Source organism: Pezoporus occidentalis, unplaced genomic scaffold (genome assembly GCF_034315485.1).
Source record: "Pezoporus occidentalis ecotype Australia unplaced genomic scaffold, CSIRO_AGI_Poc_V1 ctg2, whole genome shotgun sequence".
NCBI classification, from domain to species: Eukaryota; Metazoa; Chordata; class Aves; order Psittaciformes; family Psittacidae; genus Pezoporus; species Pezoporus occidentalis.
The window spans coordinates 3,650,040-3,722,128 of NW_026913855.1; positions in this window are offsets into that span (position 1 = coordinate 3,650,040).

Sequence of the window (72,089 nt, forward strand, 5' to 3'; positions counted from 1 at the left end):
TTTTGTTCTGTGACAAAAATATGTGAGTACTTCTTTTTTAAAAAAAACATTTACACCGCTGTAACTTGGAAGATCTTTTTCCTCTCATTCTTTATCTCCTTTTGACCTGCATATGCCTTTCACTTAATGATTCACTAGATTCCTCTTATTTGAAGATTTAAAGTCCACTTTGTTTATAATTTTCCTTCATATGACATTTGCATGGTTTAGTATTTCACATTACACTGATTTTTAAAATTACAGTTCTGTAACCAAAATCTCACTATGGAAAGTGTAGTGAAAATAAACTGGCTATTTTTCATAACATTTCTACAAATCCCCCAAAGTCTTTGCTTATGTTTCAATTGCTTTCATTTAGTATTGTGATTTTAGAAATGTTCAGATACTATCAATAAAATAAAAGGCATTTGACATAAAAAAGACAAGTATTATACAATCATAGAATCACTGAATAATTTGGGTTGGAAAGGACCTTAAGATCATCTAGTTCCAACCCCCCTGCCATGGGCAGGGACACCTCACACTAAACCATGCCACCCAAGGCTCTGTCCAGCCTGGCCTTGAACACCGCCAGGGATGGAGCATTCACAACTTCCCTGGGCAACCCATTCCAGTGCCTCACCACCCTCACAGTAAAGAATTTATCCCTTATATCCAATCTAAACTTCCCCTGTTTAAGTTTTAACCCATTACCCCTTGTCACTACAGTCCCTAATGAATAGTCCATCCCCAGCATCCCTATAGCCCCCCTTCAGATACTGGAAGGCTGCTATGAGGTCTTGAAAACTGTTGGACCAGTCTGCCATTTTAATTTTGGATTTTAAAATTTATTATTACTGTATTATTATTATTAAGTTAGTATGCTGAGCAAGATTATTATGAAAAGATGAAAGCACAAAAAGTTTGAAATGAGTATTGCCTTGAAATAGAGCTGCATAATATATGAACATTAGAAAATATACACAAATCTGGGTGCATGGAAAAATCAGTATTCAAATGGATGGAATAACACTGTGCACACACTGTACATACAAATATATACTCTAGGAAAATATAAGACAGGGTTATACTGTATACATATAAATGGATATAATTAAAAGTTATCATATTAACAAAAGATATTATACTACTACAAAGTCAGATCATGGTTAAAGCATACTCCAAGTCTTTCCTAAAGGAGTAAAGTTTCTTATTATGTTTGAAATGGTAAAAATACTGTATGTATTGCATGTGTTGTATGCAAATGAACACCTAAGCACATTTTTAGAACGACAAAGCTCTCTAAGCACAAAAGAGTCTGCTGCAAAGATTCTACTGTGATCTTAGATATAAATAAATAAAATCTGTGACAGACACACAGTTAGTTAAATCTGCTTATCTGGGGTTTCCACAGGCATTTTGAAGCATCCAGAAGAGCAATGCTACAGGGATATGTCTTGCACCAAGTTAAACTGCAAAGTCCAGAATATCATAACATAAAGCAAAATAAAAAGTTCTTTATAAAAAATATATTGAGCTTTTCAGTATTAGGTAAAAAAAACCAAACCAACAAACAAAAACATACAAATAAAAAAAAAAAACCAAACAAAAAACAAACAACAACAAACCAACCACCCAAAAATCCCCCAAAATTCAAATTTTTTTCAGCAAAAAGCAGAGAACGAAAAAAATGCTAAAATTAAGGAACAGAAAAAGACTCCATTATAATGTTTTCTGATGTCAGCCTTTCATTCTAGTCCATATTTCTTTCCTCTGTAAAGTCCTTTCAGAGAAGCTTTTTAAACATTTGTTTTACCTTTTTTTAAAAAAAAAACAAACTTAACTGAATGTTGTTACAGCTCCCAAATGAGCTTTTATGTCAAAAACCCTTTAAACGCTAAAGATAGGTTAGAGTAAACATTGTTAAAACTCATAGCAAATTCACAGTTCAATTAGCCATTAGCATATAGAAATACAATTTTAATGTCAGCTGGCTATGGATTTAAAGGATTTTAACTTACATTATATACTCCTTAAAAACACAATGACAGCCAATTCCAGCAGAGAAGCATTTTAGATGCCTTTTGAAAGGCTATCTTATTTATCATCTTTGCTTTAAAACTGGCTATGGAAATTTATGGAATTTCTGCCTTTTTGATTACTTTGAGCAGTGGCAGCATATTCATCTGTTTGTTTCGGCATAACTCCAGAAATAAATCTCCTGTGTAAGGCTAAATCCTGATACTGTACTTGACTTAGGGGGGATGCAGAAAGCTTCATCCCTGTTTACTGATAGCTGAGGTTGACCAGAGTGGTATCCCTTGCCAGGAAACTGAGGAAAATCAACATTGCTAGACAAAACAAAATCATGGAGAAACAACAAAGAAAACATCCTGGAAGACTTGATTTAAATGAAGAACAGAGTAATTGGTTTGAACATAGTAGAGTCTATCAAATGTTTTTCTATAAAAGCATATGTTTAGAAGTCCTCATTGACCATTTAATAAAAGATGTAAGTCCTCATTGACCTTTTTATAAAAGATGTATTAGTCCAAAATGGAATTTAGAGAGAATTAGGGCACTATACTAAAAGTCCAGAAAGTATGTGACCACAGTTCAATACTCAGATAGTAACGATGTATATACAGCTAGTAACAATGGACTCTTGGTTCATCCATTTTTTAAGATGAGCTTTTTTTCAATTCTCAGTCTGTTGAGAAACAATACGAAGTGTATTATTTCAGCCAATACACACTACTAGGAATACTTGTCTGAACTTCACAACATTCAACAAAGACAAAACCAGGAAGCATTGCTACAAGGGCATGGGCTGGTGGAAGGGACCTGGAGGTCTTGGAAGACACCAGCTGAGCATGAGCCACCTGTGTGCTCTGTCTGGAGAGATGGCCAACAGCATGCTGAGAGGAATGGACAGGGGAATAGTCAGGACATGGAGGGGAGGAACTATGCCCCTCTGTTCAGCACTTATGAGATCCCATCTTGATACTTCTGTCTGAGTGTTAGGCTCCCCCCAGCACAAGGAGGAGGAAAGGCCTTCAAGTTGGCTAAGGTCTGGAGCACTTGCCCTGTTAGGATGAGAGCTTCTTGAGCCAAGAGGACAAATGGCCTTGGGGCGAGCAAAATGCAGAATGCTGGCACCTGTGAATAGTTTATTGACAAGATGGAGTCAGACACTTCACAGTGGTGGACAATGGGGAAATGAGAGACAGCAAGCATAAGGAAAAGCAAGTCTAGGATCTTTTTCACTCAAAGGACAGTCATGCAGTGGAAGAGCTAGCTCAGAGAGACCATGCAGTCTCCATCCTTGAAGATTTTCAGGACTCAACTGGATAAAGCCCTAAGCAACCTGATCTGAACAATTTTGCTATGATCACATATTGTCAAGAGTGAATTAAAACTAATGACATTTTTTCTACAGCTCTAAAATTGCCTGACAAACATCTAGATTTTCAAATTACAATACTGCAGAATCTGGATGACCTATTTATTTGAAACAAACTCAGTCCCTCTTCCTCGCTTTTGCTTTTCTAGTGAAGAGGTGCTAACCCTTAAGACAGCATAGCAATTAAATTGGAGGTGCTTAAGTTCTTCATTAGATCTAATCTTAGTCCTCATTGCACCTAGACTTTGTCATTTGCATAGAAGTTTTAACTAAGGGGAAAAAAAAAAAAATCTATTTTTGATGTCATTGGCAATTTAAAAAGCAGGCTTGCAGAGTAACTTGTGCATTAACGCCATGCCTTAGGGATATTTATACGAACCTTTTAAATTAAACCTTTCAAATTAACTTGCTAATCCTATAGAATTGACAACCATGCATTCAGCTAAGTTTATTATTCACATCATAATGATTTATGGTCATTTTAACAAGTTACAGCCCATGTGTTGTGTTGTCATGTCTTTCTGAAGATCAGTTATTTGGATTAGCTATGCAAGTGTATGAATATTTCTTATGTTTCATAAGAGACATCCTTTAAGTTAGGATTTCCTCCAAATGCTTGATCAAACCAAACTGCTTGTTTTTGTAGACAGCTGAGCTCTAAACTGCAGCTTTTTCTTCAAAGTGAAAGGACGTTCCTCACATAGCTTACTTTTACTTTTCTATTATTATTTTTATAAACCTGTAAAACAACATTAAAAATTCAAATGCAAGCTATGTCATTTTAAATGAGATTATCTCTAAGAAGATTTGCAGTAAGTAGCTTGTTAAACTGCCTGGTAAGTTTAACTGACAAAGTTAAGAGGTCTTGCTAGCAGTTAATTCTTTCAGAAGAAGTAAAATAAGGTATGGATTTCTGAGACAGACATACAGAGAAAGACAGACACAAAAGGAAAATGTTCAACAATGGTACATTAAGGAACCAATCTAACTTTAAACCTTACAAACTGCAACAATGAAATCTGTCTTACAGTTAACACTACATATGAATGCTTTATTTGTTATTAGAATATCTAGACAGATTAAAAGTTGCAAGATACCTATCTAATGCAGATCCAACAAAGAGGTTTATTACAATTATCATTTTAGTTTTCGCCTAGGTCTTCTGCCTTTTACTTTTAAATTTAAATTCAAAGCAGCCATTGTGCTAGAGTAAGTGTATTTAAAATTTCTGATATTTTATGTCATGCTTACCAGCTAATGGGCATGTGAACAAAGAACACCTTGCTGTGATAGGAGAATATCCCCTCTTACTCCTCTGGGGTCTAAGAATCTCCAGTCCAGCAACATCCCTTGCCTACTCCTGCCTCTGTAGAGCTGTAGCACTGGCTCTTTGCTGGGATGAGGGGTAAGTGCCAACTGTTCCTTAATGAATGTTCCTAGTTTGTATGTATATGTAATGATACACAGAGATCTGAAAATAAGAAAATACTGCTATTATTTATACAGTAGTTGCTTATGTTCAGTGACATACTACAGCAACTGTCCTTTCAAGCCAGTTCAGAGGGTACACATAACTTACTGAAGATGCCATCTTACAAACCTCTCCCTTGCCATTCACAATACTGCAGGCCAGTGGTGAAACAAAATTACTTTCCTAATAGCAGTCACTGAAATAGAAAACTCTTATGAAAATACTCTGCATGTCCCATCTGCCTTTTAATGCAACAAACTGAAAGTCATGCAGAAAGGCAAAGAAGCAGAGAGCCTTCTAGCCTTCTGCAGATCATCAACTGTACTGAGTTTGGCTGGGATGAAAGTAACTTTCTCCACAGCATCCAGTATGGTGCTGTGCTTTGGATCTGCAACTAAACCAGTGTTGATAACACACCAATGTTTTGGCTGTTGCTGTACAGTGCTTGCACAGAGTCCAGGATTTCTTTTTCTCTCACTCTGCTCATTCAGAAAGTAAGCTGAAGGGTGAGCCAGACCGGGAGGGACACAGCTGGAACAGCTGCCCCCAGCTGATCAAAGGGATATTCCAGATCATGCAGCGTATCCAGCAAGAAAAGCTCAAGGAAAGAAGACTGAAGCAGGGATGTTGATGGTTGCAGCATTTTTTTTTTTTTCCCAAGCAACTGTTATTCATGCTGAAGTGGTGCTTTCCAGGAAGTGGCTAAACATCTGCCTGCCAATGGGAAACAGTGAGTATTTCCTTCTTTGCTCTGCTTTCATGTACAGCTTTTGTTCCACCTGTTAAATGGTTTTTATTTCAATCCAGAATATTACTGCCTGCCTTACTTATTTTTCCTCCCCAACCCACAGAAGGGAGTGAACAAGTGGTTCTGTTAAGTGCGGGTCAACCCACCAAATGAAATGTCAAAAAGCCCACCATTTAATGAACTTTGTTACTGAGACACGGAGAGAAGTGGACTTACAGGAGAAATGTCATCCATATAGAAAACAGCCAGAACTGAAGATTAGAGGTTCAGAATGAGCAGGATTAAACATTTGGATGTCTTTTCCACAAGTAAAATCTAAGGTCTTTTCATACACTACAGTTGCTTTAGAATGACACAGGCTTGCAGACATCCCTTAGAGAATGATGGCTACTATACTAAATAGCGTATTTGCTAAGATCTTTGTTCCTTCATTGTGCACAGAAAAATAAAGTCAAATAATTTACATGATTAGTGATAATATAGTTACAACACAATTTAAATGCTATAAATTCTATATAATCAGCCAGCTGTAACTGAAGCCAAATAGAGCATCACAGAATTGCACTACACTCTTTGCACTAAAAAACAGAAGCTGTTACCAGACTACAGCCAGAGAATTCTGCACTTTTGGTTCAATATCAATTTATTAGTCCCAGAGGAAAGATGATTAATGGCCAGTCATACCCTGCAAAAAGAAACTGAAAGGTGTGAAAGTCAACTAGAACTGCACTAGCAATGAAATTGATTCCGTTTCCAGTTAGTACAAATTGCCTGTGTTGTTACAGGTAAGATGAGTTAATTTGTCCAAGGCTGTGAGACATGTCTACATACTGTTCAATAAAAAGGATGAAGGATACTCAAGAAAAAAGTGCAGGAAGCAAGGACCCTACTTTTGTGACTAGTACAGAATGTGAAGTGGCATTTGATGTAGAAAAGGTGAAGAAGGACATAAGCTTTCTGTGTGTGTCTGGTCCACATCTCTCACCCCCAGATTTACTAGTTTACTCCAGGACTAGGATATTTTGTTTAGGTATGCCCTATATATAACAAACATACCTTCTTTCTAAATCTACCTTGTTGCTATTCAGTGCCAGCATGCTATTTCGTTGCCTTTTCTTGGTGGGAAGGGAAACTTTACTCTTCTTCTAATTCTTTTACAATAATTGCCACTGAAGAAATAAATATGAAAAGGTGACATGAAAAGTGAAATCATTGGCAGGCTGTCTTACAAATAACATTATACATTTAACCTGGACAAGAAAACACGAGAATATTTTGATTTCATGCTGCACATAACATCTAATTAGAGAACATACCAGGTGTTAATCTCTTCATTTTCTGCCTTAAATGCAACACACGGAGACTAAAATGAGAAGTTAAAATTGATAATGTACACATTTATTTTATTAATGTGCATATAATAATTGAAATCCACAGCTACCAGTACTATTAAAGTTTTCTACACCTTCACGTAGATAAAAAGTTTGAAATGTTTTCTTGGTATAGTCATGAACACTTTAGAATCAGTTTTTAAACTTTGTATAACTACACTGTTCAAGAAGGAAAATACCAGTTATTTCACTGTTTAAAAGAATATAATTTTTAGTCCTTTTAAACAAAGGGAAGTGAAAAGACAAGTGACCATCATAGAAATTAATAATTAATCCAGTTTACTTTATAATTCAGCATTGTAGCTATGAGTATTCATCACAATAGTATCTGAGCATCTTAGCAATGGCAGTGAATTATGCCTCAGTGCACCAACTTGTAGGGAGTTTTTGTTATTCCTGTTTTACATTTCTGCAAGCCAATGCACGCAAAGATCAATAGACTGATGTTTCAGAGGCACTTAGCCTCTGACTAGCTATCTTACCTATTAATTTAATTTGGCATTGCAAACCACAGTTCATCTTTTTTTTCTCCTATAACTCAATGACTTTGAAAGTGCCATTTATAAGAAACTTTCTGACTGGAGATAAATCTCCATTTTGGAATCTAAGTTTGACTAGCTATGAGAATGGAAAACGTCATTGAAAGTACCAAAGAGTTTATCTATTGACTTCCAGCTGGTAGCTGTTGAAGCAGTGAGAAACAAGGAGTAAAAAATAAAAACATAATTAAGGCTTGGGATTGTTTGGGGGGAAGGGGGAGGGGGGGGGGTGGGGTGGGTTGGTTGTTTGACTGTTTTGTGTTTGTTTGGGGTTTTTGTTTGGATTTTTTAAGTGTGCACAAATAACTGCACATCACGTTGCGCACTGACTTTAGATTGTTTAAAAAAAGAAAATATGAAAAGATCAGAAAATAACCCAGAGCTCCTAAGTCTTCCAGAAAGCCTAACATCTTGTGATTTAAGATAGTTTATATATGGTTTTATCTCAAGGCCTTATTACTGAATTACATCTTACTCATAAGATATAGGCCTCTTATATTTTAAATATTGTATTTCCCCAAAGAAAACCCTCAAACATAAGTAATGCTTTGGTTCTAGTTACAGCAATGAAAACATCTAGGAGGTAGAAGTAATTTCTATTTACAGGCTTAACTGTACTCATTTGTCTTAACCACTAAAAGCTACAGAATCATAGAATAGTTAGGACTGGAAAGGAACTTAAGATCATCTAGTTCCAAACTCCTTGCCATGGGCAGGGACACCTCACACTAAACCATCTCACCCAAGGCTCTGTCCAACCTGGCCTTGAACACTGCCAGGGATGGAACATTCACAACCACTTTGGGCAACCCATTCCAGTGCCTCACCACCCTCACAGGAAAGAATTTCCTCCTTATATCCAATCTAAACTTCCCCTGTGTAAGTTTTAACTTGTTACCCCTTGTCCTATCACTACAGTCCCTAATGAACAGTCCCTCCCCAGCACCCTTATAGGCCCCCTTCAGATGCTGGAAGGCTGCTATGACGTCTCCACGCAGCCTCCTCTTCTCCAGGCTGAACAGCCCCAGCTTCCTCAGCCTGTCTTCATATGGGAGGTGCTCCAGTCCCCTGATCATCCCCGTGGCCCTTCTCTGGACTTGTTCCAACTGTTCCATGTCCTTTTTATGTTGAGGACACCAGAACTGCACACAATACTCCAAGTGAGGTCTCATGAGAGCAGAGCAGAGGGGCAGGATCACCTCCTTCAATCTGCTGGTCACACTCCTTTTGATGCAGCTTAGGATACGGTTGGCTTTTTGGGCTGCGAGCGCACACTGCTGGCTCATGTTCAGATTCTCATTGACCAACATCCCCAAGTCTTTCTACGTAGGGCTGCTCTGAATCTCTTCTTTGCCCAACCTGTAGCTGTGCCTGGGATTGCTCTGACCCATGTGTAGGACCTCGCACTTCACACAGTTAAACTTCATAAGGTTGGCATCAGGCCATGTTACAAGTGTGTCAAGTTCCCTCTGGATGGCATTCCTTCCCTCCAGCGTATCAACCGAACCACACAGCCTGGTGTCATCAGCAAACTTGCTGAGGGCGCACTCAATCCCACTGTCCATGTCACCGAGAAAGACGTTGAACAAGATCAGTCCCAACGCTGATGATCCCTGAGGGACACAACTTGTTACTCGTCTCCAGCTGGCCCTTGAGCTGTTGACCACAACTCTTTGCATGCGGCCATCCAGCCAGTTCTTTATCCACTGAGTGGTCCATTTATCAAATTGATGTCTCTCCAATTTAAAGACAAGGATGTTGTGCACAAGTCCAGGTAGAGGACATCAACTGCTCTACCCCTGTCCATTAGTTCCGTAGCCACATCACAGAAGGCTCACAGAAGTGAGAAACAATTTAGGAAATATAATGAAGATAAAATTAAACAATGTAACTAAGTATATGATGTTTTATTGTTTCTGCTTTTGCATATGGAAAGACTACAGCTAAAGGCAGAACTGAGAGAAACTGATCCTGCTTGCATAACTGAAAATTTTGCAGTAATGTTTTATGATAGTGGATTAAACACTTATTTAGCCTTAACGTACTTTTTTAACCTAACTTCAGAACAGCCTCTGAGTAGGGTAGTTGCACAAGGTGTAAGTTATTGCAAAACCTGATGTTACAACATTCAATTGTAACAGACAGGTAAGAGCCTCAGTCATCAAGTATTCAGCTGTTTTAAAAAATGCAATCTTCAATATGGCAAAGCCACAGATTCTGACTTGTAATTAGCAGTTTGAAGAGAATTGGTAAAATTTGACCAAAATAATCCATCCAAAATGAATATTAGCTTTGAAAACATATGGCATTTCTAATACATATATCTAGGATATATCAAAAATGTAAGCAATTTAATAGCAGACAGTAAAATGTTTAACATTTGTGCAAACATGAATGATAAGTAAGACTGCAGCGTACAGAGTATGACTCTCACACTGCACAGATCAAGGGAGTAACTCTTACCTACTCTCTCCACACCTCTCATGATGTTGCAAAGTGTGTATTAAAACCACAGTGCAGTATTCTGTTGTATACCTCCTATGAACTATTGAAGATATTTAAGAAAGAGCAGGTGGAGAACTGAGCTATCAAAAAATTATAAATCCAGTTTATCTGTATATTATTAAGCATTTCATAGAGTATTTCTGCATGGAAATGAAAAAAAAAAAGCACTACACAAATATTGCAAAATGTTTCCTATTCTCAAATATGTATTTCTCTTACATATGTGGTCTCATGCAATTCTATATTTGGACTTTGCACTAAAGGCATCCAGATGGTGTAGTAAGAGAGTGTTCCAAAAACTATAACTGGCATCTTTGCTGGCAGTGACAGCTTCCAGCTACTTAAAGCTGTTATTCTTCAACAAACAGCGAGAGTTTTGTGACAACACTGGAGAAAATGAGATCCTTTAAGAATTTATGACATGGTAATTTTCACCTTTTCCCATCCAGCTGAGAACATTCCCTTTGGAGTTACAGAGTAGTTCTTACTACACACTGCCTTTTTCTTTACCTTCCCCTTTCCTAAGAGCAGTTTCTAAACCTGACTGCTCACTAAGAGACATTCTTTCAGGCAGCATACAGAAAAAAATTGACATGATTACACTCTTGGACATATATCCTTCCTTTTAGTACAGTCCTTCATTTTAACTTCACTAGAATCATTATTGTTGCCTCATAAAACATGGCAATGGTACCATTATTGCTCCTACTCTACAAATGCTGTAGATGTTGATAACAGAGAATAATGAAGACACAGATTTCAACACACTAAAATAAATTGGAAATGCTCTCAGGTTAGCTGAGAAGCAAGCATGTAAATTATTATACCAGTTATGGAACAGTTTCAACTCTGTCTGCAAACACTAGAAGGTCATCCACCCGTATCACTGGGGTTTTTAACCAGGTCTCCACACAGCCTTCTCTTCTCCAGGCTGAACAGCCCCAGCTTCCTCAGCCTGTCTTCATACAGGAGGTACTCCAGTCCCCTGATCATCCTCGTGGCCCTTCTCTGGACTTGTTCCGACAATTCCATGTCCTTTTTATGCTGAGGACACCAGAACTGCACACAATACTCCAAGTGAGGTCTCACGAGAGCAGAGTAGAGGGGCAGGATCACCTCCTTTGACCTGCTTGTCAATCTCCTTTTGATGCAGCCCAGGATACGGTTGGCTTTCTGGGCTGCAAGCGCACACTGCTGGCTCATGTTCAGTTTCTCATCAACCAACACCCCCAAGTCCTTCTCCACAGGGCTGCTCTGAATCTCATCTTTGCCCAACCTGTAGCTGTGCCTGGCATTGCTCTGACCCAGGTGTAGGACCTTGCACTTGGCATGGTTAAACTTCATGAGGTTGGCATCAGCCCACCTCACAAGCGTGTCAAGTTCCCTCTGGATGGCATTCTTTCCAGCCAGCATATCAACCGAACCACACAGCTTGGTGTCATCGGCAAACGTGATGAGGGCGCACTCAATCCCACTGTCCATGTCAGCGATGAAGATGTTAAACAAGACTGGTCCCAACACCAATGCCTGAGGGATGCCACTCGTTACTGGTCTCCAGCCGGACATTGAGCCATTGACCACAACTCTTTGTGTGTGGCCATCCAGACAGTTCTTTATCCACCAAGTGGTCCATCCATCAAATTGATGTTGCTCCAGTTTAGAGACAAGGATGTCATGTGGGACAGTGTCGAACGCTTTTACACAAGTCCAGATAGGTGACATCAACTGCTCTATCCCTGTCCATCAGTTCTGCAGCCCCATCATAGAAGGCCACCAAATTGGTCAGGCAGGATTTCCCCTTAGTGAAGCCATGCTGGCTGTCACCAAGCACCTTGTTGATTTTCATGTGTCTTAGCATGCCTTCCAGGAGAATCTGCTCCAAGATTTTGGCAGGTACAGAGGTGAGACTGACTGGTCTGTAATTCCCTGGGTCATCCATTTTCCCTTTCTTGAAAATGGGGGTTATATTTCCCTTTTTCCAGTCATCGGGAACTTCACCTGACTGCCATGGTTTCTGAAATATGATGGCCAGCGGCTTCACAACTTCATTTGCCATCTCCTTCAGGACCTGCAGATGGATTTCATCAGGACCCACAGACTTGTGCACATATCCACGGACTTGTGCACATCACAGATCATGGTTGGCAAATCATAGATTTATTAAGGGATGTTCATATTCTTATTCAGATGACATTAGTTCTTTATTCAACAAATGATTCCACTGAAACTGATGAAACCGTACCTTGACTAAAGTGCTCCTGAGCCTAAGAATCTGGCACTAATTCTGTCCATCTGCTTTCAGCACTTCAGATTATGAAGTGTACATAAGAAAATTTAGAAAACTTAAACAAAAGCAAGAGCCAGAAGCAGTAATAGTCAAGGTATTTTGAAGAAGGTGACAGATTAATTATCCTCTGAAAGAGGTTAAAGTCACTGTTTGTCTGACCTCACCAAAATATTTTCTCTAATTAAATGTACCTGTTTTGTCTCTTATCAAATTCGTTTGTCAGATTCAATCCTTTGAGAAAGTTATATATTGGCATGGAAATAATGTTCTAATCACTTCATAAAGGTCAAGCCTTTTTATTTAACCAGTGCTATTGACCACATTCTGTAGACGTTCATCCGCATTCTAATGTGCACCTGAGTGACATACTTTTCATCTGACCTCACCTTATATAGCTATACAATAAATGTATTATACTCCTACAGATTCAGTGAATAAGTAAATTCAATCTTGACTATATGATCTATTCATCATTTCAGTCTGACTGAAGCAAACTGAATACAGATGTTTGAATGCACTAGTCTGATGTTTCAAAACAATTGTTTTTGCAAAGAAAACAGCAGTTACACTTTCACCTGAAAAAAAAAAACAACAAAACAAAAAAACATGTTTTCTTTTATTTAATCCATGCTTACAGACATGTATTCTTTTAAAATCAATATATTTGTATCCATTACAGGGTAAGATAATGATCTGGAATGAAGAACCTACCACTCAGTTATTTATCTACTGATTTACACTGACGTTTTTAAAAACCAGTAGTATGAGGATAAAAGCTTTATTATGTACATTTGCATTAAAAGGTATTTTTACTTCATGTAATGTTCATTGAACCTATTGACTACCAAGTCTCTCTGAAGTGGACCACTGACTCAACAGTGATGCTGAAGAAAGGGCAAAGAATTTTGCACATACAGGCAGCTTTTCTGAATGCTTTTAGGAACAACCTCATTCCCCTAGAAACAAACTAATGAACCCACCATTTTTTTCAGGATTTTTTTTCATTTGAGTAACAAATAACTGGTACTTCTGGAATGCTGATAGAGAGCAGACTTATGAAAAGGCAGAGGAATGATAGAGCAGTGTCCTGGGTTCAGCAGGAGCAGTCATTTTTTCTCCTTAGTAGCTGGTATAGTGCTGTGGTTTTGACTCTCAGTCTGAGGATAACACCAATGTTTTTATTTGCTGATCAGTAATGTTTACTCGGACCAAGGACTTTCTGAGTCTCATGCTCTGCCAGGGAGGAGGGGAAGCTGGGAGGAAGCAGAGACAGGACACCTGACCCAAACTAACTGAAGAGGTATTCCATACCACAGCATGTCATGCCCAGTATATAAACTGGAGGCAGTTACCCAGAAGGCCTAGATCACTGCTTGGGTCAGGCTGGGTATTGGTCAGTGGGTGGTGAGCAGTTGTATTCTCTTCCCTTATTATTTCCCTTATCATTATTATTATTGGTGGCAGCAGTAGTGGTTTGTGTTACACCTTAGTTACTGGACTGTTCTTATCTCAGCCTGTGAGAGTTACATTGTTTTAATTCTCCTCCCCAGCCCTCCAGGAACAGGGGGCGGAAGGGGTGTGCGGGGGAGTGAGCAAGCCGCTGCGTGACTGAGTTGCCAGCTGGGCTTAAACCACGACAAGCAGATATTAAGAATGGATCCATGTAATCTGTGGTTATTTGAGATGCAAATTTCTGGAACTTATGAAACTCTTACACTGTTTAAAGTGTATCTTTACAAGAGCTATCTATACACCATTAATTACTACGTAAGTCACCTGCAAATGACCAGAATAAATGAAATTATTTCCTAAACTGAATCAGCATTTAAAATGTCTGTGTCTAATTTTGTAGAAACCAGGCAGTTCAAGATGTATGTCTCCATATATTGTGTTTTCAGGTTTGATTTAGTGACCCTTTAATCAAGTAACATACTTTTATGTAGAAACTATCTCAAAGCCTGATTCACTCAGTTCCACTTGAAAACATTCTACCGTTCTTCATCACATTTTGCAGAGGCTGGCATGTGTCCCCTAATAAAGTCAATCCCAAGCAATCTGGAAGAACCTATTTTAACTAAGTCCTATACTGAAAAACAATCTAAAAACACTCCACTACCACCCTTACCAAGAGTGCCAGAACCTTAGCAAAAAGCTTCAGTAACTGTATTACAGGTATGTAGATAATTTGTTTCATAGATGCAAACTGTTCCCTGCATGTATTTCTAAGTTCTCTCCTGCTTACCCTTTTATTCCTACATCAAACCCAAATCTTATTTTTCTTCAGGGTCTAAATAACTTCCAAATCCTAACACTGGGACTTGCCTTTGACTTATTTTTTTATTGTTTTCTAGGTATCTGCTTCTTTCACAAACATCTCACTTCCCAAGTAGAACAGCTTCCTTGAATTTACAAGCTGCATGATCTCTCAGCCCTTGAATGTCTTTTAGAATCTCTTGTTTTTTACTTTGTTTCCAGTGCTGGCCTATCTCAAGTCAAATTCTTTAAAACAAGATCAAATCTAGCTACCAAATCAGGAAAAGCCAAAGATTTTTTGTTCAGTGTCATGTATCAATGTGCTTCCCACCCTTTCTCTGTTACTATTCTATATTGTCTGTTGACATTTCTTAGGTATCACATGTGCTCAGATTGCTTGGGAGAAATTATTAAATGTTTTACTTGGAGTGTAATGTATGTTATCACCTGACCTTTTTTATTACAAAAGAAAAAAAAAAAACAACAAAAAAACCCAACACCAACTACTAATGAAAATCATACAAATAAGCACTGAAAATTTGTATCAGATTTGAAGATGCAGAACATTTGCAGAGAATCTTTTAAGGGCAAGAGACAGGTTAAACACTTCTAGATCTGAATACAAATGAACTTCAGAGGGATTTGATACCCAAACCCATAAATGCATCAAAAGTTTCCAGGTATACAACTTCTATTAAGCCCCGCAAAATACTGTTTCTAGTTACAGTGTTTCTTTTTCAAAGAATCAAAATCCCTGTTTCTAGCCAAAGTTTTCAGATCAAAGCCCCAGTAGACTTTCCAGCCACACATACAGCCTAACCTTAGGCATACAGCATGTGTGACACTCATAAACCTGTATTCAAAGAGGTATAATGACGCTTCAAACACGTACACTAGAAGTCTTAAACTGGACAGTAAGAATTTCACTCATGCCAGCAATAGGACTTTTTTTTAATCAGATATTATGCAGAACAATGGCAGAATCTGACAACATACAGCAATTGTAGCAGGTCTACATTCTGTACTAAACCATAATACAGGCATATTATTTAGAAAGTAAAAAGATTCCTTAAACAGCATTAGCAATGGCAGGAAAAAAGTGTGTCAGGTTTAATGAATATTTTTTTCTTAGAATACTGTGAATGTTCTGAAAGTTACATTAAATATTGATTTGTTTCTGAGTATCAGCATTCAATCCTTCCATAAGGTTGCTTTTGTGCTTTCAAATGAAAAATTTACTTAACATGACAAAATAACCTTTGAACTATTACCATAGGAAGTTGGATTGCCTGCCAGTCCCCAAGCAGAGGGATATTTTGAAAAATTCTCTGCATACTCTAATTGCTCTGCAACAACAGATAGCCAAATAAACAAAGATGACTCACACACAGTTATTTACTAGCACTTCATTTTAGTCACAATTTTATTGATGGACTGTTGTTGATACATGCATTGAGAGAAGCTGGGTATATTAATACGTTTTTTTCTGTGAACATTTATGCAAACAAAATAATCAGGGTTCATATATGGCGAACAAAAGAATAATACACAAAGTAAACATGAATTTATTTCCAAGATAGTGGAGATTCAAGGTAGCGGAGGAGTCTCATAAGTTTTGCAATTGTTTCAGTCTGTCACTAAATTGCCTTACGTAGCAGCTGATTAGTGCTGCTTTACAGTGACTGGAATACCTTTAAATTAACAGAAGACCATCCAAAGTATAAATTTACACTTAATTTTGATATGAAATTTGTAGCTCTGCTCATGTCATCAGTTAAGTGCTACTCCCAGGCCTGCATATATGAGGAAAATCTATGTAAAGCTCAGACAATTCAATTTCATAGAATCACAGAATCATAGAATAGTTAGGTTTGGAAAGGACCTTAAGATCATCTAGTTCCAAACTCCCTGAAATGGGCAGGGACACCTCGCACTAAACCATCTCACCCAAGGTTCTGTCCAACCTGGCCGTGAACACTGCCAGGGATGGAGCATTCACAACTTCCTTGGACAACCCATTCCAGCGACTCACCACCCTCACAGGAAAGAACTTCCTTACATCTAACCTGAACTTTCCCTGTTTTAGTTTAAATCCATTACCCCTTGTCCTATCACTACAGTCTCTAATGAAGAGTCCCTCCCCAGCACCGTTATAGGCCCCCTTCAGATACTCGAAGGCTGCTATGAGGTCTCCATGCAGCCTCCTCTTCTCCAGGCTGAACAGCCCAACTTTCTCAGACTGTCTTCATACGGGAGGTGCTCCAGTCCCCTGATCGTCCTCATGTCGCTCCTCTGGACTTGTTCCAACAATTCCATGTCCTTTTTATGTTGAGGACACCAGAACTGCACACAGTACTCCAAGTGAGGTCTCACAAGAGCAGAGTAGAGGGGCAGGATCACCTCCTTCGACCTGCTGGTCATGCTCCTTTTGATGCAGCCCAGGATACAGTTGGCTTTCTGGGCTGCGAGCACACACTGCTCGCTCATGTTCAGTTTCTCATTGACCAACACCGCCAAGTCCTTCTCTGCAGGGCTGCTCTGAATCTCCTCTCTGCCCAACCTGCAGTGGTTCCTGGGATTGCTCCGTCCCAGGTGTAGGATCTTGCACTTGGCTTGGTTGAACCTCAAGAGGCTGGCATCAGCCCACCTCACAAGCGTGTCAAGGTCCCTCTGGATGGCATTCCTTCCCACCAATCGAATCACACAGCTTGGTGTCATCAGCAGATTTGCTGAGGGCGCACTCAATCCCACTGTCCAACACTCAATCCCACTGAGGGACACCACTTGTTACTGGTCTCTTATCAGGCATTGGGCCATTTGCAGGATTTGCATGATGCATTTAACATTGGAGGTTTTTTGGCAGAAATCTATATGCTGTACCTACTGATACCAACTTCCTTTAGTGGAATTCCACTTCAGTAATAGTCTAACTGCATTGTACACCTTTTCATTTACCTTTCAGGGTGAAATGGGTATTTTATTATCGGCGTAGGAAAGGAAGTCCTACCAACCATCTCAGGTATGGATAAGGTATACAGTGGGAGAAAATTATTTGGAGGACAGGGGAAGTGAATTACTTGGAGATCTGAGAGGGTGGTTAGAAATATTTATGGAAGAAGGGTTCTAAAATGCAAGTGAACAGGATTCATGAATATGGAATGACTGAGTAGATCTAACAGTTTTTTTCTTTCCAGGTGTCCACCTGTTCTTGCCAAACTTTATGTTTGTACTGTGACAATATGAGGTCAGACAAGCAATTCCAGGACACAGAGCCTAAAGATCTAGTAGGAACACTTTGCTGAAAATATACTGCTTAATTCTTCACAGCTTGCAGATGGGAAGATAAATAATATAATCCATGAACGTAAGTCTCTTTTGAGGAGCTGAAAAAAAAAAAAAAAGAAACAGTTTAAAAACTTAACTCATCTCTCATCTAGATTCTCTTTGGTGTAATATCATGGAAAGTACTGGGCAATTAGCTAATTACGGAGCGGTACTGCACAGACTGTGTCACGCTTGCCATTATGAGACACTTCCCAGAAATCCAGTTAACAGTGAAAAGTTTTCAGGCAGTAGTTTGCTATTTTATGCTTGGTACTATGTTTTGTGAATTTTATTGATGTTTATTTTCAGGTCCTTTTTAGACTGGCTAATAAAAACTTCTGTTAATAAAATTCTGTGGCTCTCTACAGAGTACTTTGCCTGTACTTGAATATTGCCTGCAAGTAAACTCTGTACTGCCAGAAAACCACATTCGAAATTAACAAGGCAAGAGATAAACTGATATCACTGTCCTCCAGCATAATGAATTCCTAAGAGCATTTTATCATGATTCTTTCTACATTCTGCTAAGAGTTTGCATATGCAGTCTAGAAAGTACACATTTATGATACACCAATTAATTATCATGGAGCAAATCTATGCCCACATTCACACTCTCTCTAAGAAATGCAGCTAATAACAGGGCTCGACTAAAGTTCAGTCTTTAGTAGCTCATAGTAGACATGGGAAGAAAGCACAAGGCAGTGGTCTAAACTTTGTTTCTAGTGTCACGAAGAACAATCTGTACATGAGGCAGCGGTTTTCAGTAAGACCCCTATGTGAGAAAGATTCTGGGGGTTTGTTCTGTGCTTATACAGGTTGATTAAAACTGTCATCAATCAGTAAAGCTCCCAACAGTACAGTAACGTTAAAAAAAATACAAAAAAACCTTTAATATAAGGCATTTTAATATTTTGCATTCCTCTTACTACAGACTTAAAATACACAACAAATAGCAGGTGTTTGCTTAATATGAAACAGCTGTACAAGGTACAATAACAGGTGACTTCATTTTTGCTCTCTGCATAAAAAATATTTCAGCACTGCTGTCATTCACAGAAGTATTAGACGAATCTAATTCTAATTAGGCATAGTAAGACTAAGTTCAGTTATAACTTCCAGCTGACTGGGCCCCAGCATGTACTGGTGCAGGGGGTTGCTCCTCCCCAGATGCAGGACTCCACACTTAACTTTATTCAACTCCCTTTGTTGAAGCTGTTGTCTGCCCATTTCTCCAGCCTGTTGAGGTCCCTCTGGATGGCAGCACAACTATCTGATGTATCAGCCACTCCCAATTTTGTATCATATGCAAACTTGCAGAGGGTGCACACAGTCCTATCATACAGTTCATTATAAAGAGGTTAAACAGTATGGGACCCAGTATTGACCCTTGGGGTATACTACTATGACTGGCCTCCAGATGCACTCTATGCCACTGATCACAGCCCTCTGAGCCTGGCAGTTCAGACAGATTAAAATTCATCTCCCTATTTGATCTGTATTTTATCAGCTTGTCTATGAAGATGTTATGAGAGACAGCACCAAAAGCGCAACAATCCAAAGTTAATAACATCTGCTGTTCTCCCCTAATCTGCCAAGCCAGTCATCTACTTTAGAAAGTTACTAGGTTGGTTAAGCACAGTCTTCCCTTTATAAATCCACGCTGAATACTGCCAATCACTTTTTAATCCTCCCTGTGTCTGGAAATGGCTTGCAGGATTATTTGCTCTATTACCTTCCAAGGAATTGACATGAGACTAACTGGCCTGTAGTTCTCTGTATCCTCCTCATTCCCCTTAAAGACAGGAGTGATACCTGCTTTTTTATTAGTCCTCAGGAACCTCCCCTAATGCCTATGACTTTTCAAAGATAACTGAATGGCAACACAGTGACATCAACCAGCTCCTCCAGCACTCATAAGTGAATCCCATACACCTCCATGACCTTGTGTGTCCATTTTGCTTAAATGTTCTCCTTCTGTGCCAAGGCTGTTTTCCTTGTTCCTGACTTTCTCTTGCATCCCTGGACCCAAGATTCCTGAAGGCGAGCCTTATCAGGAAAGGCCAAGGCAAAGAAGGCTATGAGTAGAAGGCAAAGAAGGGCTTTTCCATGTCCTTTGACATCAGTCCCCTGGCCCCCATTTTAGCAGTGAGCCTGCATTTTCCTAGTCTTCCTTTCGCTGCTTATGTCACAGAATCACAGAACTGTTAGGGCTGGAAGGAACCTCTGGATACCATCTAATTCAACACCCCTGCCAAGGCAGGGTAACCTACAGAAGGTTGAGGTCCTTGATGCTCATGCTCATGCTCCTCACCAGTTTTAAGTCCAGGTGAGCTTTGGCTTTCCTAAGGCCATCCTTACATGCTCAGGCATTGACACAGTATCACTCCTAAGCTGCTTTTTTTTCTCCTTGAGTACAGCCAGGAGATTCTTGTTCATCCATTCAGGCCTTTGCTTTATTTGCTGCTCATTGTGATGGACTTGGATTCCATTGTGATGGATTGTGATGGATTCCATTGTGATGGATTCTTGAGCTTGGAGTTGGAGGAGGCAATCCTTGAAACTTAACCAGCTCTCCTGGACCCCTTTTCTACCTCAGATTGCATCCAGGCAGATGACTGAAAAAGTCATGCTTTGTTAGAGTCCAGGGTTGTAATCCTGCTTTTTCACTATGCTTCTTACTTGTAGGATCCTGAACTCCACCATTTCCATTGTCACTGCAGCCAAGGCTGCCTCACAGTTTTCACATCTATAATCACAGATGTGAGATGATTCTAAAGCTTTTCACAGCTCAATAAAAGCTATACTCTCTTATTTCAAAATATTATTTACAAGTGGTAAAGGTATAAAGATTTTGCTGAAATGGTCTTAATGTTGGCAAATTGTTCATATATTTTACTCCCTACTTAATAGTCTTTGGGAACACTGGGTACAAGCTGGAACACAAGAGGTTCCACTTAAACTTGAGAAGAAACTTCTTCTCAGTGAGGGTGACAGAACACTGGAACAGGCTGCCCAGGGAGGTTGTGGAGTCTCCTTCCCTGGAGACATTCAAAACCCGCCTGGACACATTCCTGTGTAACATTATCTAGGTGTTCCTGCTCCGGCAGGGGGTTTGGACTAGATGATCTTTTGAGGTCCCTTCCAATCTCTAGCATACTGTGAACTGTGAACTATTTGAAATGGTATAGCTAAAATTTTGCAAAAGATCTGATGTCAAAGAATTTATAACGTGTAGAACAAAATGGAGAATGAAGGTATTAAGCTTTTGCATAGCATAGGTGGATTCACTTTGAATATGATGCAGTTAATTCATATCAATAGGTTGAACTTCAGTCAAATTGGGTGACAGAAAACATAAGAACATTTAAATGTCTAACATTCAGCATACTAAATGAAGCATAAAAAATTTATTAGATCACAAATTAAAGTGAAAACCAAAGTGAAGAGTTTAAAGACAGACAATATTTATACAAGGATACTTGCTAATTTCAACATTTCCTTTTTATTGCCTGCTTCCCCTATTTTAGTTAATATTATTATCATTTAAGTGAATAGAGACTTAATTTTTTTAGTGATCTGTAACTGAAAAACGCATTGCAGAATCGAGAGACCTAGATCCTGAAAGACCTGCAGAGCAGCAGTGAACCTCTTTGTATTCATCAAGCTACAGTAGGAAATGAAGAGTTAATTGATCATATATATTGCAGTATCTCATGCTCAAGTTAGATCACCATGAAATATTTGTTATTCATGCCAACAGCTCACATACGTAGCAAAATAAATTGGAACAGGTGTAATTTCACCTACTTACAAAAGACCCAGAAGAATCACCAAAACCACTCCAAATTAAATATTCAAAAAATGTGACTGAGCTCAGCTTTTTCTACATTTTGCTACTAATCTTGTAAAAAAACAAATGGCAGCTGTTATATTAATGAAGTGAGGGACATACATCTGAGAAAGCAAATTGTATATAATCACATATTCTGTTTGAAATATAGCTATGAATAAAATTCAGTCTTCTGTATACAAATAAATGTATTTTGTCACCAAGGCAGATAGGCATCTCTTCAAAATCCCAGTGGCTATATATATATATCTGCATTTCAAAATATACTTAGTTGATGTCTGCATGTCTGCCCCAAAGTAATTTGGTCTTTTTTTTTTTTTTTCCAGTACACAGGAATTTATTTTTTCATTTCTGTATGCCTCAAAAAACAAACAAACACACAAAAAAACAAAAAAGCAAAATCTGCAAAATCTTAATTAATTTTCTTTTCCTATGTTAAAGTATTTTACTTCCAACAGTACAGTGCTGTGTACATTTTAACCAGCTCCACCAATATTGTTCAGGGGATAAACTTAACAAGTCACCAAATCTGGGCAACACCGGAAGTCAACAGAAGTTACTATAGCATCCACATATGAAGCAGTAAAATATTCACAGTTGGATTAGGAAAATGAGTTCTTTTGCCTGTTTAGGACTATACCAGTAACTAAAGTACATATTGTGCTCGCATTTATATTCTTTCTTGTGGTATGCTAAAACTGTATTAACTGAGCAGTTCCTATTTAAAACCCCAGTCTGGTTGCAAAGAATCTGATCCTGGCTACAATATACTCCAGAAACTGCAATTTAACCTTGAAAGACTTCTGAACTCAAGAAGATAAGGAGAAGGACAAACGAAAATCATAAGAGGCAGAGTGAAAAATAATCACATAATGGGCAAGCAATTTTCATCATAATGAAAGACAAACTATGCTTTGAAGTGTGCTTTGATAAATGCTCCACCCCTGGCGGTGTTCAAGGCCAGGCTGGACAGAGCCTTGGGTGACATGGTTTAGTGTGAGGTGTCCCTGCCCATGGCAGGGGGGTTGGAACTAGATGATCTTAAGGTCCTTTCCAACCCTAACTATTCTATGATTCTATGAAGTCTGAAGTGTGAGGCTACTGAGAACTGTTCCCCATCTGGCACAGATGAAGTGTTTGTCCTCCATTCCACATTCATCTCCTAACTCATCCACTTAGAACTCTTGTTGTTAGACCTTAACTACACAAGAGTTTAACAACAGTTATTTGCAGTGAAGAGCTGACAAGGGTCTTGATGATATGAACTACAGCTGGTCATAGAGAGTTTCCCTGGACAAAAATTCGGTGTAGACACAGCTATCTATATGGATTTTTACTTTAAAGTTAGCACAGGTATCCCTATACTGCCCTACACAGCTTTAAACCTGGGGACAGTGACAGTCACAAGGTCCTCACATTGGAGATCATGCTTTTTGCTATGGGGTCATTCTCAAGAGAAGCTTAGAGCCAAACAAATTTTAAAGAACAAATATTCACTCTGCGCATTATATAGCTATTTATTTTTTGAAATTGTATGCAATTGTAGCATTCAGTCTCAACCACAATGTAAGGTCAATTTTTTTGTTTTAGTCTTAGTGTAATTTAAAATGTAGCAGATAAGACCAAAGAACTGATGCAGTAATAGACTACATAAGACATTTATGGTGGCTTCTAATTGAAAAAATGAGGCACTGATTATAATCAAAATCATACTGTCTTATCTTAATATCCAGCACCAATTTACTTATTAAAACTTCACTATTGTAATTGTTTCTATTAAAATGCAAACTATTTTTTTTTAATTTATTGAGTGTGGGCTTTCAGTTCGTTGTGCTACTTAAACTGTTGTGGTTTAAACCTAGTAGGTAACTCAGAACTAGGCAGCCACTCGCTCACACCCCCACTTCTTCTTCCCCCCACTTGCGGAGGGATGGGGAGGAGAATCGAAAGAATGTAACTCCCACGGGTTGAGATAAGAACAGTCCAGTAACTAAGGTATAACACAAACCATTGCTGCTGCTACCAATAATAATAATGATAAGGGAAATAACAACAGAAGAGAATACAACCGTTCACCACCTGCCAACCGATACCCAGACCTACCTGAGCAGTGATCTAGCCCTTCCGGGTAACTGCCCCCAGTTTATATACTGGGCATGACCTGCTCTGGTATGAAATACATCTTTGGTTAGTTTGGGTCAGGTGTCCTGTCTCTGCTTCCTCCCGGCTTCTCCTCCTCCCTGGCAAAGCATGAGACTCAGAAAGTCCTTGGTCAGAGTAGACATTATTTAGCAATAACTAAAAACATCAGTGTTATCGGCTCTGTTCCCAGACTAAAGTTGAAATCACAGCACTGCATCAGCTACTAAGAAGGAGAACAATGACTGCTACTGCTGAACCCAGGACACAAACATTTATTGAAAATGATATTTCTTCAACAAAGCCGATACATATATGCTATTCTGTACAGGATTTTATTATCTTTTTTTAAAACATTGAATTTGTCAATAATTCTGTTCAGTTTTCACCTCAATTTCTCTAAAAACAAAAGTGCAGTTTCAGAAGACTTGAAAATAAATAGCTTTTGGAAAACATTTATGCTTTATGAGTCATTATTTCAACTATCCCTATATGTTAATAACTATACCTAGCATTTAAATAAATACATCAAAATTCAGAATACATTTTGGGGTACTGTCCTAGGTTCAGCAGTAGCAGTCATTTTTATCCTTCTTGGTAGCTGGTGCAGTGCTGTGTTTTGAGTTTCGGTCTGGGAACAGAGCTGATAACAAGGATGTTTTGGTTTGGCCAAGGACTTTGTGAGCCTCATGCTCTGCCAGGGAGGAGGGGAAGCCAGGAGAAAGCAGACAGGACACCTGACCCAAACTGACCAAAGAGGTATTCCATACCACAGCACGTCATGCCCAGGAGATAACTGAGAGTTAGCCGGAAGGACATGGGGTCTTCTGGGTTGGACTCGTTTTTCGGTGGGTGGTATCATATTCTCTTCCCTTGTTATTTTCTCTTATCATTGTTGTCGTTGGTGGTAGTGGTGGTGATTTGTGTTGTACATTGATTGGTTGCTGGACTGTTCTTGTCTCAACCCGTGGGAGTTGCATTCTTTCGATTCTCCTCCCCATCCCTCTGAGAGCAGGGAAGGGAAGAGCCCCCCAGGGGGGGCACAGGCTTCGACTGCTTCCAGCCCAGCACCACTCACTGGAAGTGAGAGAGCGAGCTGTCTGGTTGGGTTTAAACCACTACAGGTACACAAATAGAAAACAATGGAAGCTCATGACTTGAAAACTTTCTGATAATTATTACCAAGAGACTACTTTTCCTCACAGCAGTTTTCCAGTGTTTTCTACAGCACTTTGTGTCACCCTTTGTACTCAACCTACAGGACTTGAGAATGAATTTGCCATAGGTGGAGGCCTGACAGAGTTCTTTTAATCTTCAGCATTTGTTTCATTCATACTGCATCACAGATAACGCAGAAAGAGGCTAGCTCTGTGCTTTTAGTTTTCTACGTGAAAAGTGTCAGTTTCTGTAACCCGGTGTGACCTGGTGGCACTGAGTACAGTTCTCCCCCAGAGATCTGTCATCTTTTACAATTTAGAAAAACATTCCACAGTGAAAGGTACCTACACTCAACATGACGAAGCAAAATTTTTACATACATTAAAATATAGTTTGGAAGAAATGAAAGGTAATTTGCTATATACCTACTGAACCGGGTGCAGGTTTTCCATGTGCTGTCAACACCAGCAGCAGTGTGGCGCTGCTCAGGCATCTTCTGTGCGGAGCAGTCGGTGCTGCCCGGTGCCAGACGCAGCCGGCCCCAGCCGGCTCCAACGGCCCCACAGCAGGGCAGAGCTGAGCCCTTCAGCCACCGGCGGGCGCCTCGGGGAAAGCCTGGGTAAGGAAGGGCAAACGGTGCCCGGCAGCCAGGGCTGAGGGGAACCGGGTGAGAAACAGCCCTGCGAGCCCCGAGGGCAGAGCGGGAGGAGGGCAGGAGGGGCTCCGGGAGCATAGCAGAGATGTCCCTGCGGCACCGGGAGGGACCCGGTGGGGCAGCGACGTGCCTTGAATGGAGCTGCAGTCCATGGAGAGCCCACGCTGGAGCAGGTTTATCCTGAAGGACTGCAGCACGTGGGAAGGCACCAGGCTGGAGCAGGGAAAGTGTGAGGAGGAAGGAGCAGCAGAGAAGAGCAGCTGCTGACTTGCAGCAGCCCTCAATGCCCCATCCCCCAGTGTCCCTCAAGAGATGGAAGCAGAGGAGCTGAGAATGATGGAACAAAGGGGAGCCTGGAAAGAAGGGGGAATGGAGGAAAGATGGTGGAGGATTTGACTTATTAATAGTTATTTTTTTCCCCTCACTTCTTTTCTGATATTTCAGGTAAGACAAGGTTCACGCTGTTTTCTTCAGAAATATCTTGAATATATCCAAAATGATTTGACACAGTTATGTGAAAATATGTGTTGTTCTGAATTATTCAAAAAAAATTTTTTTTTCTTTTTCTTCCTATGGTTAGTTGCTTTTGATCTTTAGGGGCCCTCGTTCTAATGCAAGGAAACCTTTTTCCAATAGGTCTGAAAGAAATAGAAATTTTCTGCTGTCATTTATGCACTTAGATGCTAGCTTAACCAAAAGATAACAGCCAGACTACTCACAGGAAAGCTTTCTCTGAAAAACTCATTAATGCTCAGCATCACCTTTTAGAATGATGCCGTTTAACCTTATTTTGACACTGAGCTGAGTGAAGAAAGTCAAGAGTCTCTTCCTTATAGTCTGTGAAGCAGTTAACACTCCTAGATTACCATAATGCTTCCATCAAGGAGAATAGGGGGATCAAATCTTTGTTGAAATCCATAGGAAGATGTTAGTGAAACTGCATTACATGAAAGTATCTGCGTCAACAAAAAAATAAATAAAATAATTGAAGTAAGTTTTATGAGTGTGTAGCAGTAGGTAATGTTCAAGAGATTTTTCTATGTATCAAAGGGAAGTTTTCAAAAGACCAGTGTACGACCCTTGAAATACTGATGTGGCAACTGTGTAAAAGAATGCCTATAAGTGTTTCATTGTTCTTTTAACTAGTTCCATGATTTTTTTTTAGGTATTTTCACTGAAATGTAATGTAAAAAGAGGGAGAATACAGTTGATTGTAAGGAACCAATGGCACAGAAGTTGCACAAATTTATACCATCCACAAAATGCAATTCTTGGCTCCAGTAAGATTTTTGCTCTTTGAGAAGGGCTTACTTCACCTTCTAACTACAAAAGTTTGATTAATATGAAGCTTTTAAAATTACCTTTCATAATGCTTTTGCGGCTTTATAGTCATAATGAGATGTAAAAGGAGTTGTATGTCAAAGCTTGACTCAGATTATAAATTATCTTTGATATCATAAAGAGAGACAGACCTGAAGAACCTACACAGAATAAAAATAAATTCATATACATATCAGAACCCTATGAAAAGAGAGTAAGCCAACATAAAAATTAGAGGTTTATATATATATTTTTGATGTACTCTTTAAAAGCCACTCTGAAGTTTCAAGAGGACCAAAAAAAAAAAAAAAATCGAACTAAGATTAGCAACTAAGTCTTTCATAGCATGAAATGGCAAAATATTGCTTGAAAAAATGAAATTAGTCGCCTCTCTGTAAGTCTTTTACGATGAAACAAACAAACTGAAGATGTTTTCTACTCTCAAGTCAGACCTTCTTATGTTTACTGCTTTTAAACTTTCTTTCACGAAATGTACAGCCCATGGAACAGCTTTGCTTTAATTGAGGCTAGGTTTCTTTAAGCATTTCATGCACATCAAGATTTTTAGGTTCTAATGTGCTGTTTCATATTGTTACTACTGTATGACCAACAGACTATTACAAGTGTTTCCAGGCAGGAAAGATATGTCTTCAATACAGCTAGCTTTGCTAAGCTACAAGACAAAAATAGGGTTTTAAAATTCTAGTCTGCATAATCATTTTCTTTATTCCATGGTTCATAAAACTTTTCCTTTTTTTGTGTGATATTTCAACAGTGCTTAATTTGGCTTTGCATTTTATATAGCATATAAACCAGTGGTGCATAACAAGATGAAAATAATGGGCCAATGTTCATGGCTGGCAAACAGTACCAATGGTTTGTGATAAAATAAACTTGAAAGAGTGGCTAAAAAGGAGGATTAATATTCTGTTTAATTTTTTATTACTGGACAATGTTTCAAGGAAAGATCTAACATTCAAATTCAGCCATGGATTTTAATTACTGTTATTCACTTATTGAACAGAATTTTAGTTCTGAGATGAGGAAGCAGCTAAAAATGTCCTTGTGAAATATTATTTTCAATGGAACATTTTATTGTCATCTTCCAAAAGAAACAACAGCTGATGTGATTTTGAAAGACTGATGAGATCTGCATCTTCTCAGCTGGTCTGAAGAACTGGGGCTCTCAATTCTAAATGATGTTCATGTCAAAGTTCAAATTTAAATCTAGTTTCAAACAGCATTTTGCATGACTGTTTCATAAGGTTTCACAAAAGAGTTAAAATAGGAAAACTAGAAGTTAGTACTCATACTTTGAAATTAAAGATGATTTAACAACACCAACAAAACATACAGAGCAGTCTGGATTTTTTTCAAAAGCAGATGCAGAGCTTGTAGAATTAATGGAACAGAAATGTACTGTTTTCTCCCAACAAGCCCACTAATCAGGAACTGATTTTCACATTAAACTCAAATGCCATTTTAAGACATGTTGAATTTCATTCCCGAGAAGTTATTTTTTAGTCAGCCAACATATAGACTGACAGAGGACACAAAATACAGACAAAGGATCAGGTTATTTCAGAGTGAACTTACTCCACTCATGCAGATTTAAAGTGGCTTCTGGGTTTACTGGCCATATATCTTAAATGAAATCTTCATTGGAAATGTGTGTATCTCCCACTAAGTCTGTTAATTTTTTGTGCTGAATTATGCCATGGCCTGCTTGCATAGGACACAACTGTTTGTTAGCTCTGAAAAGGGTGGTGGTTAAGAGCTTAAACCTGCGTGACATCCGCAAATTGAAAGCCCTGTTGACAAAGCCCATATATCTGATTACAGAAGTATTTACACCCTGATCCAACCGAAATCTATGTGTGCTTTTTACTTCCAGCAGTTTTCCACATAAAACTCAAACTTCATTGAGTTTTAATTCATACCTGCAGAGTTCACTCCTGAAACACCTCTATAGCTCTCAAATTAGGTCCTTGTGCCCCTTTACAGCACAGAGAAGTTCATATAGCAACAGCTGCAAAACTTAAAATCTGTATGAATGCACAAGCACCCTGATTTTAAAGATGTATTTTTAGATATGTAACAAAAGAAGACTACAAACTAAATGGTAGTTGGCACCCTGTAGCTCTATCATCTCTATTCATGTGTCTTCTTTAAACATTTCTCATTTTACATTCTTATCATGCTGCTTCTTGTACATCTCTTTCTTCACATTAAAAAAATTAAACTATCTCACCCATTTCTCATTACACGCATAGCAAAGCTCAGTGCAATTTCAGAGACCTCTGAGATGACACACTGTATATTGCTTTTCATATAACTAATACAGTCACAGACTTAATGTCCTCATTAGGCCATTTGTTTTTGCTTTTGATCTGCAATTGCTCATTGATCAACCTTTAGTGAGTTTTCCATTTTAGTAATTAGTCACTTTCAGGAGTGCATGCAGTTAATTTTAAGTTCTGTACCAGTTATCTAGTTGTAAGCTGTCATCCCCTTTCCAGCAGGACCAGTTTCAACAGCATTAATTTCATTCAGTATCATAGTACCCATTCACTTAATTTACTCCCTCAGCTTGCTTATATTTGCTTTCAGCTTTAATAACCTGCATTGCAATCACCTGCAAACTTTGCTCTCACAGTCCAATGTCCCTGACTAATGAGATAAACATAAACTGTAACTTCGTTAAACTGCTGACATGAATCTATTTAGTCATGGGCTTATCTTTTTGCTTAAGAGTACTTAAAAATTCATCCCATCTTGTTCTTAATCTCCATTTTTCCCAACTTCTGGCAGTCATTTTTAAAAAAACTATTGCATTTTGAATGTCACTATATACTTCATGGGAGAAGAATCTTAGAATATTAATGCTTTAGTGTTATCCAGAAGATATACTTCATAGATATGCAGAGCTGAACAAATACAAGAGGAACCATTTAAAAGATAAGTCAGTTGTATCAAAGCTGGTGGCTGAATACATAAAACCACTTCCCTGACAAGTCAAACGCACCTTGCTAAGATGCAGACAACATTAAAAAACAATAAATCTGCAACAGCTTTATAAAAAAATTATCTGAACATTATTTCTTCATCCCTTATGATTCTACAAGTTCTATACAAATCCAAAGGAACTTCTATAAAAGTAAAGTCTCACTACAGCTTAATGAAAGAATTTATACCTATACAGGCGTAAACCAAATTCGTCAATTTCTCAACCACTGAGCAATCATATTAAGTTTTGTCCAGGTGTCTCCAACACTTTGATAAATCAAGTCAACTAGGAACTAGAAAATGAAGCAATATAATTTATGAATTAATTCAATTAAATAAAAAAAAAATCACTGTGACATTCAGGACAAATCAGACCTACTTAGAGAAGTGCACTGTAGACATACTGAATCTGCCAGAATATCTCAAGAAAGCTAAATCAAAATTCTCAAAGCTCAGGTATGACAGATATTTAAATAACACATAGTGATCTTGACATCTCAGCAAGGAACCTGATTGCAGATAACATTCCCCCCAAAAAAAGTCCGTTATCATGGCTTAAATAGAAATAAATCTTTGCCTTCAGCATTTCTGATTTTTGCTTTTTCTTTTATCTTATGTTTGATATTTATAGGGAAAACAAATACAAAGAATTCTCTGAGAGGAGATTGATTCTGGGGGAACTGATACCCTAATGTGAATATATTTCTCACTGCTTTTATATTCCTGGGGAATCTTTACAGATTCATGAAAAATAAGCTATTGTTTATTTTTATTTATCCAAACAAGAGGAATTAGAGTTGTGTGGACATCTACGGGGTATGATATAATAGGCATCACAGAAACATGGTGGGATGGCTCCTGTGACTGGAGTGTTGGAATGGAAGGTTACAGGCTTTTTAGAAAAGACAGGCCTGGCAGGCGGGGAGGGGGAGTTGCCCTTTATGTTAGGGATAGGCTGGAGAGTATGGAACTCTGTCTGGGGACAGGTGAGCAGTCCACAGAGAGTTTGTGGGTCAGGGTTAAAGGAAATATAGCTATGGGAGACATTACTGTGGATCTGTTACAGACCACCTGATCAAGGAGAACCTGCGGATGAAGCACTTCATAGACGGATAGGAAAAGCCTCATGCTCACGGGCCCTTGTTCTCATGGGTGACTTCAACCACCCTGACATCTGTTGGAAGGACGGTACGGCCCGGCACAAGCAATCCAGGAGGTTCCTCGATTGTGTTGAAGACAACTTCCTTCTGCAAGTAATAGAGGAGCCAACAAGGAGAGGTGCCTGCTTGACCTCGTGCTCACCAACAGGGAAGGGCTTGTTGGAAATGTGACCCTCCAGGGCAGCCTTGGATGCAGCAATCATGAGATGGTCGAATTTGAGATCCTCAGGACAGTGAGAAGAGCGTGCAGCAAGCTCACTGCCCTGGGCTTCAAGAGGGGAGACTTTGGCCTCTTCAGGAACCTGCTTAGTAAGGTTCCATGGGATATAGCCCTAGAGGGCAGGGGGGCCCAAGACTGTTGGTTGATATTCAAGGATCACCTTCTACAAGCTCAGGAGTGTTGCATCCCAACTAGAAGAAGGCGCAGCAGGAGGGCCAGGAGACCTCCTTGGATGGATAAGGAGCTGCTGAGAAAGCTTCAAAGGAAAAAAGAGGCTTAAAAAAGCTGGAAGCCAGGACAGGCGGCCTGGGAAGAGTACAGGGATATTGTCCAGGAAGCTAGGGACCAGGTTAGGAAAGCTAAGGCCCAGTTAGAATTAAACTTAGCTAGAGGTATTAAAGATAACAGGAAGGGATTCTACAAGTGCATAGCAAATACAAAACAGACTAGGGAGAATGTAGGCCCCCTCCGGAAGCTATCAGGAGAACTGGCTGCACTGGATTTGAGAAGGTTGAGGTTTTAAATGACTTCTTTGCCTCGATCTTCACTGGCAAAGGCTCTGACAGCACCACCCAAGTCTTGGAAGGCAGATGCAGGGACTGTGAGAATGAAGACCTTAGGCCCACTGTAGGAGAGGAACTGGTTCGAGACCATCTTAAAAATCTGAACATGAACAAGCCCATGGGTCCTGATGAGATCTATCCGCAGGTCCTCAAGGAGCTGGCAAATGAAGTTGCTAAGCCACTGGCCATCATATTTGAGAAACCAAGGCAGTCAGGTGGAGTTCCCAATGACTGGAAAAAGGGAAATATAACCCCCATTTTCAAGAAGGGGAAAATGGATGACCCGGGGAATTACAGACCAGTCAGTCTCACCTCTGTGCCTGCCAAAATCTTGGAGCAGATTCTCCTGGAAGGCATGCTAAGGCACATGAAAATCAACAAGGTGCTTGGTGACAGCCAGCATGGCTTCACTAAGGGGAAATCCTGCCTGACCAATTTGGTGGCCTTCTATGATGGGGCTACAGAACTGATGGACAGGGATAGAGCAGTTGATGTCACCTATCTGGACTTGTGTAAAGCGTTCGACACTGTCCCACATGACATCCTTGTCTCTAAACTGGAGCGACATCAATTTGATGGATGGACCACTTGGTGGATAAAGAACTGTCTGGATGGCCGCAAGCAAAGAGTTGTGGTCAATGGTTCAATGTCTGGCTGGAGACCATTAACGAGTGGCGTCCCTCAGGGATTGGTGTTGGGACCAGTCTTGCTCAACATATTTGTCCATGACATGGACAGTGGGATTGAGTGCACCCTCAGCAAGTTTGCCAATGACACATAAAAAGGACATGAAACTGTTGGAACAGGTCCAGAGGAGGGGCATGAGAATGATCAGGGGACTGGAGCACCTCCTGTATGAAGATAGGCTAAGAAATTTGGGGCTGTTCAGCCTGGAGAAGAGGAGGCTGCGTGGAGATCTCATAGCAGCCTTCCAGTATCTGAAGGACGCCTACAAGGATGGTGAGGAGGGACTCTTCATTAGGGACTGTAGTGATAGGACAAGGGTTAATGGGTTAAAACTTAAACAGGGGAAGTTTAGATTGGATATAAGGAAGAAGTTCTTTACTGTAAGGGTGGTGAATCACCCCCAGTGGGTTGCCCAGGGAAGTTGTGAATGCTCCATCCCTGATGGTGTTCAAGGCCAGGTTGGACAGATCCTTGGGTGGCATGGTTTATTGGGAGTTGTTCTTGCCCACGGCAGGGGGGTTGGAACTTGATGATCTTAAGGTCGTTTCCAACCCTAACTATTCTATGATTCTATGATTTAGCAGATATGAAATCATCAAGTCTGTCAAGTGTTTTGTTAAACATACACAGAATGCCTCATTTTAAATGTTAACCTTTAAACAAAAGAACTCATAAGGTTGCAATATCTACAGCCAATTACCAGAATTAATTGCCAGAAAAGTTGTAATCATCCCCTTACTATAATATTTTCTATTGAAAGTACATGTGAGTATGTGTCGCTTTGTTGATAATGGATAATTGTATGGCATACTTTGTAAAGTATGTGTCAAGCTTACAAGCTAATTCAGGTTTAGAAATTGTAATCTTCACTTTACATATATCTGTATTAATTTGAAATTAAAATTACACTCTAACATGTTTTCAGCTTACTATAATGCTCAATTTTTGATTATCAACAAGTATAATTGAACATTGAACTACATGATGCCTGCTGTCTGGTACACCGGTTTCTTTCCAAAGGATGAACATGAAGACTCACAGAAGGATCAAGAACTTCATGTCATTAGCTGCATGTGACATATAAAAAGCCAAAAGTTGGGAAACAATAGCGTGGGGTGTTTTCAATATGGCAAAACCTGGGTGCCTGGCTACGACATACTGAGCTAGTTACTGAATATGACTGATAAATTCTGATATTGTTAAAAGATGTTGGCATGCACAGACATGTCTTCTTTCATTTTTGTTATATAGTTGTTAAAAATAATGACATGACACGAATCAAACTTCTGGTTGAACAATAATTGCTAGTTTTCAGAAGAAAAAAAAAAAGATAAATGCAAACCCAAACATGAACTTCATAATAGAGTTTGCAAGAAACATAAGCTCCCTGCCTACAAGCAGCTAAGAACTGCTTGGATTTTCTGAAAGAGCTAAAGTACAGTATATTTAAATTCAGGCTAATTCATTCACATAAAGATCACAGAGAAGCTTCAATCAGTAATGAACCCTAAAGAGGTTTTGTTCCAATGTATGTTCCTTTTACAAAGCTTACTGCCCAGTTTGGGTTAGTTCGCTGAAAATGTAGTAACCTCCATGAGAGAATTGATGGTCTATCTGGTAAAGATTTTTTTCAACACCAAATACTTGCAAAGGCTTCTAAGAAAGACAAAGCACTTCCTTGTGCTTTGTAAACAACAAGACAAAATAAAATCATAACTAAAATTATGAAAAAAGTTATGAAAAGGTTACCTATTATGACATCAATCAAACTTTAGCTGTCAGAAAAGTAGAAGCAGACTTTATCATCATGTTAGTTAAGTAGCAGGTAAACCTGATGGGAAAAGTAATCCAACCACTCGGGAAATTTCTTCCCAGTTGTCTTATGCTTGGAAACATGAAGAGTTTTATCTCCTCTTCCTGAGAGGACTTATCTAAGGGTATGTTCTCAGTAATGTAATTACTGAGAATATTCATTACTACAATCTTTGTGTTAGTCATAGCTTGTAGCAATGAATGCGAGAACATAATTAACATTGTACAAAAACTTAAATATTTTTTTTTTATTAATTTAGCTTAATTTTATTAATTATTTAGCTTTCTGTTTTACTTTTTGCACTCTGGTAATTTCATTGCACATGTTAGCAAGTACCCAAATATATGTTATCCTTTATGTAACAGCTCTCATTTTTTAAAAAGTGACTAGTTTCCAGTATTCATAATACTTTATAAAAATTGGAATTGTGGAGTCATACTCAAGCATTTCAGTAAGTAGAGAGAATTCTCATTGAATCTGGGCTGTTCTAGAATAGCATCATTTTATCACATGACGAGGGACAAATTATATTCTCCTATTTAACAAATATTTTTAATGTTCAAATAGAGAAGACTTATAGAGTGAGTGTTGCTCAGCATTGTGAAATAGTTCATTCACAAGATCAGCCATACTGTTCTTAAAACAGAACATAAGATAGCTGATTGTCTGGTACTTCAGATGGGATCCATCTCAGTATTTCAGATCTACTGTGTAATGCACCAGCATCTGAGAGAGCTGCTTTAGTTTTTATCAGTCAATAAAATGAAAATCATACTTTATGAACCCTGTAACCTATTTCAAGCATTTTTTTAGAGTAAGATCAGTTATGCACTTTGAATATTTCTTTCCACTGATTATAAAGGAGTTTAGATGGATGGTTTGGAAGTGAGCATTTGGTCCAGTGAACCTGACAAAGCTACTTCACAAGTTCAAGCTGCATGTGTGTGCATAGGTGAAACTAGGACAGGCGTAAGCTATTTTGGTTGTGATCTGATCTGTACAATATCTCACAGAATATAAGTAAGTTCAAGAGCTATAGGCTCATTTCCAGTGAAGGATGTAACCCATGCTCACAATACCTGCAAATTGTCCAATATAGTAATTGAACAAATATCTGAAGAGCCTGTATTTGTACTTGCTTTTTCTTAAACAGTAGGAGAGCACAGTTTTAAAATCGTAACACTTAAAATCCATAAAATTTTAATAGCAGTGACAGAAGTTGATGACTCTTACATGATCCATCCTATTACAGGACACTTTATCAATATAGAGCTTATAATAAAAGCATATCGTATCTGTCACTCAATACAAAGCTCATAACAGAAGCACATTGTATCTGTCACTTCAAATCCTCCTTCAGCCAGGCTTAGCTGATGTCTGAGAAACAGCACAGCACCTGAAAATAGCTACAGTAGCTGATGCCTCTAATGTCAATGTCTGCTAACTACAATTTTCATAACACAGTAATTTAGCAGATATGACTTTACAGTACTGCTGTGGAGTTTAGTAATACAGAATATGTTACAGAATAAAAAGATTGATAATCTGAGGAGTAGCAGAGTCAAACATTGTCTTCATATTCTCATAGAGTAAAATCTGATAAGACTACAGAAGACAAGAGTTGGTATGATCAACACCATGCAGTAGGAAACCAGCAAAATCCATACAGGCTCTGTAGTGCAATATTCACAACAAATGTTGTAACAAAACCTGTCACTAAATAGTAGCTTCTTAGCTGAAGTGAAATAAATGAATAGGTTTATTATCTCAGAAGAAGAAAGTTGTGAGGGCTGAACATCTGTATGCAATAATGAACATTCTGTAACTGAAAATAAAGCCAAAAGAAATACCAACTGTTGCACTGAAAATTAGTAGAATGAACTCTTGATTTACTAACAGCTGGATTCTGTAATTATCCTGATATAATGAGGTGCTTTAATCTTCACTAAAATGTTTTTCAAAAATCTATCTAAACATTTTTTTTGTTTATCAGAAAAAATGCTGTTAATCATAATCTATCAACAGTATGTGTAGTCTGATGAAATTATTTTGGTTTTGGCTCCAGCAGCATCCTTCCACCTGTTGAAGTGACCTAAATTGTCCTGCACTGCAAATTTAGTTTAGTGTGCAGCTAAAAAAAAGGCCTTTTACTTTACAAATTTTATTCAAAGCTCTGCTTTTTGCTTAACACCCCCCCCCCCACCCCAATGCACATAATAATTACACAATTTAGCATTTTAGTATTTAGCATTTTTCATTGAGTAACTACTGTTGAACATGTAAGAGGAAAGGCCTCTGAAAAGCCATTTCCAACACAAAGAATATGCATCTTAAGGACACTCAAACTTCCCGTTTTGGGAATATGCATTCTGGAATGATATCTCCTATTAAGACCAAAGTAATTGTATATGTATAGTATAGTTGCCATTTTGGAGAGATTTTGACTTCAGATATGTCACTTATAAGGCAGTAGATCTTTCTCAAAGATTGCTCTGGAATTCATCTTAACATTTTTGTATTGAATATAGCTATATAAAGGTCATCTGAAGTTGTTATCAGCCTAGAAAACCTTTCTGTTTAAATATTTGAGATTAATCTTCAGTTGTGGAAATGTGAACCCTTTCATATGCAGCCCCCAATTATACAAAGAGAAAATAGATATGCGTACATGTACAATGAATCAACGAATCAATGAATCTTCATGTTTTGCTCCAATAAATATTATAACGAATACAAAGATTCCTTTGCTTTTTTTCTCTTCCATCTGAAAGCATTAAACACCTCTAATACTCTCAGCATGTAGACAAATGTCGGCACACAGAAATCACAACTTTTATTAGCTTTTCTCAGAAATTTCAAATTATTGTTTAATCCATCCGATTTTCTTCTATGAAATCCCTCTGGAAAGCTTATTGTCATGAGGGCAATGATGTTTTCATCATTAGTTTGATAGAAATTTTGTTTCTACTAATATTTACTAAAGCTTCAAAAGCCTGACATCAGAAAGAAGACATGAGAATTTATTAGCAACCTGAACACTCAGCTCAGCCCGAGCCTTCAGGGTTACAGCAGACTTTAATTCATGTGAGGCAGGCTCACAAGCTTCAAGTATAAACATTTTATGACACTGATTTTCACTGCAGTGTTCATTCTTTCACATTCTAACTAGCATATCTATCTTTAGGTAATACCCCACAGTTGAGTTACTCTTCTCATCTCTTCTTTTCTTCTTTTCCTAATTTCCTTTCTTGTCTCACTGCACAGGAATGTTTAGTAAATACCTACTCAGTACAACGTACTTTGCCATATTCTCCACAACTATCAACAAAAGAACAAGTAGCCAGTCATCAGAGCACAGGAAGAAACACTAAAAGATGAGGAACCACTGGTGATTACAGGTAGTACATGCACACACATGCATTACGCACCAAACTTTCCAAGAAACCAGTAGACTCCACTTTAATCCTTCCTGTGATTACCTGCAGTAAGGTAATCACCTACCACTGTGATTACCTGCAGTAAGGTATAATTCTGTGTGGTTCAAAATACTGTGCTGTTAGATGTTGCTGTGTTTGCAACTGCATGATTCTTGCCGGAGATCTAGTTATCTTCCTGAAAGATAATACAGTCTTATGTCAGAATGCAAGGGAGAATTCTTTCATCTCAAAACTGAAAAAGCTAAGAATATAAGAAAACAAAATCAACAACTTACTTAGAAAAAGTAACTCTAAAATACTCATCCCACAAAGCCTTTTGTTGGTCTTTATATAAAAAAAATGAAATAGCTTGCAGAAAAAAGTATCCCGAGAACAGAAACCAAATTTTAAAGAGACACAGACTTCTATGTGTTAATTTAAAAATGTAACACATATTTTAGGGGGCGAAGGGAAGTGAGAGAGAAGCCTACTTTATATGTAAATTCATATCATACTCATAAAATTATATACATATACATTCAGCAAGATAATTGTGCAGTGCACATGCAGATGCACACAGACACACATGATTACATCAGCACAGTCTGTCTTGGTGGCATATATCCATTAGTAGAACCCTGTAAAGGAATGTTTGAAACTTATCTGGAGCTGCTAGGTGATGATTTTTCTTGACAGGCTAATGTGCTATGCCCTGAGTAGAAATTCAGTAAAATTGCTAAAAACAAGAAAACAACTTCAGTTTTCTTTTATAGAGTAAATCTCAAGAAAAAATAGCATACTTTGGCAGCATCCAGTGACTTAGATACTCATTCAAGAAGTGCAAGTACAGATATATGCTTTTCATTTATTTTTCTGCTTTGTTGAGATCGATGTTGATTTGTTTCTTTTTTGTATTAGCACTAACGCTGATCACATTGCTATAGTTAAGATTATGTCACCACTTTAAATGGGAAAATATTTTCACAAGGCTTTAACTTGCCTAGAAAAATTACTCAGAATCTGTCCTGGGTTCAGCAGTAGCAGTCATTTTTCCCCTTCTTGGTAGCTGGTGCAGTGCAGTGTTTTGACCTTCAGCTCGGGAACAGAGCTGATAACAAGCGATGTTTTGGTTTGGCCAAGGACTTTGTGAGCCTCATGCTCTGCCAGGGAGGAGGGGAAGCCAGGAGGAAGCAGAGACATGACCCAAACTGACCAAAGAGGTATTCCATACCACAGCACGTCATGCCCAGGAGGTAACTGGGAGTTAGCCGGAAGGGCTGGGAGACTGCAGGGTTGGAGGAGGTATCGGTCGGAGCTTGGTCGGGCTGGGGGGGGCGAGTTATCGGTCGGCTGGTGGTGAGATGATGTATTCTCTTCCTTTGTTATTTCCTTTATCATTGGTGGTAGCAGTAGTGATTTGTGTTATACCTTAGTTACTAAACTGTTCTTATCTCAACCCGTGGGAGTTGCATTCTTTTTGATTCTCCTCTCCGTCCCTCCGAGAGCAGGGGGAGGGCAAGAAAAGGGGGGGAAGTGAGCGAACGAATTACCAGACTGGGTTTAAACCACGACAGAATCACAGGCTGGTGTAAGAACATTCTTTTCCGGTTATACCTCTCTTGCATTTAATGTAAGGTTTTAACAATATATTGGTGGGGGTTTTAAGTTTAAGGGAGAAATGTATTGACAAGTCTCCATTTTAGGAGTTTTCTTGCCAAACTTCAGCTGTATTGTTTGTTATATTTAAAAAAAAACAAAAAACATCAGTTGTTCTGAAAAGATGCAGTTTTCAGTATAGACCAGTGTTTTCCTCTAATATAAGTCAGTGACGATAACGTCCAAGTGATGTAAGTTGAATGGAAATGTATTATTTGCATCATTTCTGGGGAAAAAAAAAAGCACTTAGCTAAGTGAGCCAGAAGGAGAAAAAAAAAAGAGCAAAAAACCACTCATACAAGATTTAATTTTTTTCATCTTTATGCCAATTAGCTTCATCCAAATGCATTTCCCAGGGTGCAGCATGTAAGGCAGAATCAAGCCCATATCACTAATAAAAACTCTTCCTTGTGCCATTAAAAAAATCCCAAAGTCAACAATGAAACAGAAAACAACCAACCAAGAAAAACTCCACAATGCAATACCCATTCTATTGCTGTTTTTCTGACAAGTGACCATCCTCAAAGGAGCACTTAATCCTTAGAAGTGTTACTTTTAACCATCACATCTTTTCCTTTCTCCCAGTCCATTTCATGTGAAATATGATATCCATTTTCCAGTATTGAACAGTGAAGTGCAATTGCTGTAACTTGTAATATGGATATCACTGTGTCAATAATGCTGGCTGCTACACCCAGCTCACTTGCAAATATTTCTATTTAACTATAATAAAATTCTACCAATCTCTGAATAGACTTTTAGGAACCATGGCTAAAGAGCACACTTTAAAGTCCAGGCTGTTCAAATTAATAACTACCAGCCATGTCCAGTTTGTAAGAGCCAAACAACATTGTTCATTCTGCCTGATGTGTCAAATGAGTCTGGAGGACAAGAGTCAGTGGCTGCCTCAGTCTTCATTCAAAGCATGGCCCAAAGGACAAGATGCAGACCTCTCTGACATTAGTGTAGGAGTGATTTAGTAAGCAAGTTAAATAAGTGCAATATAAAAGTAAGGGCAAAAATGACAAAAAATCTTGATAGTAATTATGAAATCAAGACTTAAAAAGATCATTAAGATTAATTTTTCTTAGATGAAGGAAAGCCACCCGCTACAGAGATTTGAAGAACACAACTGAATTTTATGACAAGACCAGTATTTCTCCAAAGTAATGTAAAAGTGGGTGACCAGCTAAGAATAACTAGCATAAAAATATTGTCAAAGAAAAGCAAGAATACAAGTAATTAGACTAAAATGATCCCTTGCATTGAAGTAAACCAGCCAGGGCACTTCTGAATAGAAATCAGTTATTTAGTGTTCTGTCAATATGAAGAAACAGATGTGTCTCACCAAATTTGCAGCAGCACAAATACAGTTGAAGATATCATATTTCAAAGTGCACATCACTGACATTTTTAGAAAGGAGAACTTTTAAACAGGTAGAACACCAAATTACACTTTTTAGAAAGCTTGCATTTTTAGTGAGGTGTAACAACCACAGACCAGGATTCAGTTATATAAATCTTTCAAAACTGGGAAGAAATGGAAATATGCCTGGTCTGCTGAATTTCAGTATGCACAGTCATTTATTAACATACACTTCGCAAAAAATGGCAAACGATTTTAGCTGGGGTTTCTATGCATATAGCAAGTTTTGAGAAAATTTACTCTAATTCCAAATTTATCTCTAAATATATAGAATCATAGAATAATTAGGGTTGGAAAGGACCTTAAGATCATCTAGTTCCAGCCCCCCTGCCGTGGGCAGGGACACCTCACACTCAATCACATCACCCAAGGCCTCGTCCAACCCGGTCTTGAACACTGCCAGGGATGGAGCATTCACAACCTCCTTGAGCAACCTATTCCAGTGACTCACCACCCTCACAGGAAAGAATTTCCTCCTTATATCCAATCTAAACTTCCCCTGTTTAAGTTTTAACCAGTTACCCCTTGTCCCATCACTACAGTCTCTAACAAAGAGTTCCTCCCCAGCATCCCTATAGGCCCCCTTCAGATACCGGAAGGCTGCTATGAGGTCTCCATGCAGCCTTCTCTTCTCCAGGCTGAACAGCCCCAACTTCCTCAGCCTATCTTCATACAGGAGGTGCTCCAGTCCCCTAATCATCCTCGTGGCCCTCCTCTCAACTTCTTCCAACAGTTCCATGTCCTTTTTATGTTGAGGGCACCAGAACTGTACACAATATTCCAGGTGAGGTCTCACAAGAGCAGAGTAGAGGGGCAGGATCACCTCCTTCGATCTGCTGGTCACACTCCTTTTGATGCAGCCCAGGATACAGTTGGCTTTCTGGGCTGCAAGCGCACACTCCTGGCTCATGTTCATTTTCTCATCAACCAACATCCCCAAGTCCTTGTCTGCAGCCTGCTCTGAATCCCTTCTCTGCCCAGCCTGTATCTGTGCCTGCAATTGCTCTCACCCAGGTGAAGGACCTTGCACTGGGCATGGTTAAACTTCATGATGTTGGCATCAGCCCACCTCACAAGCGTGTCAAGGTCCCTGTGGATGGCATTCCTTCCCTCCAGCGTATCGACTGTACCACACAGCTTGTCATCGGCAAATTTGCTGAGGGCGCATTCAATTCCACTGTCCCTGTCAGCGACAAAGATGTTAAACAACCTTTTTTTAAGCCTCTTTTTTCCTTTGAAGCTTTCTCAGCAGCTCCTTATCCATCCAAGGAGGTCTCCTGGCCCTCCTGCTGCACTTCCTTCTAGTTGGGATGCAACACTCCTGAGCTTGTAGAAGGTGATCCTTGAATATCAACCAACAGTCTTGGGCCCCCCTGCCCTCTAGGGCTATATCCCATGGAACCTTACTAAGCAGGTTCCTGAAGAGGCCAAAGTCTCCTCTCTTGAAGTCCAGGGCAGTGAGCTTGCTGCACGCTCTTCTCACTGTCCTGAGGATCTCAAATTCGACCATCTCTTGATTGCTGCATCCAAGGCTGCCCTGGAGGGTCACATTTCCAACAAGCCCTTCCCTGTTGGTGAGCACGAGGTCAAGCAGGCACCTCTCCTTGTTGGCTCCTCTATTACTTGCAGAAGGAAGTTGTCTTCGACACAATCGAGGAACCTCCTGGATTGCTTGTGCCGGGCCGTACCGTCCTTCCAACAGATGTCAGGGTGGTTGAAGTCACCCATGAGAACAAGGGCCCGTGAGCATGAGGCTTTTCCTATCCGTCTATGAAGTGCTTCATCCGCAGGTTCTCCTTGATCAGGTGGTCTGTAACAGATCCCCACAGTAATGTCTCCCATAGCTATATTTCCTTTAACCCTGACCCACAAACTCTCTGTGGACTGCTCACCTGTCCCCAGACAGAGTTCCATACTCTCCAGCCTATCCCTAACATAAAGGGCAACTCCCCCTCCCCGCCTGCCAGGCCTGTCTTTTCTAAAAAGCCTGTAACCTTCCATTCCAACACTCCAGTCATAGGAGCCATCCCACCATGTTTCTGTGATGCCTATTATATCATACCCCCGTAGACGTGCACACATCTCTAATTCCTCTTGTTTGTTCCCCATGCTACGGGCATCTGAGCCGAGTTCCAAATGAAGCTGGCTTATTGGCTGGAACGGCTGGGTTATCTCTACATTGCTCCGAGCATTTATTGTAGGTTCTGGCAACTGACTGGGTGTGTTGGGATGGAATGATGCCCCCCTCCCCCAACACATCTAGTTTAAAGCCTCCTTGACCAGTCTGGCAAGTCTCCTACCAAAACTGCTCCTACACCAGCTCCACCAGCCCCAGTAGACCTGGCCTACAAACTTGGGTCCCATGTTCAAGACACCCAAACCCCTGACTATGACATGACCCTTTTAACCAGTTATTAACCTGGCCAATCCTCGTAGCTTTTTTTAGGTCCTCCCCTGTACCCTGGAGAATTGACAAAAAGACTATCTGAGTTCCAGAGCCCTAACCACCTCCCCCAGGGCTCTGTAGTCCTTCTTTATGTTCCCCAGGCTACTACTATCTATATCCCTAGCACCCACATGTATCACCAGGAGTGGGTAATAGTCCCTGGGACTTACTAGAGCAGGCAGCCTCTCTGCCACATCCCTGATCCGTGCCCCTGGTAGGCAACACACCTCCCTTGAGACGGGGTCAGGCCGGCAGACAAGTGCTTCTGTCCCTTTCAGTGTAGAGTCCCCTAGTACTATGACCCACTGCTTTTTCCTAGCAGCACCAGTAGAGATCTTCTTTACCAGTGCATCAGCCGGCTTGTTTCTGGCTCGAGTGCGTTTCCTCATTAGCCCCCTGCAGGACAGCAAAGTGGTTCTGCTTGGGGACAACAGATTTAGGGGGAAGCCCCTTGTTTTTGGTTGTCTTTTTCCTTCTTTTTTTGTTGTTTTTTTTTGTCACTAATTCCCAGCTTCCCAGGTTAACGACCTCCTTCTTTCCTTCATGAGGTAGAGGTGAAGCTTGAGGCCCCTGCACAGTTTTGGCCAGGAGCAAGCATTCCTGCTTCCTCTCAGCTTCCCTGATATCTCGCAGTCTATTAACAGCATCCTGCAGCTCAGCCACCTGCTGCAGGAGGACCTCCACCAGGGAGCACCGGTTGCAGCCCTGCCCATTGTGCACCATTCCCTCACCAGACCAGTGCAGGCACTCTCTACACCCCGAGCTCTGCACTGCAGCCTCCCCTCTCATCGGCTCTGTCTAGGTGCCTACGCTGGCCACCGCCGGGGCAGCCAGAGCAGAGATGCCGGACCGGGCCCTGATCATACGACGAGTGCTCACCATCCCGCTCGAACTGCCGTGCAAACTGCCTCGCCACACTCCTGCTTGCTCGCGCTGCCTGGGGCAGGTTTTTACCCACTCAGGGCTGGTGCCGCTGCATCAGGCTGCGCCCCGTGTGAGTCAGGTGCTTGCTCTCGTCAGCTGAGCTGCCGGCTCCTGGGAAGGTTCTGTCGAGGACTTGAGGCTCCCTCGGTGGCTCTTGTCGCTCTGAATTGAGGCTCCTGGATGGTGATCTCCCCCCTGGTCTGGTGTTGAAGGCGTCCTCTCTCAAGCTACTCACCTCAGCAATTCAATATGGACACCTATCGTTTATCTTGTCTACAATTCAGGTTATGGCAACCATTTCTCAGGTTTGTTGGTTGATTGTTTTGCTTGTTTATATTCAGCAATTACAAATTATGATGGCAGAACTCTCCTGTGATTTTAAAATACTTTCTACCTAAACCACAGAGTTTCACTTGAAACAGCACTTGGAAACAACTCAGAAGTTAGGAAAATAGAATTCTGTGGCACATACACCCTTAAAAATACTAATTTTCAGAAAACAGTGGTTTTATTACAAACAGCAGCAGACAGCCATTTTGGCACTTAAATACACTTCTCAAACAGTGGGCTGTTATTTTAAATACAGACTTTTGTAAGTGCAGATATATATTATGCAATATCAGGTATTTGCAACTGGTGATACAGATGTTCATCCAAGATTCTGTACTGCTAATTTAGCTGGCTGATGAAAGTGATATAATCTTCTGTGGAGCATTCTACTGACTTAAAGATGGTTATTAACTCAAAAGGTCAATATTTACTTTTTTACATGAAATACACAGTAAGACAAAGGTCAGCATTTTTCTCATGAGACAGGATAGCTAGATATTCATTCAGGTAAATTGCTATACTTACATATACTATTGAAGTAGATATATATTTTCACATTCTTACATTGTTACATCTCCAGAAATGAAAAGGTTAACTTTCCTTATAAAATCATTCTTGAGTTACTTTCCTTAGAAAATAACATTTAATAATGAGATGAGCTCCAGGATGAAAATAAAAAACCCTCATCTCAAAAATGTCTTTATGAACCAGTATTACAATTCCACTGCAAGTAATTGCATCTCTACATCTGACTGGCTATTACAGTTAAATAATTGTTTATATAATCTTTAAGTGTTTGTATAATTTTTAATAGCCAACCGGCAACAAGTAATTGGAATATAATTTTCTTAAGTCTTTGGGTGTTTGTATTTAAAACTTTGCACTTAAAGTAGGGGTTTTGGAAGATTTATTTTTCTTTGTTTGCTTTCCCCTTCTCTTCATAGGATCTCTTCTCACCATTTTTCTCCTTCAGGAATACCCATGTTTTGGCTCCATGTCTTTTGCAACATCTAGACAGTGCTGTCGATAAGGTGTTATCTCTTAAGCTCATCGCTTCTCAATTCTTTCTTCAAGGAATATATCTCAAGGCCTCAGGACTAGTATACTGAAGTCCATCATTTCACTTTGCTATGACTCTCCCAGAGTTCATATGTTTCATAGTTCCTGAAGAGCAATTGGACGAAATCAGTGGATTGTGGAAAAATTGCTGAATATCACAACTGATGTCTATACATTTTTTATTTTTTTTTTTTTTAACAGGTTGTAGTCCTCAGACCCTAAAGACCATCTTGGAGCTGACTACTGTCTCAAACATGGGCTGATATTTAAACAGGATCTTACCTTCCTTGTGCAGTTTTCCACAGGGAAAAAAAAAGGGGGGGGGTTAACAGTGTCATACAGAAGAATGGTTTCAAAACCAGAATGCAATGGATCTTAAAAAAAAATCAGATTCAGGAGCAAGCTGTATGCAAGTTAAATCAGCATTAAGCAGATGTCCCAAGTTCTGCTATTTTCCACAGAAAATCATGTGGAGTAGAGTTGAGAAAGCCTTTAAATGAATAAATTATAAAGGTTTTTGCATTTTGAAGTGTATTGCTTAGTGTAAGAGGGTAAAATAAGCAATTTGGCTTACAAAATAAGGATTAAACTCTCTATCAATCCAAATAGTATTTTCCCTGTAAAGCAATTTATTGCTGATGAGCACTGAAAAATTAGTGCACAGAAAATCACTTAATAAAGCTTAAACATTATCTGATTATCATTTGATTGTTTGAGAAAAGTCAAACACGGTGCAAGATTTTTTTGTAGTTGGATTTTTTTTCCTAAAAACATTTGATGCATTGGATGTGAAACGTTTGCAACTCTGGTAGATCAATTATGGCTATTATCCTTAAATCAGAACCTAACCCATTATTAGTGCACAAATAAAATACAGAAGTTTGTCCATGAATCAATGCTCAATCTTTAAAAACTAACGTAAATAACAGCGGAAGGAGATGTCTCTCTAGTGCCTTAGTTTACTAGAGATGCTTTAAACGATTCTTAGGTTCATTAATTGTGTTTGCAATCCATAAGGAAAGATACAAGATACAAACCCAAAATGTATAGCCATGCAGTGGATAAGACTATTTTAAAACTTAGTTGAGGCCTCTGTAGAGTTTTAATCACCTATTTTCAGGCTGCAGAGTTACAGACTATGTTTCTAGGGAATGTAGCTGCTGTCTTTGCTGTCTGACACAAAAAATGAGAGAACTGAACTAATTTAATACATTCTAATGTATTTAACTTAATTTAATATTCTAATGTATTTAATTTAATTTAATACATTCCAGTGTTTATACTCTCACTTACAAACATCTCTTCTAAAGCATCAATCTTGATAAAACAGAGTATGGTGGTTCAACTTTGTGACTACATACAAGAATCTTTGGACAAGTTCATTACAAAATGATGACAACTGTGCAGTGCAGATTTAAACAGACATGTAGGTTATGTTTCTGAGGAACTACCGTCATTATGATTTCATTGCGTGCATTGTGTAAGAACACTATGTATTAGCCTGTGGGAAATTTTAAAGAAAGGATTAGTTTTCTTTTCATGCTTTTTCTTCCCATGTAGAATCATAGAATCATAGAATAGTTGGGGTTGGAAAGGACCTTAAGACCATCTAGTTCCAACCCCCCTGCCATGAGCAGGGACATATATAATACTTGGACTCAGATGGTACAAGTTTACACATATTCTTTAAAGAGATGAATTGTCCTGCTGAAATAAGTGAAGCTGTTCACACATGTATAATGAAATACAGATGTAATGCACTGCAAGCTCAGAACCTTAGCTACCAGTATGCAAGGGGGGAAAAATCCAGATAAGCACATGAATAAAATTACTCCTGTAATTCCATACTTTGTGTCCTAGCCTCTCTCCTCAGTCAGCATAGGCCAGTTGTGAATTTTTTGTGACACATCCAATTTTATTTTTAATGGAATTTCCTGTGGAAAGCATAAGACAAATGAAAAAGAACAAGGTGCTTGGTGACATCCAGCATGGCTTCACTAAGAGGAAAGCCTGCCTGACCAGTTTGGTGGCCTTCTATGATGGGGCTACAGAACTGATGGACAGGGATAGAGCAGTTGATGTCATCTACCTGGACTTGTGCAAACCATTCGACACTGTCCCACATGACATCCTTGTCTCTAAATTTGAGCAGCATCAATTTGATGGATGGACCACTTGGTGGATAAAGAACTGTCTGGATGGTTGCATACAAAGAGCTGTGGTCAATGGCTCAATGTCTGGCTGGACACCATTAACGAGTGGTGTCCCTCAGGGATCGGTGTTGGGACCAATCTTGTTCAACATCTTTGTAGGTGACACAGACAGTGGGATTGAGTGTGCCCTCAGCAAGTTTGCCGATGACACCAAGCTGTGTGGTTCGGTAGATCGGATGGAGGGAAGGAATACCATCTAGAAGGACCTTGCCATGCTTGTGAGGTGGGCTGATGCCAACATCATGAGGTTCAACCATGCCAAGTGCAAGGTCCTACACCTGGGTCAGGGCAATCCCAGGCACAACTACAGGTTGGGCAGAGAAGAGATTCAGAGCAGTCCTGTGGAGAAGGACATGGAGGTGTTGGTTGATGAGAAACTGAACATGAGCCAGCAGTGTGCGCTCACAGCCCCAAAAGCCAACCGTATCGTGGGCTGCATCAAAAGGAGTGTGATCAGCCGGCTGAAGGAGGTGATCCTGCCCCTCTACTTTGCTCTCGTGCAAAAAGGACATGGAACTGATGGAACAAGTCCAGAGGTGGGGCATGAGGATGATCAGGGGACTGGAGGACCTCCCGAATGAAGACAGGCTGAGAAAGTTGATGCTGTTCAGCCTGGAGAAGAGAAGGCTGCATGGAGACCTCCTAGCAGCCTTCCAGTATCTGAAGGGGGCCTATAATGATGCTGGGGAGGGATTCTTCTCTAGGTACTGTAGTGATAGGACAAGGGTTAATGGGTTTAAACTTAAGCAGGAGAAGTTTAGGTTAGAAGTTCTTTCCTGTTATGGTGGTGAGTCACTGGAATGGGTTGCCCAAGGAAGTTGTGAATGCTCCATCCCTAGCAGTGTTCAAGGCCAGCTTGGACAGAACCTTGGGTTACATGGTTTAGTATGAGGTGTCCCTGCCCTTGGTGGCAGGGCTGGAACTAGATGATCTTAAGATCCTTTCCAGTCCTAACTCTTCTATGATTTTATGATTCTACAATATTCATTTCTCTGGGTTTGTTTTGCCCATCACAGTAACTGTTCAGTGATCTCACTGTCCTTATCTCAACCCAGGATCTTTTCCATTTTACTTTCTTCCCCTGTCCTTTTGAGGCAGGGGAGTGAGTGGCTGGGTGGGGATCTGGCAGTTGGCCAACATCAATCCACCACATCAACAAAGTTGACAACAGTGATGGAGGGCAGCAATGTTTTTGTATGCTAAACAAACTATTGCAGTCCATTCTTATAATCTGGGCTACCAAAACAATCGCAATACAAATTGTATAGATCTAAGTAATCTGAGCAACCTTTTTTCCCTCTGATCTTGAGAAAAGTTTTAGGATTTGCAATAATTCAAAGTTGATATACACTAATGCTCATTCAGGTAGCACCTAAAGCAATTTCAATAACGGCTATAAAAGACTGAAACCTTTCTAGTGTTCTTGGCGTTAGCAAGCAATTTCCAGGAGACTATTTTTAGGGAATTTAACTACCATAACAGAAACTACTTTGATTTTTGTAAATCATTTATTCAGGTCAAAAAGTTTTCAGCTCATATGTGATATTTACTGAACCAACTGATGTGTTAGAATGTTAGAAGAAAAGAATTACAGAATAGAATTGAAGGCATTCATTTGAAAGGCCATGTTCTGACATGAACTGTCATATTCTCTCAGAGAACTGAATTTTATCTTAATTTTATACCCTTATTTCCAGTGCTTTAATTAATAAAGCTTGTCACCGTGCATTTTTGGGGTCTGCTATTCTCAGGCTTACCTTTATTGCTAGTCCCTGCTGAGAGTGCATTTTCATAGGGGCAGTTTAATAACTGCTAAAACTGAAAGATATAATTGCAGGAAATTGCAGAGTGTTACAGATGGATGCTAATTAGAGTTATCATAAGATGTCTGAAGGAGTAAGTGCATCTGCAAATCTGAAGGCTTTGCTAGGGCACTGGGGGAAATAAGAGTTACAGAAAACAAGCTCGTAAGTACAGCACAGCAAGGCACTGTCCTCAGAATGAACTCAAATCAACAATTCTAACAAAGCAGCAGATTCCTCTGATAACAGGTGATTTGAAAGAAAATTAACATATGAATTGCAAACAGGACATACAATAAAATCTCACTGCTCTATTTAATAAACTAGAAAACTTTGCAATGAAATTTAAAATAGGAAAGAGGTGTTCTGCTGGTCTAGCCATGACCAGAATATACAGGGGGTAGGGCTTCAAAGGCTAATCCGACATCAGGAACAAGGTAGGATTCTATTAACTAATGGGTCCAGAAGAACCAGGAATAGGAATGTATCTAAACACTACCACCTCCAGATGGAGTGACCTCAACATAATTCATGCTCTGGGGCCTCTGGAGTAAGAAAGGTAATAAATTAGGCCCAGTGAGTATCCAAGGAGGAGTCATGTTACTTGCAGCCCCGTTAATGTTACTCTGTCAATGAAAGGTGGCTGAAGGGTAATCTCCACACATGTGTTGGGGGACAAATTTGGCATCACAGTCCCCAGGCAATTTAACACTTAAAAGATCAGGCGTGTGTTTTGAGCAGATCAAACATGACAGTTGAAGTGGCTAATAGTTGCAGGGCTTAATCATCTAATGGTGAAAACACTGAAATTCCTCACCGTGTAATCAGTCAAAAGCTTTTATGGTTCAATTCTATCCAATATCATTTCCACTGCTGTATCAGGCAGACACTTTAGTAATTGATTTTCAGAGTAGAAGAAGGAAGAGGAGAGTTTACAGATCATGGAAGGAGGGGCTGGCCACTTGGGAGGAATATAAGGCTGCTGCTAGAGGATGTAGGAAGGCAGCTAGGATGACTAAGGCCTCCTTAGAATGAAACCTGGCGAGAAGGGTCAAGGACAGCAAAAAGAGCTTTTTCAAATACATGGCAGACAAAACTAATACCAGAGGCAATGTAGGCCCACTGATGAACGGGATGGGTGCCCTGGTGACAGAAGATAGAGATGGCAGAGTTACTGAATGCCTTCTTTGTCTCTGTCTACTCTGCTGCAGGCAGTCCTGAAGAGCCCTGTACCCCTGAGACCCTTAGATGAAGTCAGGTCAACGGAGCGGTTTGCCTTAGTCGATGAGGAATGGGTTAGAGATCAGTTGAGCAATCTGGACATCCATAAATCCATGGGTCCAGATGGGATGCACCCGCGGGTGCTGAGGGAACTGGCGGAAGTCATTGCTAGACCACTCTCCATCATCTTTACCAAGTCTTGGGAAACGGGAGAGGTGCCTGAGGACTGGAGGAAAGCAAATGTCACTCCAGTCTTCAAAAAGGGCAAGAAGGAGGACCCGGGTAACTATAGACCGGTCAGCCTCACCTCCATCTCTGGGAAAGTGATGGAACACCTTATCCTTGGTGCCATCTTAAGGCATATCAAGGATAAGAGGGTGATGAGGGGCAGTCAACATGGCTTCACCAAGGGGAAATCATGTTTGACCAATCTCTTAGCCTTTTATGAGGAAATAACACGGTGGATGGATGATGGCAGAGCGGTGGATGTGGTCTACCTTGACTTCAGCAAAGCATTTGACACAGTCTCCCACAGCATCCTCACAGCTAAATTGAGGAAGTGTGGTCTGGATGATCAGGTAGTGAGGTGGACTGCGAACTGGCTGAAGGAGAGAAGCCAGAGAGTTGTAGTCTATGGGGCTGAGTCTAGTTGGAGGCCTGTAACTAGTGGAGTGCCTCAAGGGTCAGTACTGGGACCGGTATTATTTAATATATTCATCAATGATTTAGATGAGGGAATTGAGTGTACTATCAGCAAGTTTGCTGATGACACTAAGCTGGGAGGAGTGGCTGACACACCAGAAGGCTGTGCTGCCATCCAGCGAGACCTGGACAGGCTGGAGAGCTGGGCAGGGAATAACTTGATGAAATATAACAAGGGAAATTGTAGAGTCCTGCATCTGGGCAGGAACAACCCCAGGTTCCAGTATAGGTTGGGGAACGACCTGTTAGAGAGCAGTGTAGGGGAGAGGGACCTGGGGGTCCTAGTGGACGACAGGATGACCATGAGCCAACACTGTGCCCTTGTGGCCAAGAAGGCCAATGGCATCCTGGGGTGTATTAGAAGGGCGGTGGTTAGTAGGTCGAGAGAGGTCCTCCTTCCCCTCTACTCTGCCCTGGTGAGACCCCATCTGGAATATTGTGTCCAGTTCTGGGCCCCTCAGTTCAAGAAGGACAGGGACCTCCTGGAGAGAGTCCAGCGCAGGACAACAAAGATGATTAAGGGCGTGTAGCATCTCCCTTATGAGGAAAGACTGAGGGAGCTGGGTCTCTATAGTTTGGAGAAGAGGAGACTGAGGGGTGACCTTATAAGTGTCTATAAATATATAAAGGGGGAGTGTCACAAGGATGGAGCCAGGCTCTACTCAGTGGCAAACAATGATAGGACAAGGGGTAATGGGTACAAACTGGAACACAAGAGGTTCCACTTAAACTTGAGAAGAAACTTCTTCTCAGTGAGGGTGACGGAACATTGGAACAGGCTGCCCAGGGAGGCTGTGGAGTCTCCTTCCCTGGAGACATTCAAAACCCGCCTGGACACATTCCTGTATAACATTATCTAGGTGTTCCTGCTCCGGCAGGGGGATTGGACTAGATGATCTTTTGAGGTCCCTTCCAATCTCTAGCATACTGTGATACTGTGATACTGTGAAGGGTAGCCTCTAACAGAGGGATGAGAGCCGGCTGCAGGCACATATTTCTGCTATAATTCAAGGGATGATTTCATAGGATACTTAGTTCATCTCAGCAAATATTATCCTGCTGCCATCAATATAGCCATTTCTTATAAGCACGATCTTGCCTGAAAAAGCAATGCCTTTTTAATATCTTACACACCTTTATGTTAAACAAACTCTTGCTTATTATACCGGTGATTTAAAAGAACATCAAGTTAGTTCCTTCTTCCACCTTTATTGTTGGGTTTTCTACCACATTATAGATAGCTCCACATTGTGTTATTTTTCATACCAAGAGCCAGTACCCTTCATTAAAGCCCTGTGATCTTAGTACACTGCTAGCGTCAGCCACAGTTGTTATACAATAATTACTGTTTATGTTTGTGCTTGATGAGAAGGAATAAACAGATGTACATACATAATCCTATGGCTTTGTTTAGGAACAGTGATTTCTTATAAAATCATGAGGCTTGCATTTCAATATGGGATACTGGTGTGATAGATGATGGTTGGAAACAAAGCATTAACTGTTCCCATCAGTTTTTCTGTTCAATATGCATAAGAATGTCACTGTGAGTATTTGCATTATACCATGATAGAAGATGAGTGTTTTGCTTTAGGACTACAAATGGTAAGTATCAGTTCTTCAACTAAATATCAAGCATGTTACCATAATTTTAAAATGCAGAATATTTGTCTTATTCATGAATAGAGCAGTAATTATCAGTAAAATCTATGTAATTTAGTTAATTTTATTTCATTTTACTTCTGTTTTCGGGTACATTATTTGTTGATCATAGATGAGAACATCCAAGATACTATTTCAGAATAGGGGTAAGCAGATCTAGAAAATGCAGAATTCAGTTCATGATATTGTAAGGCTGACATCTCTTCATAGAATAATGGAATCCCAGGTTGGAAGGGACCCCAAGGGTCATCTGATCCAACCTTTCCTCATACAGTAGGCTTAATCATTGTGGCACTTCTCTCAACCCTCTCCAGCCTGCCCACATCTCTTTTGTATCTTTTATACCTGTATGTCTTTTATCTACACGTTAAGGTTTTGAGACTTCAGGCTGCAAGGTAAATTTTGAGATACATGTCTAAACAAGCTAGTTCAGGTACTGACAATAGTCTAACTCTCAAGGAGCAAAGATCTGTTTCAGTTTTCTTTCCATAGTCATTTTCCTGTATGTAATTTACCTGTTTTTACTGGAAAACTTTAAAAGTAATCATAGTGCAAGGCTGGCTGCCACACAGATTGAAAACTGAGCTTATATGAGTACACCCCTTCTGTAGACAGATTGCTCTTCTGCTACTCATCCACCTCTGTGTTGAATAGTCAAGAATTGCCGCTGAGGATCTAGAGCCTATTATACACGCTGCTCTCCTAGATATCGTATGCATAAGCACAATCTTTTTTTATTAAAGACATTTTATAATAACATTCTTCCTCATAAGCCACCAGTGAATTGCTCTTTGTGATACACTTTGTAAAACATGATACAAGTTTCTACATGGTTCAGTTGAGTGTACTTATTTTCTATGCTTCCAAAGCTATATTTGGAGACCTATTACACTGAATATCATTTCTTTGCAGTCTCTAATAAATACAGTACGGGTTTACTTGCTCCTTCATTACTACACTACACTATATTTTTATTTTAACCCTGGGAGAGAAGCACAAGTGACAAGACTCCACTGCAGCTTCTTCTTTTTGTTGGACTTCTAATAATTTGAAATCTGTCACTACTCATTGAGACAGGATTTTCACAGATGCCAGTCGGTCTTCCTGAAACACTAATATTTGATCTCTAGAAGATTTCTTTTCAGCCAAACTACATACTGGAATCCTTTAATGTACAGTATCTTTTCTAACAAGTTACTAAGAGTTCAATGACCAAAGCTTAACAGTCCTCAATACACAATTCTGAGCAATACCAGAAATCAATGCATCTCTTCTCAATAGATGATTCAGATTTAATTGGTTTCAGACATGATGGCAAAAAAAAAAAAAAAAATTACAAACATTCTAGACAAGGGAGTTTACATTAACTTTTCAATTTCTGATCCTGTCCTGAACAATAAATCCTGAAACTTCAGTGTGTTCCCCCCAACTCTACTTCCTGTCCTAAAATCAAACTTTGTTGCCCAGAACTTTGGCCAAAAAAGTATAGCTATATTTTTCTATCAATTTTAGGATTTGAGAATCAGAGCTACACATAGATACACCAATGGAATTGCTAAGAAATGAAAACTAAGTTTGTTCTTAAGCGTTTAGAATTGATTTACAACATAGCAACATATTCCAGTATTTCAACTTTTTGTCTTCTGTTTTATTATTTTTCTATGGTCAAAAAATATCATCTATGGCCCTAACCAACTGCTAAAATTGAGTAAGTTCCTCTGGAGTCCTTCAGGCAACATGCATGTCATTTCAAAACCAAAACTTTTTCATACATTGCATGATTACGTTGCAACTGCTGTATGAAGGAAGATCAAAATGATCTGCAGTTTTCCTACTGAACTTTGACTACCTAATATATTAACTAAAAAGTCTGTAGTAAGTAATAAATTATTTAATATTAACATCACAGCTCAATCTACTTCATAAACATTAATATAGTCTTTACATTTTAATATACATACATATATTGATGTGAAATCTGTTCCAGACTTCATTTTTTCTCTACTTTACCTAAAAATATTTTACTCTGATGTTCTTTCTTTTTTTTTCTCAAAGATTACATTAATTAAGATATAATTGAGATTTACCTGTGTAATTCAATTGCTCCAGTTTAACACTAAAAGAAATTAGCAAGTAGTTTAGTGATACTGTATCTGTTACCACCTTCTGAAATTCCCATACAAATAAAATAATCAGGTATCTGAAATAATGCAACACATTTTTGGATGACTTGACAATCGTATGTCTGCTCTCTAGGCTACCATAGATTGTTTTTGTCTGCTTGGAACTGCAGGCAGGGTGAAGAATTTGCCAATTATTTCCCCGGAGGAACGGGGAGGAGGATTGAAAGGGTGCAACTCCTACGGGTTGAGACAAGAACAGTCCAACAACCAATGTACAACACAAATCACCACCGCTACCACCGACAACAACAATGATAAGAGAAAATAACAAGGGAAGAGAATACGATACCACCGGCCAAGAAACGAGTCCCACCCGGAAGCCCGTGTCCTTCCGGGTAACTCCCAGTTAACCCCCATCCCGGGCATGACGTGCTGTGGTATGGAATACCGCTTTGGCTAGCCTGGGTCAGGGGCCCCGTCTCTGCTTCCTCACGGCTTCCCCTCCTCCCTGTCAGAGCATGAGCCTCACAAAGTCCTTGGTCAAGGTAAACATCACTTAGCAACAACCGAAAACATCGATTTCACCAGCACTGTTCCCAGGCTGGAAGTCAAACCACAGCACTGCACCAGCTACCATGAAGGAGAAACATGACTACTACTGCTGAACCCAGGACAGTTTTGAGGGAAAAAGTCCAGAACCTGGGCTGCTGAAAAGCAGTCTTGAGAAGAAAAGACAATAAAATTACTGAAGTATATTTGCTTAATACTGAAAGGCAGTTAGGAAATCCAGCACAGGATGTTGGTATTGCTCTTTTCCATGGCCAATCCAGATAGTGTTTTGCAGAAAAAATATCAGGGCCCATCTGAAGCAAAGCAAAAGCAAATAGACAAGCAAAAATCTAACCAGAATGTGTTAACAAAAACATATTATGCTAAGAACCATGAAAAAAAAAATACCCCTCCCCCCCCCCCCCAAACAAAACAATACAAAACAAAAAGAAAGGCTACATCTGGAAAAAGCTGGTTAAATTCGGTTAAATTCTTAAAGTTTTATAATTTAAGAAAAGATAAGATACTTCTAGAAGTATAGTTTCTTTTGCCAGTATACCCATAGACAATACTTCAGTCCTAAAGCTGGGAAGAAATATAAAACTCGTCTGTTATAAGTTCCCAAAGAGTAAATTTAATGAGATAAAAAGGTTTATAAATACAGATGAAAAAGGAGAGTATTATTCTATATAAAGGTATATAGGATATTATATATAGGGACATTCTTATCAGAATAAGATTTTTTCTAAGCATCATTTGATGGATAGATGAAAGGCATGCAGATGAAGAATGAAAATTAGTAGAAAGAGAATCAAACGTTACCTAATCTGAAGGCAGTACCCAGATTAGTAACCAAATTTAAGTAAGTTCCCCAGTACTAAGAATCTAATTATTTTAGCATGAACAAAAATAAGTAACATGTTCTATTGCACTTAAGAGTGTACTTGTACAGACCTGTGTAGAATACTGCAGCTTATCAGTGCTGTCTGGGTATGAGACAGCATCTGAAAACCATACTGCCTGATTTATCTTGGCCCTTTCTAGTAGGCTGAGTTCCTGTCTGTGTCACAAATGTCTATGCCAGAGCGATGCAATGACATTACACACATGCAGTACATTTGGCACATCCTCAAAAGGAAGTTTTACTAACACAGTCACTGTGCACTCCATTCATCTCCTGAATGTGGAATAAAATCATAGAATAATTTAGGTTGGAAAAGACCTTTAAGATCGTTGAATGCAGCCATGACTAAATAGAGCAAAGCATGTGATAATGGAATACAACATATGTCCAAATGCAGAGTTTAATGTACATCAGCTTCAGATGAGAAATAAACTGCCAATGAACTTCAGTGGAAGCAGAGAACTTCTGAAATTCCATCTTCATTTTTTTTTAAATATATATTAAGATGGACTGAAGGATTAATACTAAAATACTGATCAAGTATGAGTTAGTGGCCTTTTAGAATGGCTTGTGGTAAATGAAGAATTTTCTAATAGAAACTTTAAGATAAAAAGATGTATTTTTTCATAACAAATGTAATTACTTTCACTGCCAAAAGTAGGTTCTCAGCAAACAAGTATATTTGTTCTTATACATATAAAGAGGATCAAAAGATACCACATAATCAAATTCAAGAATGATAGCAATAAAACTGTATATTAGATTCCATAATGTGGCTCAGGGAATCCCCAAGCCACTAAATCCCAGAGGAAAACATCTGTAAACTTGTCTTTTTCCATAAGCATTTTCTGTCAGTCAGTCACACACAGGGATCCTCACTAAACCTTTATTCTGGAGAAGTATGTGTCTTCTATGTTAGACAGGGTTTGTGTGATGATTCTGTCCTAGCTCCATTAGGCTGTCTGCCTCAGTGTTTGATCCAGTGGTTGTAGCTGGACTGACAGGCAGGTAGAAGAATGGAGTTGCTTCAGTGGTTCTATGAGACAGTGAGACCCATCAACACCCAGAGGTACCTTCCACCTTTCACTAATACTGCTTTCCAGATCAGCAGCTGGAGGACCCACAATAAGATCAGCTTCCTACTGACAGTGGGCCATGCGGTTCACTGCCAGTGTATGTGTAGCCACGCTCACTGTCATTTTGGCATCTGGAGCCCTGTGTCTCCTCTGACACACAATTAACATTCTCAAGAAAAATACAGAGGAAGAAGGATTCAGAGGAGCAAGTACCCTGGTGCACCAACGCTTTCCTTGCTGTAGCCCAAGCGTGTCTTGCAGACACCATGTGTGTGTCTACTCCTATGCACACATCCAGCTTCCATGATGTGCCAGCCATGCCTTGGTACCCTGACAGCAGTCTGACCAGCAAAATGAGGAATGTTGCTAGGACATGGAAAGATCCTATTTTCACCTCTGCCATCTATGACTAGAAGTCTGATTTTTGCTGGCTGCCTACACAAATACTTCAAGGGAAGCATCTTTTTTCTGCACTGATGCAAGGTGCCAATTCTTTCAGCATGCAAGCACAATATGAGCATCAACTAAGGAATATGCACCTTCTGTCTGCACCTTCCTAATTGCTGCTGGAAGAAAAATCAGATAGATAGCACATTACATGAATTCCTGATGATGAGAACAGAAACACTGGGTGCATATAACATAGCAATCTCAATGAACATTCATAACATTGAGGAAAAACCAAGTGCCCTTGTAATGGTATGAAGCAGAGACATAACATAGTTTCATCTCACATTTAGGAGAGAGTAGGACACAAATATGGTGAGTTTGTTATCCAAATAAATCCTTTCCCCATCTCTAACTTACACTTAATTTTTTTCTTTTTTTTTTTTAAGTGCCAAATGTATCCTGACAGCACATTTCAAAAGCATGTATTCTTTCCAGACTTTCTAACTGGGAGATGTACTCTTAGTAGGTTCTGGAATCACGTGTCATCATGTATTTGAGATACATAAGGATTCTGCTTAAGGATCTAAACATCATCTTTTTTCTTAACAGAACAAAGTTCAGATGATTCAGATGGACTTTTCTGATAGATATATTTGTGTTTGCTATATTCTTTATTGGAAATATAATTGTTTATCTTGTTATGACTTGTGATGTACTTTGCTTTACTAGTGACAATGTTGATAGTGTTGGTGCTAGCTATTAGACATTTTGGGTAAAATGACATGACTGTTATATTTCAATCAAAATGAAGGCTAATCATCAGGAACCATAACCAGTTAAATCAACTTTATTTTAAATTGTATTTGACTATGTTATAAGCAATTCAATTCTGAAAGAGTAAGAAAGCACATGATTTCATCCCTGATTTTATATTCCCCAGTGGTCTATTTATATTAAAATGACTGACAGATTTGCAGCCTAATTATAAGTTTCATAAGCCATACAGAGAGAATATTGAGAGGTAAATTTATTTGCAGCTACCATTAATTGTGAGAGAAATATTTTCTTGTTAGACTGTTCACTGAAGCAAGCTCTTTTCTTACTGATAACATTTCTCCCAAAGGAGAAAAAAAACAAAGCAAAAGCAAACAAGTGAGATACACCAACACTGCTGAAAGCTCGTCCTTTGTTTTACCCTCTAAAGTGTCATCCAAGTCTCTGTACCTCACTTTTAGGAATAAGACTTACAGCTAAATTAAACCTCTGTCTCTTGGAAAGCAATTTAGACAGAACATTCCACGTAATCTGACAGGTATTTCCTGGTTGAATTGATCAGACTGAACCAACTATGACTTCATGCTTTACTAATGATCCTAATACTGGACAATCATTTTAACCTGGGAAGACTGATGAACAGCTATCTGTTTAGACACACGCTTAGCAAAATAAACAGGCTTCTTGGCACTGTATCTGCATCATTATATGAGCAGCATACATATACTGGATAGGTGTACTCTCTAATCTATATATGTATTTATAGTATATGTGTATTATATATATGTGCATATATAAAACCCAGAGGTGAAGACTATGGATGTGAAAGTAAATCAGACAAGCAACAGATAACGCTCATCAGGTTTTCTAGTTTAGGATAAATACTCTAGGCAAGATTTGTAACTTCTACATAAATATCCATGAACTCTGTTATTTTTAATGATAGGAAACATTTCCATGAAAGTGTTGCAATCAAAACCACGTTATTAGCAGAAGAACACACCATAGATATGGAGCTAAAAATTTACTATTGATTAAAATTATCTAATTAATACAGAAAAGCCTTGTAATAAAGTTAAAAGTTAGTTGTACAAAAACTTCCTGGTATCTACTTCTTTTCTTTAGTGTTGTGCTCTCCTGGGTCCTATGAGGACTTTTCAGAACAGGAAAAACAAATATTACCAGGATATCATCCCAGTTAATAGGTACTGGCTATTAATAGTAGCTGTGCCAATTAAATACTTTCTATCTTGAAACTAACTCATTGAGTATATTTGGTGTTAGATACACAAACTTCAGTAACTAAGGATGCCATATACTAGTGGTTTACCCAGCCTCATTTGCATTTGTGGTCACTGTAATAGAAAGAGATGAGAAATTATTTTGACTTGCACAAAGATGAAGGTTTTTCTATGGCATTATGTATGAAAAATTTGTTTTTCTACACAGTGAAAACACATTTCAGTCCTAGTGGTTGTCACTACACAGTGACAACTTTATTGCATAATTGGCAAAGAACAGACACTAGCCATGTTACGGGTTAAACCACAGTTCCATATACTTGTCACCTAAGCTTCATTTTAGCAAGTTTGCCTAACTAACCCAAATTTAACAAGTTACAAAACCTTTATCTCCAAGAACCACCATACAATGGAAGAGATCATCAATTCCGTAGAGGAAGGAGCTTTAGATTATTTGATGAGAGCTAATGGTAAAAGCCCTCCACTAAGTAAACCACAATTCTTATCTAGCAAAAGGAGCTGAAAATTGATTGCTTCTTTCTACTAAGAGTGAAAAGAAAGAAAAATGAACTGCAGTGTCTAAATTTCAAAGTAGACCACACAGAGAGAACTTGAATTCCTAATATTTAGACAAAGCTACAACCTCACTGGCACCACAAACATTCATGACAAATCACAAAGTGTTAAATATTAAGAAAGATATATTTGTCCTAAAAACACAGTGATGAAGAGACTATACTTTTTTTTTAGTGCATGAATATAGTAAGGGATAAGACAAAGATTTATAATGACTCTTTGAAACTGTTGTACCACAGGTAGGAAATTAGGTATTTTTCGCAACAGAAAGAGTGAGAGCTAGTGATAAAGGAAAAAATTAATTATCCAATATCTGTTAGAAAGCAACACAGCCAGGCACAACTTCTAACAGAATTGAAGAGAATACACTGGGGAGAATGTGAAATGAGAATTAATTTAGGAAAAAAATGTCTCCAGTCTCTGCTCCAACTGACAGGTGGTGGCTGAGGATTACAAGGTGGAAAGTAGTAGGGATTATCTTAGGAGGATCAGGTTCACAATTCTAAGAAAAAAGAAAGGAAGAAAGGAGCTGAAATAATAATAATAATAATGTTAAGGGATATTTTTCAGAAGTTTCCAATTATTTTGGGATCAGATGAGTGACATGGCAAGATTTGATTTTCCATGGAATGGAATAAAATACAGAAAAATTTGCAGTTATTAAAAATAGAGATATCCAGAAGTAGAAGGACAGCCAAAAACTGTGTTAAAAAATGCAGTATAGCTAAACCAGGATTTCTGTCAGAATTAGGAAAAAAAAAAGAAAAAGAAAGGATCTCATACAGAACATGAAAGCAAAACTACAAAATTAAGCAGGAGTCTACAAAACCAGCACAATTGTCTGCAGATAAAACCTGGAATATTAAAATACAAAATAGATGATAAACAAGAAGAGACAAAAGTTCTATAAATGCATCATAAACTTGAAGACAAAGAAGGAGAATAAAGATTTCTTATGAGAAAAAGATCATATAACAGAAAAAATTCAAAAGATGTTGCTTTTATTGCCATATTATCTTTCTTTTAGTGACCAGACACTATTTTATCTAATTAGATGGGCCATGATAGGGGTGGAGGAAAGGAACAAAACCTTGATCACCCAATGAAATAGCCAAAGTAGTGTCTGAATCACAAGTCATTATCTTTGAGATCTCATAGAAGAGAGAAGTCTCAGGAGACTAAAGAGGAAAAAACATAAGATTCCCCTAGGAAAGGAGAAATTGCTGACCAGTCACAGTATTTTCAGTATGTAGAAAGATACCAGGAAAAGTTATTAAACAGCAAATTTATAAGCACTCTACAGGAAAATAAAAAGGTGATAAAAAGCAGGCAAGGTGGCTTTCTCAAGAGTAAATAATGTCAAAACAATATAATTTCCTCCTCTGACATAGTAACTTTTACTGTAATGGATAAGAAGGAAGTAGAAGATGAGATCGCTTTACTTTAATAAAGGTTTTTGCACAATGCCACATGAGAACTCATAGGAAAGCCAGAAAAATAAAGCCTTATAAGCCCAATCTGAAGAAAAGATTTAAACAATATTGAGAATGTGTTATGCATGCTAACATAAGGGATGACACTACTGCATAACATACTATAAATGCAAAAGGTAGGCCTAGGCATTCCTAAGCTCAACTACTAAACCCTTTCCTGCTTATGCCCTCTGATTTCAGTGAAGATATTTATTGCAGATTTTGAACTTAAGCCAAACTGAAGATAAACTATAGTTAGAAAATGCATTTTACTTGTAATTACAAGGAGGCTGCGGTGAATTTTTTAAAGTATGAGAAATAATACCTAGATTTCTGCATTAATTGTTAAGCAAGGTGACTTGCATAACCTCAGCCAAGACGAACGATAGAAACCAGTCTGAACTTGGGATCATAAGGGTCACAATTTGAAGGGCAAATTTAAAATGATAACAACAAACTCTAATCAGCTGTGATCTGCCCAGTGGCCAACCACATATATAACTTCAGTATGATAATCTAAAACGGAAAATGTGCAGATTCTTCAGAAAATTGAAAAACTCCAGAACAGTGGCTCACATTGATTACCAAACTGGCCAATTTTGTGCTATAGAACTTTGGAAGTTTTATAATTATTGTATGTAAACACTGATCTAACAACAGCCTTCTGTGTTACAGTGTGAATTATCACAGCAACCAATTTTTACAATTTTGACTAACAACCACACAGGGCAGAACTTAACAAGCTGTGGCCTATGCCAGAAAAGGGACAGCAAATGCAGATGGTAAGTCAATAGGTCCTATACATGAAAAATTAGTTACTTAAGTCAAGCACAATTCATTTCACAAGAAGAAAGTAAAGACGCTAGTATTCTTTTGAATAGGCTAATCACCACAGTGTTGTGTCATGAATAGAAGACAGAATCAACCAGAAGAAAGAGGGACAAAAAAATCAGAACGGGGGAATAATTACAAATATCAGATATGGTAGAATGTGAGACGCTAGATGTGCTCAAGGCCAGGTTGGATGGAGTCTTGGGTAACATAGTTTAGTATGAGGTGCCCCTGCCCACGGCAAGGGGTTTGGAACTAAATGATCTTAAGGTCCTTTCCAACCCTAACTATTCTATGAGTCTGATTCTATGATTCTACAACTCCATTAATGGAATTTGAAAACTAAAACTCCACACAAGTACAAGACTGGTTTTCCTGTTATTTAAAAAATTGCAGTTCTTCTCACTCCTCTGGCCTTTTTTATTCCCTGGTTTTCTACTTTGAAATAAAGGTGTGCAACTAATACGAAACCTAAGAGTGCCAAAAGGAAACATCATAGTTACAAATTTGGTTAGGCAAAGAGAACTCATACCATGCAAAAATTATGTATATGTATAAGCATAGTGTATATATATATATGAATGTGTACATGTGTACATGTATATGTACACATGTACACATATGCACTCCAGAATTGATGAAGACTGGGAGGCCTCCTGTAATCCTAGGGTGAAATCGGTGTGCTCAGCTCGCTCCCTGGAATGTCTGCACACCAATGTGTGCGGCATGGGAAATAAGCAGGAGGAGTTGGAAACCTCTGTTAAGTATATATATATGGTGGGACAGCTCACATGACTGGAATATAGTCATGGAGGGCTATGTCCTTTTCAGGAAAGACAGGCCAGCCAGGAGGGGTGGTGGGGTTGCTCTTTATGTGCGGGAGGAACTACAATGCACCGAGTTCTGTCCAGGGACAGACAATGAGCGAGTTGAGAGTCTGTGGGTGAGAATTAAGGGGCAGGCTGGCAGCGGAGATACTGTTGTAGGTGTCTGTTACAGACCACCGGATCAGGGTGAGGAAGTTGATGAGGCCTTCTACAGGCAGCTGAGAGCGGCCTCACAGTCACAGGCTGTGGTCGTCATGGGGGATTTTAACTTCCCTGATGTTTGCTGGAAGGACCACTCAGCAACCCAGCCACAGTCCAGGAGGTTCCTCCAGTGTATGGATGATAACTTCCTCCTGCAAGTGGTGGATGAGCCGACCAGGAGAGGAGCGCTGCTGGATCTCATCCTCACTAACAAGGAGGATCTGGTGGAAGCAGTAAGGGTTGAGGGCTGCCTTGGTTGCAGTGACCACGAGATGGTGGAATTCAGGATCTTGTGTGGTAGGACTAGTAGAATAGCAAGTAGAATTGCAACCCTGGACTTTAGCAGGGCAAACTTTGGCCTTTTCAAGCAATTGCTAGGGGAAATCCCATGGGCAAGGCTGTTTGAAGATAAAGGGGCCCAAGATAGTTGGTTGGCATTCAAGGATTGCTTTTTCCGAGCTCAAGGTCGGAGCATCCCAACACGTAGGAAGTCAAGAAAGAGGGCCAAGAGACCTGCGTGGCTAAATAGGGAATTGCTGGGTATGCTCAAGTGGAAGAGGAGAGTTTACAGGTCATGGAAGGAGGGGCTGGCCACTTGGGAGGAATATAAGGCTGCTGCTAGAGGATGTAGGAAGGCAGCTAGGATGACTAAGGCCTCCTTAGAATTAAACCTGGCGAGAAGGGTCAAGGACAGCAAAAAGAGCTTTTTCAAATACATGGCAGACAAAACTAACACCAGAGGCAATGTAGGCCCACTGATGAACAGGATGGGTGCCCTGGTGACAGAAGATACAGAGATGGCAGAGTTACTGAATGCCTTCTTTGTCTCTGTCTACTCTGCTGCAGGCAGTCCTGAAGAGCCCTGTACCCCTGAGACCTTAGATGAAGTCAGGTCAACGGAGCGGTTTGCCTTAGTCGATGAGGAATGGGTTAGAGACCAGTTGAGCAATCTGGACATCCATAAATCCATGGGTCCAGATGGGATGCACCCGCGGGTGCTGAGGGAATTGGCGGAAGTCATTGCTAGACCACTCTCCATCATCTTTACCAAGTCTTGGGAAACGGGAGAGGTGCCTGAGGACTGGAGGAAAGCAAATGTCACTCCAGTCTTCAAAAAGGGCAAGAAGGAGGACCCAGGTAACTATAGACCGGTCAGCCTCACCTCCATCCCTGGGAAAGTGATGGAACACCTTATCCTTGGTGCCATCTTAAGGCATATCAAGGATAAGAGGGTTATGAGGGGCAGTCAACATGGCTTCACCAAGGGGAAATCATGTTTGACCAATCTCTTAGCCTTTTATGAGGAAATAACACGGTGGATGGATGATGGCAGAGCGGTGGATTGGACTAGATGATCTTTTGAGGTCCCTTCCAATCTCTAGCATACTGTGTGATACTGTGATATATACAGGCCTTGTGATCCTTTATTAGTTTTAGGCTAGCCTTAGTAACTTGGGTTACTAATGAGAGGTCAGTACTGTAATTGGGTCTTGAAGAAATAACAGTACTGTAGTTCAAGCATTGTTTTTATAAGCAACTTTTTAATTTAAATTTTGTAGATAACCTAAGATGTAGTGAACTGGTTGTTACAACTTGTAGAACTTCACAAGTTAAAAGGAAGAGTACTGGAGCAGGTAAGGAAGGGAAATGTCAGGTGGTCTCAGTGCATGCATATGGCATGCCAGTAAAGGACATGAAAAAATGTTACAGGATAAGAGGTACATATTTGCTTGCACTGAAAAAATAGAATAGAACAATCTGTCATGTTGAGTCCCCCGAAAAAAGAATGACCACTCAACATCACTCTCTTTCCTGAAATCATGTGGCTTTCCAGTATTTTCCAGTAAAATCAAGGAATTTCAACAGGTTAGATAAAAAACACTGAAGGAAAAATTAAATTGAGATATAAAAATAGAAAAGAACTGTCATTTCGTACTATTTTAAACATATTTAGAAGCTTTAAAGGACTACAAATGAAGTCAATGATACGGTATTGTAATAAAGGAAAGAAAAATAAAAAGTAAAATCTAAACCTCAGTTCTGGGGTGTACTTTACCTTATAAGCAGTGAAACTGTTCCCCTCATGTCAGTTTTGTTAATGCCACAGCTAGAATATTCTCTTAAGTATCTAGCAGAACATTTTACAGAAAACAAAAGAAAAAAGAATAGCTGAGGAGACAAAAAGCATAGTATAATCAGAAAATTGAAAATACTGTGAGATACTGAAGATAAGTTTATTGTTATTAAAAAAAAAAGGAAAATAAGAAGAAGGTATGGGTATCTTCAGAAATGCTGAGATGTTTATAGCAGAACTGCTCTGAATCAATTAGATCTTTGAAGGACAGTTGCCCAGATTTCTTCCATAGTGGAATTTTCCAAAAGTGAATGAACACAACAAAACATGTGCCCCAGTGGCTGTTAAAAATGAACAGTACTTGCTGGTGCTCAGCATCTCACAAGAAAAAACTTCCTGTGTATAATGAACTCATGTCAATAGATTAAGTATACCTGACCGTGATTCTCTTTGTGCTATCATTTTTGACATTTACTCCTGTGCTTGTCTGAAAGACTGTGCAGAGCAAGCACCTTCCATAGAGATTTCTAAACACTGGTATGAGAGAAATATGAATAGGATTGTGTTAGTCTTTAAGTACCAGAAAAAGACAACAGAGGAAAAAAATGTATTGCTTGTATTTAGAAACAGGACATGACTGACAAAAAAAAGCTGGTGAGCACTGAAGCAGATGTTATTTGCAACAAGACTAAAACACATGACTTTCAAGTAGAAAACGTTCACTCATGGTGATCTTCCATCTGTGATCCCTCTTCTTGTCATTTTAATAGGAAAACACTAGCTGTAAGATACGGAATATAAGGCAATGAGCAGCAATCATGCCTCAGGTTTATAGGGAGGGAAGTGAGGGACAATAGACGTCAGGGACGAAAGATCAGACCATATCAAGTGTTGACTCATAAGTTCTATACGATATATTAGCCAAAAATGAGATAATTGTCACCATTCAAGAACAACCTTAGAGATGACTTGATAGCTGGCAACCTTATCATCCATGTCACCACAAGTAATGCTAATCTAACTACTTGAATATATACCTTTTGGTGCTAGTATGAAAGAATGAATGAGTAAAATACATGAGGGAGTGAGTGAGTATGACTGAAAACATTTACATTTGAAACAAAAATTCTGTTCCATAAGATCTTGCATTGCATTTTCTTACATTTTATTCTTACTCAGCTTCTGGAGTTCTTATTAATGGTGAAGTCAGAATGAACAGAAAGCAATCATCAATCAATAATTTTCTGCTTAAAAAATAAATAAGAATAATTTTCTGATTGAGTAAACAAATTTTCATTCACAAATGAATTAAAAGAAAATATCTGGGTTTTGGTTTGAATAAAATTCTTTTTTTTTTTGCTGGTCACAGACTGTATTTTTTCTTTAATTTGTGAGTGTATTCTAGAGGCCTTTATAGCTGGAAAGGAAAGGTTGTTATTAAAACTTATTTGCTAAGTAATAGTTCAGAGACAGCATGATAGTTTCATAATTAAAATTTGCTGCACTGCAACTGGAAAACTTTTTAAGAAATTAGGATTTTTCCCCACATATACATTATTTGCTAAGCTTACATTATCCAACAGGTGAAATTAAATTACTTCACTAAAATGAACTTCATAACATTATCTCCTTCAGCAGTAGGATTTTTATGTTCTTTAAATGAATTAGTAATTTTAATTGTTCTGGAAGGGGGGGAGGGGGGGGTGTCTATTTAGTTATTTTTAATTTTTTTTTACCCGAGGTGTTATGCATAAATTCCACGTTGGAAATCATGTCCTCTCTTGGTGATACAATTGCAGGCAAGAAATGTGAAAACAAAATTTCTTATTGCACGCAACTTTTAGGCTATTTTATACCGCAAATAGCTGGCCCTTGGTATTCGGTGACTTCATTAACTTTAGATAACTAATCAGTAAGTCTGCCTTGGCAAATATATTTTACCTCTTCAAAACTCTGATTTAGGGAAGCCAATAATAACTGTGCATAAAACTCATTGAAAGATTAATTTGAAATGCTGAAGTTTTCTATTAAATTTGGTCTTATCATTCTTCATACTGTGATGAATATTGATCTGAAATTTAGAGTCTTTCCAGTAATCTTTTCTGTGTCTGATAATATTTTTCTAAGACAATGAGGTGAGATGATTGGAATGAATCCTAGTGGCTAAGAGGAGCATGAAATGCAAGGCCATAAAGTGAGTACTGCTAATTTGTTTGCAGGCCATGCCCTTAAGTCAATTGGAATATGTGTGAAATAAAGCCATTAAATGTAACTTATATTGAGTGGAGAAAAGCTGCGGAAACTTTATGTGTGGCTTCAAGCTTTGCCTTTATCATCTCCTGAAATAGGCTTGACTAACACTGAAAATTACCCTACTATTTTTGGTAGCAGTTTAAGTTGGATAAAAGCAGCTCCTTTTTCACATTCTTCCTGACAGCATACAATATGCTGCCTGCCTGAAACTCTTATCTGCATTTACTCTTTTTTTTGCCTTTTATTTCAAAAGCCCCATCTCTTCGTTTTGGCCCGCCGTGAGTACATCAACATACATCTCTCTCTCTAATCTTTTAACAGGCAATAGTCTCCTAGTTATGAATCTGCTTCATTTTACTCAGGATCTATAGCAAATTTAAACCACTTTAACTTCAAGGACTTAACTCCCTACTGGAGGAGATGCATAGTCATTAAACAGAGTGTGCTTTTTATAAAATTAGCTCATACAGAGGAAGCAGCTAATTTTATTTTACTTGTATTTCCCCAAGTTATCAGTTATCTATGCTTTCTACATGTATAGACCAGAATTAAACTGAAGTTCTAGTCCTTATGCACAGAATTATGACAGACCAGTACCACAAAACACAAACTGGCAAGATTGCTAACAGTTCACATTCTGTCTGTGTTTGCTACCTGTAAAAGTCTGCCTACTCTCCTTTTTGCAAGGCCTGGAGGTTTTTGCATTTCCAACGGTAATCAGTCAAATATATTAACAAATTTTAAAAAGTGTACATTAGGAGAAAATTCTCAACCACTACTCTTAAACTGTCAGTACCACTAGAATATTGAAGTTTATCTGTTTGAAAACCATTATTTCCTTATCCATAGATAAGGAAATTGTAGATAATACAAAAGGCAGGATTTTATTTATTTACTACATTTATTTCACATTTTTTCTTTGCTATTATCATAGATTCATTAATCACAAAATAATTTAGGTTAAGATGACTGTGGAAGTCATCTGTTTCAAACTTCTGCTTAAAACAAAGCCAATTTACATCATGTAAACTAAAGTTTTATCAGGTCATATTTGGAATTCATTCACAGATAGACATCCTACAAGCTCTCTGGGCAGCAAATTTAACCACCCTCATAATGAAAATGGATTTCTTTTAATTTATTTTGACTTTCCTATCTTGTAACCTCTGTCTGTTGCCTCTCCTCCTAGAAGAGCCTGGCTCTGTTTTCTTGTTATGCTTCCACTAGCTTGTTAAAGACATCTGTGAGACTGATGATCAAGAGCCTCTTTTTGTGTTTATCTCAAGACAACTCAACAGATACAAGGAGCTGAGGGAGGCTGAGGGAGGCTGAGAGCCTGTTCTTGGTGAACAGCATGTTGCTGGTAGAGGCAGAGCAGGGTTAGTGCTCCACCAAGGCAGGGGATGGTTTCCCATGTTGTCCTGAGGCCCTGCCCTGTGAACAATCTGCCTCAGATACCAGCACAGTCCCTGTAGCTGCCCAGCACTGCGCGTGCTCTGCCTGCACCCCTCAGGGCACAGCAGGCACTGGGGCAGGTGGCTCAGTTGTATGAGAAGAATAAAAAAGAATGAACTCTGGGACCTGTCCAACCCTAATATTTTTGAGAAAATTATTTCTTCTTTGAAGGTAGCTCAGTATTTCCTTATTTAAAAAAAAAAAAAAAAAATAGGTACTTTCCTTTTGTTCAGTTTCCTTGCCAGAAAGCAAAAGGAAAATGCAACCCCAGGTGCTGTTGCCCTTTGCTGCACACTGCAGGCTCCTATTAGATTTGCTGTCTCCCAGCTCCCTTTCTACTAAACTTCTGTCCAGTTAAAGTCCAGGCAGTGCTGTTCTGTTGGGTTACTATGTTCATGGTTGTCCTGGGTTCAGCAGTAGCAGTCATTTTTCTCCTTCTTGGTAGCTGGTGCAGTGCAGTGTTTTGACTTTCAGCTCGGGAACAGAGCTGATAGCAATGTTTTGGTTTGGCCAAGGACTTTGTGAGCCTCATGCTCTGCCAGGGAGGAGGGGAAGGCAGGAGGAAGCAGAGACAGGACACCTGACCCAAACTGACCAAAGAGGTATTCCATACCACAGCACGTCATGCCCAGGATGTAACTGGGAGTTAGCCGGAAGGGCTGGGGGACTGCAGGGTTGGAGGAGGTATCGGTCAGAGCTTGGTCGGGCTGGGGGGGGCGAGTTATCGGTCGGCTGGTGGTGAGATGATGTATTCTCTTCCCTTGTTATTTCCTTTATCATTATTATCATTGGTGGTAGCAGTAGTGATTTGTGTTATACCTTAGTTACTAAACTGTTCTTATCTCAACCCGTGGGAGTTGCATTCTTTTCGATTCTCCTCTCCGTCCCTCCGGGAGTAGGGGGAGGGAAAGAAGGGGGGGAGTGAGTGAACGAGTTACCTGACCGGGTTTAAACCACGACAATGGTGCAGGACTTAGTGTTTATGATTATTATAGAGTTTCTGCCAGATCGTTTATTCTGTTTAAGTCCCTTTGAACAGCAGCCTGACCCTTCAGAATCCTTTTTCCAGTTTGGCTGCCTCTGCAGGTCTGTGGATAATTTGCCACCCAGTCAGCAAATTACTTTTCCCATTGAAATAGGGGTGAGATGCATTCTTAAACCCATGACCGTTTCTTTGGTCAAACCTCCATTGCACTATTTCTCCAATTCTTTCATGCATCTTTCTTAAGGCAGCTGTCAGTTACTGTCACAACAACCATTACTGTCACAGAGAAGACATTCAGCTGGTTAGCCATCAGGAGCTCTACTCCATTTCCTCACATGGGCACCTCATGCTTCTAACCCTTCTTGTGTATCTTTTCTGGCCTGCTGTCTACTGTTGCAGGAAGGTGTGAACTTCCTGCATGATCTGTGTCATATGCATTCTGCTGGAGATGTCTAAGATATCTCAACAGATGACTGTATTTAAAAAGCAAAATTGGGTCCAGAACGCCAGCCAGAGGATGAGTTTAGAGACCTGGCATACACATGCACTCCAACTTGTAGAAACTTTAATTTATGTTTCTTAACCTCAAACTGAATCACACCCAGTCTTCAGCATTATTTTTAGACCTATAACTGATTTATAGCTTTTTATATGCATTTATTTCAACTTTTCTGAGTAAGGTTGTAGGTATTACAAAAAAATGGCATTGAAACAACAATTAAATTACTACATTTAAGAACTGATTAACCATAAAAGTAGCCCATTTTACCTCATGAAGAAATAGAGCAAAAAGAAAGATGTAATTAATTAAGCTCTTAAGGTCACCTAATAATTTACTCCTTGTCTTCCAGTAAATGCATTAACAAAGTTCAAACCAATTTTAAAGGCTGACATAAATATTCTGATATTTTATTATGTCATGTTATGCTTATACAGCAGAAAAAGTCCTGTTCCTTTTGCCTGTAGTTAGGCTGGCATTATTGCAATAGCCAACCACCTTTTCTGGGTAGATTGCTGAGGGTAAAAAAAC